Source organism: Pinus tabuliformis, chromosome X, assembly GCF_031772625.1.
Source record: "Pinus tabuliformis cultivar Carrire ecotype Pingquan chromosome X, CPIR1, whole genome shotgun sequence".
In the NCBI taxonomy this organism is placed as follows: domain Eukaryota; kingdom Viridiplantae; phylum Streptophyta; class Pinopsida; order Pinales; family Pinaceae; genus Pinus; species Pinus tabuliformis.
The window spans coordinates 1549391500-1549463588 of NC_142308.1; positions in this window are offsets into that span (position 1 = coordinate 1549391500).

The window sequence follows — 72089 nt, forward strand, 5'->3', positions numbered from 1 at the left end:
TATGAGGATACAAAGAGCAACACCTTCTTTACCCAATTGATAAATCTCAAACAAAAGGGTTCAATCGAAGAGCACATTGAGGACTTCCAAAAATAGAATACAAGGGTAAATGATATTCTAGATAAACATAGGATTGAAGGCTTCATAAGGACTTTAAATGATAACATGCAACATGTGGTTCACCTTTGGGAACCTGATTCATTGGAGAAGGTATGCAAGTTGGAAAGAAAAATTGAAAGAAAAATTATGGCAACAAGGAAGCCTACCATTCATAACTATAAAGATGGAACTGTTGTTTCTCGTAGCCTTTCACGAATTACAAGGTTGACACAAAAAAAATTGAAAGAAAAAAGTGAAAAAGGGCTTTGTTACAATTGTGATAGAAAATACACTAAAGGTCATAAGTGTGCTGAGAAGAAATCAATTTCCATAGATGGGGAAGAGGAGCAAGAAAATGAACAAGAAACATCAAAAGAAGAGGATATACACTAGGAACCAATCCCAGAGAAAGAAGAAACGAATCTGACCATATCTGGTAATGCATTGAGAGGAATTACCACTCATCAAACTCTGAAGATAGAAGGGCATATCAAGAAGAAAAAGGTAATATTTTTGATTGACTCGATTAGTACCCATAATTTTATTCACTGTAAAATAGCCAAGGAATTGAATTTCTTCCTATATCCAACACTAGAGTGTCATGTAATGGTTGCAAATGGAGGAAACATAAATTTCTCTGGAAAGTGCCATAATATCAAGCTATGCATGGGAGAATATGTCTTGAATAGTCCAATTCTTTCCATTCCAATGGGTGGTGCAGATGTTGTACTAGGACCCCAATGGCTACAATATTTGGGTACGATATCTTTAAATTTTCAAGAACTTTTCTTGAATTTTTTTTTGAAGGAAAGGAAGTTGAATTAATGGGTATCGCAAGGAAACCGAGAATTATAATTAGCTCTAACAGCATGAAAAAGCTTCTAAATAAAGAACAATGGGGCATAATTTCACAATTGTGTTCACTAGAGGTTCCCACATTGAAATCATCTATTTCTCCAAATTGCCAAAACGTTTTGGACAATCATTCCAAGGTATTTGAGACTCCCAAAGGCCTCCCACCTATTCGTGATCATGACCATGTTATTCATTTGATTCCAAGAAGTTTTCCCCCAAACATGAGGCCTTACAGATACCGATATGCCCAAAAGAGTGAAATTGAATGTATGGTTGCAGAAATTCTAGAGGTTGGTGTAATTTAACCTAGTCAAGGTTATTTATCTACTCCAATGGTATTGGTACACAAGAAGTATGGATCATGGCAAATGTCCATATTATAGGGAGCTAAATAAGCTTAATATTAAAGATAAATTTCCCATTCCTATCATTGATGAATTATTGGATGAATTACATCGAGAAATTTACTTTACCAAGTCAGATCTTCATTTAGGATATCATCAAATTAGAATGCAGACTGAAGGCATTCCAAAAACAACATTTAGAACTCATGAGGGTCATTATGAATTTTTGGTCATGTCTTTTGGCCTTACCAATGCACCTTCCACATTTGAAGGTTTGATGAATTCCACTTTGAAACCCTTCCTTAGAAAAATTGTGTTAGTATTTTTTTATGATATACTAATCTACAATAAGTCTTGGAAGGATCATGTTCAACATGTTGAAAAGGTGCTCAAACTATTGGAGGAGAAACAATTATATGCAAAAAGCTCCAAATGTTTCTTTGGAGTACAAGAGGTGGAATATTTGGGTACTAAGTTAGCTCATAGCTCTTTTTATCATCCTCAATCTGATGGAAAAAATAAGATAGTGAACAAGTGTGTGAAAGGATATCTTCATTGCTTTGTATCTGATAAACAGACACAATGGGTCAAGTGGTTGCCTCTTGATGGATGGTTTTATAGCACTTCCTTGCATACTATAGCAAAAAGTACCCCATTTATGGCACTTTATGGATATCATCCACTATCCATCACGTCATCCTTAAAAGAAAATTCTAAGGTTCAAGTAGTGGAAGACCACATGGAGAATCAACAAAAAGTTCTCAAACTCTTAAATGATAACCTCACTTTAGCGAAAAATAGAATGAAACAACAGGCATATGAACATCATAGCGAAACAAGTTTTGATGTAGGTGACTCAGTATTTCTATAACTACAACCATACAAAAAACTGTCACTCAAGAAAGCTAAGAAGGATAATAAATTATCACCAAAGTATTATGGTCCGTACAAGGTGTTACAAAATATTGGTACTATGGCATACAAATTGGAGCTTCCTGCATTTTCCCAAGTGCACCTAGTTTTCCATGTTTCATGCTTAAAGAAGGTTATAGGCGAGAAAGTCCTGGTTCAAACAACATTGACAGAACTTGGCGAGGAAGGAAAAATCATATTGGAATCAGAAGCAATCACAAAAACAATAAATCGACAAATATGAAATCGACCAATTTCAGATTATCTCATCAAGTGGAATAACTTACCCACTGAAGATTCCACATGGCAGGATGAGAATTTTATATGAAAGCATCGAGAATTACTCAATCATTGAGGAGAACACTTTTTGAAGGAAAGGGGCATGTTAGGTCTCTATACTACTAGTGTAACCCCTTATTACGGTCAGTGTAACCCCTTATTACTGTTAGTGAAACCCCATTATCATATTATTGTGCCCACATAGTCCCCATGTTCTTATTTTTATGCCCTATAGAAGCCCACTATTGTTATTGTTGTGCTCCTACAATATTATTGTTATGTAGGCTCTGATTGTATTGGGACCCCTTAGGCTCCTATATATAGAAAGGAGGTCTTGTCATTTGTATCATCCAAGAATTGTTCATTTATGTAATGTAAAGGAGGTTGCCCCCCTCGAAGAGGCTAATTTTTAAGTTGTTGATATATCTTTTCACTACTTTTGTGAACTGTTTTCATAACAACCTATGGTCTTAGGTGATGTTATTGATGGTTTAGAGTATAAGTATTTAACATGAGAAATGAAAATTATACAACATAGAATTCATCATTGTGGTGTAAAGGGTTTGTATAAGTGTCACATCATTTCACTATGTCTTTTGGATTCTCATTCTTCTTTACATGATGCTTGAAATGATTTTCTTAAGGTTGGGTAATATGCTCCCTATATTGTTTCCTTTGAGAGTTAAGGCTATCTTTATATTTTTTTTCTATGGTTGTTATTTTCAAGCCTTACACTCTTTTGCAACCATACGTTTAAAATTTTCTTCAAAACTAATAACATAATTATAACTCACTCTAATCAAAGATCTAAATTTTACATCTATGTCTGAAGGTGTCGATGTAAGACATTTAAATTATTTTAAAATGAGATAAAATTCAAAACCATTCATACTTATTTTTACAATACATGCTATAATTTCATATTATCATATTAATATAATATCTAACGTATAATTTCATATTATCATATCAATTTAATATCCAAGATCATATGTGTTGGACTTAATAGTCTCCAAAAATTACAGAGTTATCATTTAAGGGTATGAAAAAATTCCACTAAATGCGGTTTATCTCATACTCTCCACGAAAAAAGAAAAAAGAAAAAAGAAAGAAGAGCCATGCTTAGAGTGTTGCACAAAGTAAACGTTCGACCAAATTTGTTACAAAAGCAAAAATAGAAATATCATTTTATTTTTTTTAAATTATAAATATGGTCTATATCACATGTTCAAAACAATTTATTCTTACAATGTTATCCAAAGTAAATACTGAACTAAATTGTCTGACACAAAAAAAATATAAATATAGAATTTTATTTTTTTTAATTATCAACATAAAATAGTTATTTAACATATTTGAGCATTTTTCTAAAACTTTTGTGTCTATTTTTCCTTTAAATTAATTTGTATCTTCAAAATTGATTTAAATTTAACTAACATAATTTAAATAAAAAGTGTTCAAGCATGGTCCAACATCACATTGTGGGGAAGAATGTCTCAATATGAAAATCAATTATGGTCAACCACATTTGTTTAAGGGTTTATATTATTTATCATAAGGTTTATATACCTTGGGTTTACAATATTAATCCCTCAGGTTTATAATATTACTCCCTTGGGGTTAATATTATTCCCTTGTGTTTTTAATATTAATACCTTCGGTTTATCATATCAATCCTTTGGGTTTATTAATACAAGGATTTATTAATGTCATATTGTGACAACAATGGTAAACCATTTTCCAATGCCGCATTGTTGTGGGGGAAAGTATCCAACTCGGAATGACCCTAACCCACTCTAAGGGTGACAGTTCCTTAGCAACAACTGAAAGCAAAGCTATCTAAAGTTTCTTCTTTATGACATGCAAGAGATAAAAGGGATAGATCCACTTACCGATGTCTTGCGCAAATGGTCGATCCCATCTCCTTTGTTTGCCGCTTGCTCCCAGCTCCAAGTCTTTCTACGGGCCCAGCTACACGAGATCCTACAAATAAGACAAGAAAAGGAAACTACAAGAAGCATGCATGCATAAATGATTCAAGGATTAGCATAAATCAAAAACGCAAGTAAGACAATACATCATTGAAACACATGCGAATAGAAGAACCTCAAATGCTTTATTAATATATGGAAGTAAGGTTCAGGCGGTGATACAACCATGCGAGGTCCAATCCAGCATCACCTTCCCGACGAAGAGAAATCTCTTCTTCACCTCCCTCAAGCAATCACCCAATACTCTCAACTGCAAACCAACAGCGATTCTTTGCACTGAATTCCGCCCTCTTAGATCCCATGGGATGAGATCCTTATATAGAGTTTTGGAGTGAAGATAAGCCAGCTTGATGTGTGACTTGTTGTCCTCTTCAACTCCGGTTGTTCTTCAGTTCTTCACTTGGAGTTCCTGTCTTCCACTTGGAGTTTTAGAAGCTCTTAACTCATCATTAGGCGAATCTTATGATCAAGTGTCTTTTTGGAAGCTTCCTGGGCACTGGCACATTGAGAAAAAGATTCCTCCACATGTCCAAGTACGCCCAGCGCAGGTAGCCTTTGTTGCACTTGCGATGCAGCGCAGGTAGCCTTTGGAGCAGCTGCTTTGATCCAAAATTGACCTGTTTTTGAGTGTTTTTCAGTGGAGAACTGAACTGTAGTGCTGTGGTTTGCTGACCTTGTTCCTCTAAGGGTAAGAAAAACTTGTTTAGGGACTTTGGATCCCTTAGATTATTGACATTTCATGCTCTATGTTATAAGGCACAAAAATGTCTATAACAGTTGCCCCCTAAAGTATGAGGTCGTTTATCGGGTGAAATGCTTTATTAGGAGGATCCGAAGTTCATTCAATCGTCGGGAGGTGACCTGTAACAAAATACAATACAATACATTATCTTTTCATACTTTCTTTTCATGATCTAGCTGTGGTGGGCATTTCCCATGCTCAGCTTTGTAAATACATTTGCTGTACATAAACAGATGATCGCCTGATAATAGACAGATAATTCTCTGCTTTTAATTATCATCCTTTTAGTAGGATGATCATCTGCTGCACATGTCTATGTTTTTATCTCCTGAATATATATCGCAGCCCGGATGGATGAAACTAGATCCGGGGTCTTCAAACTTGTCCGATCTTCACATTAGTACAAGTCGATCCATGTGAGAATTTCTTGAAGTCGAACATGGAAAGACATCGCTTGATTACCAGTCAATAATGTAAACTGTTAACAAGCGCGAGAGGAATCACCGATAATGATGATGAACCTCAAGGTACTGCAGCACAATTCACGTGGTGTGAATATAGGATCTGACGTCGAACACCACGCAAAGTCTCCTGGTCGAAGGTCATTAATGTATACCTATCGCCGGGAGTGAGAAACTTGCCATTGAGGCATGCAAGCTTCAAAGTACTGAGGGGGTGTTCCTAGATCAACTTCTTGGATAATGAGCTGATGTCGACAAGAAGTGATCCGTCAAAGGAGGGCCTTAATGAATCCCACATCAGTGACACGGAACGGAGCTAGTGATGATTGGTGAAAACGATCTGTGAAATATGATTCAGGGTGGCGGTCATGGAAGGATGAAAGATGATGTACGGTAGTGGATGGGACTCGGTTGACACTTTCTGAATGACATCTCTTGAACATATAACGACACTGATGGATGGATCGGTAGCATTACCCCATGTATGGATGGTATGGCGAGACCATGGTGAAGGGACCGGTGAATGATAATAACCCAACCCGATATTTACGGAGGCAAAAGTGTCATGTTCAAGAGCGACTTGCTACCATTAAGCTTTGAGGTTCTTCCCAATTTTTCCCCAGTCATTTCTGACCAGTACCTCTTTATTTTTTGACAAGCTTGAGGAGGATAACATATGCTTGATCTATAACCTGCCCTTCAGGCAAGCCCATCGCTATGTTTTTAATGAGCCTAGCGATAGGGAAACTCGTTCTTGTCTAAAGACAAGTTTGTCGCTATCTAATATTTTTAACGAGTCCAGCGACAAAGACAACTCGGTCCTTTTCATTTTTAGAGAGTCTGAAAAGTGTACATAAAGTAGACTCCAGGGGTCCTTTTTCGTCATCTAATCCCTTAAGTCCGAAAAAGTATAAAACAATACAGAAGGGATGAATGTTCGATATATTTATCGAGCCGAACTAGACAAGCGCTCGATCTTTTTGTGCAATAATCCCTCAGGTCCAAAAAGATTAAAATCTAGAGGAGGGATAGCTCTTCTGGTCCTTTTAACGAGCTGGAAGGCCAAAACTCGGCAAAATTTTCATATTTTACGAGTCAGTGAAAAGAGCTTAAAGAAGACTCGTCTTCTGAGGAACGAGTGATAAACAGGGATAGCAGCAGATTCCAGGTACAGGTTGGAATTTTCCAATCACGGCAGTGTCACAAGGATGGCTAGGTGAAATCACTCTTCGCAGCTGTTCCTCAAAATAGGTAAACAATCAAGTGGATGTGAATGATCGGCCAAATGACAAGTGGAGGTGACGGTGCACAAACACAACCAAGGCTTTTATGGCTGATGAATTTACGGTCTCAAATGGTTATTTACCGGTTCATTTTTTCTGGATGAGCTTGAACTCCGGGGAAAGCTTGCTCACATGCTTATGTTTATTTTTTAACGAGCATGAATTTCCGCATTAAAACTGCTCGGTTCTTGCATTTATTTTTTAACGAGCATGAACTTTGCCAAAACTTCTCGTTTATTTTGCATGCCCCCAGCATCATAATAACGCATGTCAAAGGAGGGTGCCCCCCAAGCTTCATTGCATTCAACTTGGTGGTTGGAATGAAGGTTTACCTTTGAATTTTAAAAAGGGGATTTGTTTCATTTTTTATTGAGGTTGACATAGTAAAAGAACTATCCTGATGACTCCTTGTTTCATTTTTTAACGAGGTTGACACGAGATAAGAAACGTCCTCGGGGCCCACTGTATTTACAGTATTTCCATTAGGGCGACGATCCATGCTGACAAAATATTTAGGAATCTTCTGAATCCGTTGGATATAGAAGATTTCATATTGTAGGTTTCCACTGTGGCTACTTCCGTCAGATTACTCACCGGCGGTAGGGCAAAAGTACCCATTAAGGCAGGGTCTTTTAGGAGACCTACTCCGATATTTTGGAGTGATTGATTACTTTCATGGATCATTGTGCTGCTTCCCGTAACTTGAGAACTGTTGGGGAGAAATGTTTGTTGGTCGACGATTGTAACTTTTCCTTGAAAAGGAAATACAATCCTCCTGTAGTAGGTCGACACAACTGCAGCCATGGCATATATCCAAGGCATTCCCAGTAGGATGTTGTAATCAAGGCTCCCGTCGATTACTTCAACATCAACTTCTACTGTTTTGCCCCCTAGTTCAACTTGCAAGTTACTTAAAATCTCGTATGGAGTGTATGATCGTCCATCAAATGCTTTTAATGTCGTTGACGATTTCGACAAGGGTGGTGAGCCTAAATTTTTCCAGCAACTCATCAACATAAGACATGTAGATGCCCCCTCATCAATAATTGTTCGATGAACAATTTTGTTGAGGGCTTTCACTTTAATAAGGAAAGCTTGTTGAGCTGGTAACTGAGGGTCATATCCTTTATGATCAAAGGCCACAAGATTGGAATCCATTGGGCCTATCCCACCTATGGCTGATAATAAAGCTTGCTCTTGGGAGGTGCAATTTTGCGCTACCTCAAGTGTCGACATAGCGGACGACGATTGGGTCAGGTCCTCTATTATATTATAATTCTGTGCTACTTTTGCACGAGGATTAAATGTCGATTTGTGTACTACTCCCTTTGGCGAGTTTATTATTGGCTTAGGAACGATGGGTGGCACAACTTCGTTCAAAGTTGTTGTCGAACTACTAGGTTGTTTATCAGCCTTGTTATTCGACCGCTGTGAATTCCGGTAACCTTTATTCCTTGTCAAGGCATTATTCTGCTGCTTTGAGGTGGACAACATAAGCACTTGGGATCGGGAAGCATTTTGATTCGCAACCAGATTTTGTCTTGGATTAGGAAACAGATCAGTCAATACTGCCGGGGTTTTTGAACTCTTGAAGAGTTTCTTAACTTCAGGTATATGTGGACAATCTTTCGTCCAATGATCCTCATCGCATATATGACACCCTATCAGGGGTCTCCCTTTCCTTTTCTTTTTCTTCTTACCCCCTGGTTGCTTCAGTCGTTTTCCCTTGTCGGTCGACATGGCATTTACTTCTGAGGCAAGAAGTTCCTCATTTGCATTTTGACTAGAAATTTTGCGTTTGCCAGTCACGCCATTACTGGCGTGAGAGTTAGTATTCGATTCAGGAGGGGGAGGAATTGAAAATTCAGGTCTGGGGGCGTCAGGTATTTTATCGTAGAGCGTGCCAGACTGAGTATATACTAAGTCCAGATATTGAGCACGAGCAATGACCTGCTCCTCTGTTACGACTCCCCCCTTGGCCACATCTTCCGTTATAGCCGGAAGTAACGACTTTATAAACCATTCAGCTAATAGCTGATCGGGAACGTAAGTTTTCACCATCCTACGACAACGTCGCCACTCATGTATATGATCAGATATGTGAGTGGCCATTGTCTGTTTCAAGTTGGTAAGGAGTTCTGTTCCCGTTTCATACCTTATCGGTAATTGAAAATGGGTTAAGAAAGTCGTGGCTAAGGAGCTGAAATTGTCGAAAGAGGCTCTTGGCAATTCAATGTACCATTTAGCCGCTGGACCTGTCAATGTCCTCTGGAAGAGGCGAAGTCTTATCGAATCATCGTTTAGAGTGTTCGATGAACACCACAGATGAAAAGTCATGACGTGATTCGACGGGTCTTCACCTGGATTTCCATTGAATTTAGGAATGTCCGATGGAATTTTAGGCGGAATCGCTGGCCACCAAGGGGCATAAGCAATTGGATCATTCGTCAGCCGGTTTAGATCTGGAAATTCTAGAGTTGCTACAAAGGGCAACTGTTGGTTCAGGTTCGGCGAAGCATATCCAGGATAAGATGGTATCGCCTGAGCAATGGGTCTTTGCAGACCAACATAATGCTAAAAACTTTGACAAAGTTGATGGGCATAACCATTATAGCATGGTTGCCCATTACTCACAAAGACTTGTTGCTCAGGTCCTTGATATGATTGCTGGAATGGCGGTTGTTGAGATCGAACCAGCTCTTGTTGTTGGACCATTTGCTGTTGACCAATACTGGATGGTTGACCAAGATGAGGAGTCACAGTACTTGTTTGAGCCTGAGTCGCTCCAGATAAGGAGGCACCACCCTGAGATTGTGATTGAGCCGTTGAGACAAGAGGTTGTTGTATTACAACAGGTAGCACTTGTACTTGCGACGCATTCGCCATAGCAGGTGTGGTGGGAATATTCGACACAGGGTGTACTGGTTGCATTGAATATGCAACTCCTGATTGTTGAGGCAGCATTGGTACCCGACCGCTGGATGTAATTCCAGTTTGACCTGATCCTTGTTGTAAACTCTCATATGGTTGTTCTCTAGGAGGGAACAATGAAAGAGCATATTGCCCTCCACATGGTGGAAATCTAGTACTTAAAGGGTAAATTGGCCTTTGAAGACACATTGGATCAATTTGTTGAGTTTCAACATAAGAAGTACCAGATGATAATCCGGATGAAGAAATAGGAACTAACCATATTGTCGTCCCTGATTGGACTCCGGCTTGTTGTTGACAATTTGCCGGGACAGATGGTATACCAGCGAACATCGCTGGAGTAGCAGCAGGAGGTTCTGCTGCTGCTGTGTCAGACGACACAGTCCTAGATGTCGATGGTTGTTCAGACATATCTAGTCTATCCAAAAGATTTCTTAGCGATTCTACAAGAACTTACGATGCCAAAAGACTAACTTCGAAGATCAACGCAGGAATAGGGGTGATTATGTTCCGTTTAAGATGAATTTTATATGATGACGCTTTAGACACAACTTGCTTTTTCACTTTTTAAGAGTCGATAAAAAGCTAAAGATGACTCTAGTCTCCTTCGATGTATTAACGAGCCCGAAGTGACAAATGCTCGGATGGACTTTTTCAGTTATAGAGTTTGAAAAAGGCAAAAAGAAACTACTCTGGAGTTCTAGGCAAGGGTGTGCCAAACCTTTCGCGAAACCACAGAATACGTTTTACGGTACGAGTGGTCGATCTTCGTGAATGCTGTGTTCACTGCATCGCGATCAGTAGGGCGGCCGACACGGCTTCCTATGGATAAAGGTTTTATTCCTATAGGGGTCCCCCAATATACGCGACGGTACGCGGGGGCACAAGTCCGTATTAGTGCTATCGTCCCTCAGCAGGAATCACCCACCTTCGTAGAGATCGACAGTCACTATGTTTAACGACGCTGGTTCACGTCTCTACCTAGACCTCTATTGTGTTTCCTTATGTTTCAAAACGTTGTTAGATAAATTCAGTTCTTTTTAGGTTGACCTTGTTTAGCAGTTTGCCTTTATGGATCACCACGTGATGTATATAGAACTCCTAAATGCAGTCTAAGAATGATAAGCAAGCTTTTTTCAATTCTTTCAACTTATGAAAACCTTAACTACTGAAGGAAAAGAAAGACATCATCTTTTCAAACAGATCATGGAGCACACACTAATGCACTTTCCCTAAATCGACATGCAAACTGTCAAAATGCACATGCACAATGCAAGTATTTCTTTTCTTCTTTCTTAATGTTGTGTATGACAAAAAGAAAGTTGTTGTACGATTTCGAATTCAATTTCAAGCGAAAGCACACGAGTATTGTCCAACAATCAAAAGAACACCTTAAGATTTACTCGTTTTCTACACAAGAAATACTGAAATTCGAACCAGAAAATGAAAGCAAATGCTCAAGCAGCTATGAACAGCAATAAACTAGCTCTTAGGATCACAACGACACTTTCTCAAAGGTCTAGATCTAAGAGGTCACAGCAAGACTGGCTCACTTTCGCTACGAGAAACTGTGAATGAAAGCAAGAAATACAATAAGAACAATCACGGTTTCAACATACAACTGAGGCGGAATGAGGGCAAAGAAAAGTGGTCTCAGCTGGGTATACAGGTTGACAGCAGGCTGCAAAAACAATAGTGAAAACTGGGCAACAGACAGTGGGGAACCCCAGTTGCACAAGGCAAAACTGGATCAGCGCAGGTACTGCACTATCAAACAGGGATGCAGCGCAGGTAGCCCCTTCAGGACCTGCGTTGCAGTGCAGGTAGCCTTTGTTGCAGCTGCACTGAACGAGACAACTCTCGTCCTTCCCAGATTCCGGGTCACAGTTTGCTCAAAAATCAACGGTTTTTGGCCAAATCAGAGGCTATCAGTCAAGTATACTCTAGAGGATGATTAAGGAAGATGAACACTATCACAAAGAGCTAAAAAGAGTCCTTGTGGATCAGCTCTTCAAATCATAAACATGCCCAGCACTGGGCTAGAGTAGCTGCCCTCTACTTTGCATTCGAAGGACTCGCATGCAGTTCGATTCGGTACTCTTTTGTTTAAGAAATGAATAGCAAGAAACACAAGCTACCAACAAGACACGATCCCCAGCGGAGTCGCCAGTCTGTTGTGGGGGAAAGTATCCAACTCGGAATGACCCTAACCCACTCTAAGGGTGACAGTTCCTTAGCAACAGCTGAAAGCAAAGCTATCTAAAGTTTCTTCTTTATGACATGCAAGAGATAAAAGGGATAGATCCACTTACCGATGTCTTGCGCAAATGGTCGATCCCATCTCCTTTGTTTGCCGCTTGCTCCCAGCTCCAAGTCTTTCTACGGGCCCAGCTACACGAGATCCTGCAAATAAGACAAGAAAAGGAAACTACAAGAAGCATGCATGCATAAATGATTCAAGGATTAGCATAAATCAAAAACGCAAGTAAGACAATACATCATTGAAACACATGCGAATAGAAGAACCTCAAATGCTTTATTAATATATGGAAGTAAGGTTCAGGCGGTGATACAACCATGCGAGGTCCAATCCAGCATCACCTTCCCGACGGAGAGAAATCTCTTCTTCACCTCCCTCAAGCAATCACCCAATACTCTCAACTGCAAACCAACAACGATTCTTTGCACTGAATTCCGCCCTCTTAGATCCCATGGGATGAGATCCTTATATAGAGTTTTGGAGTGAAGATAAGCCAACTTGATGTGTGACTTGTTGTCCTCTTCAACTCCGGTTGTTCTTCAGTTCTTCACTTGGAGTTCCTGTCTTCCACTTGGAGTTTTAGAAGCTCTTAACTCATCATTAGGCGAATCTTATGATCAAGTGTCTTTTTGGAAGCTTCCTGGGCACTCGCACATTGAGAAAAAGATTCCTCCACATGTCCAAGTACGCCCAGCGCAGGTAGCCTTTGTTGCACTTGCGATGCAGTGCAGGTAGCCTTTGTTGCACTTGCGATGCAGCACAGGTAGCCTTTGGAGCAGCTGCTTTGATCCAAAATTGACCTGTTTTTGAGTGTTTTTCAGTGGAGAACTGAACTGTAGTGCTGTGGTTTGCTGACCTTGTTCCTCTAAGGGTAAGAACAACTTGTTTAGGGACTTTGGATCCCTTAGATTATTGACATTTCATGCTCTATGTTGTAAGGCACAAAAATGTCTATAACACGCATTGTGAGAAATATTCGCTCAATATGAAAATCAATCATGATCAACCATCGTCAATCATGGTCAACCAGGGTCTAACATCACATTGTGGAAAATATTGACTCAATATGAAAATCAACGATGGTTAATCGTGGTTAACCAAGTTTGGTTTAGAGTTTATAATATTTATCTTAGGGTTGATATAATTTGGGTTTGCAAATATTAGTCCCTTGGGTTTAATATTATTACCTTGGGTTTTTAGTATTAATCATTTGGATCTATTAGTGCCTTGGGTTTAGTATTCCTAGAGTGTAATATTATTGATAGTGTTCATAATATTATTCATAGGGTTTAATATAAACCCCTTGGGTTTATAATCCATTGGGTTTATAATATTAATAATCACTTACATTTATAATATTAATCTCATTGCTTTCTTAATTCCTTAGGTTTATAATATTAATAATCTCTTGGGTTTAATATTATTCCCTTGGATTTTTATTATTATTACCTTAGATTTATTAGTGCCTTGGTTTTAATATTCCTAGGGTATAAATTGTTGATAGGGTTTATAATATTATTCTTAGGGTTGAATATAAATCCCTTCGATCTATTGTCCATTGGGTTCATAATGTAAATTCATTGGGTTTTTTAATCCCTTGGGCTTATTAATCCTTTAGATTTATAACAATCCCAATATGGGTTTGTCACAAAGATTTTCTCAATATGGAAAGCAATCATGGTCAACTATAGTCAACCATGGTCAACCATGGTTAATTATGGTGTACCATGGTCTACACCATGCTGTGACAAAGATTGTCTTAATATGAATATCAACCATGGTCCATCGTTGTATTGTGAGAAAGATTTTGTCAATATGAAAATCAATAATTGTCAACCACTATCTTTCATGGTCAACCATGGTAAATCAGGGTTAGCCATGGTCATTCAACCCTGGACAATCATTGTCAACCATGGTTGAACATCGCATTGTGAGAAAATCATCTCAATATGAAAATCAATGATGGTCAACAATGTTTGTTTTAGGGTTTATAATAAACCGAATGGATTGATATTGTAAACCCAAGGGAATAATATTGAACCCCAAGAATATTTATGATTGGGTTTGTAATATTAATAATCTCTTAGGTTTTTAATGTTAATCCCACCGGTTTTTAATATTAATGTGTTAGATTTAATAATTTCTTAGGTTTGTAATATTAATAATCTCTTCAAATTTTAATATTAATTCCTTTGGTTTATTATTATTCCATTCGATTTTCAATACTTATTCCTTGGGTTTATTAATCCTTCAGTTTATTAATTCATTGGTTTATTGATCCTTTGGGTTTATAATATTAATCCAATTTGTTTCTTAATTCCTTGGGTTGCTAATATTAATAATCCATTGGGTTTATGATTCTTTTACTTTATATTTTTAGAGTTTTTGATTAAAATCTTAGATTTGATATAATCATATATTGATTCATTGGTTTATTGATCCTTTGGGTTTATAACATTAATCCGGTCGATTTATTCATTACTTGGGTTTATAATATTAATAATCCCTTAGGTTTATGATTACTTCATTTTATAATCTTAGAGTTTTTTATTAAAATCTTAGATGTGATATATTCTTATATTAATTTTTTGGCTTATTGACTCTTAGGGTTTATAACATTAATCCCATTGATTTCTTAATTCTTTTTGTTTATAATATTAATAATCTCTTGAGTTTATGATTCCTTCACTTTATAATCTTAGAATTTTTTTTAAAATCTTAAATTTGATATATTCATATATTAGTTTAACATATGAGATTTATAATAACATATATAACCTATATCAATGTTTATACTAATAAATATTATAAATTGTTTCTCCACAACATTCAACTATCTTAAATCTTCCTATTCCCTTTGACATCAGTGTCCTTTGACAAGGACCATCCTTTGCCCCAGCCACTCAATGAGTATCCGCTTCCACGTGCTTGTCCGTCCTTAGGATGCTGTTGAGGAGAATAAGGACAGGTCCAATTAAAGTATAAGAAAGAATAACTTTTTTCCCAAGTTTATAGGGTGCTTGGTCTAACAGCCATACGAATGGTACATAGAGCTATGGTTAAGGGAATTGAGACAGCTCATTCTCGCTGGCAATATATTGTACGTGGGTATAGATAAAGCTGTGAATGTGTCAAATTGATGAAAAATTATGATATGAACCTTCGTTGTAGCAATTACCTGGTCAATGCTCAAACAACTATTCACTTTATTTGGATCTCGCTTTAAAATACGCCTATTACTGATTGGTGACATAGGCAGTTAAAGCTGGCTTATACAATAATGATTTAAATTCTTATGTAGATGCGGGACAATCCCTTTGTCTTTCTCTATATGTGTGCAAGATTCGTAGTAAATCCTGGGATTTGCAATATATTTTTAAACTTTTGCTTTTGTTATAATTTGCATGTAACTTCGCACATGTGTTTATGCAAGGAAAAAATCAATTAGAGCAGGTCGTTAAAAAAAAAATAGGTCATGGTTAAAATTATATATATATATAAAAGTTATCTAAACCAACAACCAACCAAAAGCCTGAGTACTCTTTTCAATTACCTAGAGAACATACCTATCAATTCAGTGAAGTTCAAACAGACTGACCAACAGAAGAAATGCCAATTTCCATTCAGTAAAGTTCCAAAATATTCCAAAACGCTAATCAGTCGATAAAATGGACAAAATGTCAACTACAGATTTTCAAAATATTTCAAAAATCTACCACGGTCAAGTCAAACCTGCCTACATTAATCACAAAACCATATTTTCAAGTGATAACATCCTCACTGGCTCTGAATATGATGTTATACAATAAACCAGATTCAATTTAAATTACAATATAGCCTCTTTGCTTAGGGAGAGGGCAAAATAAAATAATAAAAAAATTATTGGACATGAAAATCATTGGATCTATTTGATAGGGTAAATTATCATATTTCATGAAACGAGGAGGTGAAACTTCAAATGAATTTCAATATGGATTAATACCACGGTCTAAATTAAATTACTAATACTCCCATGCCGGAGAGGGCATTTAGTAATGCAGCTAGCTGATAATTATGTGAATGAATATCCACATGAAAACAAGAGCCTTTTCGAGTACTAATTTTAAATAGTATGTATCTCTAAAAATAGATTGGGTCATTCATCATTGATTTTCTCTCTGTTTTATCTCTGTGATGTTAAGATTTGTTAACGCGAGAAGAATATGTATCACTATAAAACATCGTTCTTTTAATTGAATTCAATTTTACTGTGGATTTTAAAAGTATTTTTGCAATCTGATGAATGGGAGCAAAGTAAATTAACCTTAATTATATACACATGTAAGGGATAAAATTTTAATTAAATATATATGCTTGTTTTCTTGGATGCAAACAAACACTCTCTTATGATGCAAGTTTCATGCACGTAAATCGCATGAATATGGCGGTAAATTTGGTTTTTGTCCAATACGGAACTCGCAAATTTTGAGCGAGTAGTTTGACATCAGCATCTACGTAACTCTTATCTGGATTTCTTCATAGAAATTGGCGCTGAGGTTGATGTGCCACTTCGTACAATTAGACTTGGAAATTGTGAAACAGAATCTTGATGATCCACGGGATGGGCAATGGTCAATGCTGCAACAACAATTCACTTGATTCGGATCCCGCTTTCAAATTGGTCTGTTACTGGTTGGTGACATAGGTACTTTAAGCTTGCTCATACAATACTTATTTAAAAACTTAAATTAGAGGTTGCACAACCAACATATCCGTTGTAAACCAACATATGACATTTGCGTAAGTCTTTATGGATTTATTCACAGAAATAGGTGTTGAGTTTGATGGGCTACCCCTAAATTTACACTTGCAAAGTGTGGAATGAAACTTTAATGCTTAAGGGACGATAATTAATTAAATAAATAAGAAGACAAACGAGAAGACACCCTTTGTCTGAATTGTTTTTTTTACTTTTGCTTTTGATCCGTTCTCTCTAAAAGGTTCAGCTCCACGTAAATTTCATTTACATAGTTAAATGTCATAGATTTTTGTTCATGATTAGAGAATAATAAAATCCGAGAGCCTTCATCTTGTTTGGGACTAAACTATGTTCAATAATTCAACAATTCCTATTGTAAGTTGGAATAAAATTCTTGTTGGGTTAGAACCTTGATGAGCCACATTCAAAACGTTTTAGTTTGGTGTGTTTGGACAAATTTTATTAAGTCTCAGGCGTGGTCTATATTAGAATTCGGGTTATCAAATTTTATTTTCTATTAAATAAATGGTTGATATTTTATATGCTTTTAATATCAGTATTAAGGGATGAGATTTCGAAGATAAAGAATTAGTATCATTTAAATTAATAAAAAAATATTTGTTAGACTAAACAAAATAAACATACACAACACATACAAAAAACCACACAAAACCATAACACATAGATTTAACGTGGTTCACCCAACTAATATGGGCTATGTCGACCAGAACATCATCACCAATCTTATTATTCAAATGAGATTACAACAAATCTAATAATTCACACATACTCTCAGCTCTCCCTTATTTTCTCTACTTTCTCTACACACTCTTACAATCCTCTACGGGATTACATTTCTATATAGTTGGAGCATAAAAAGGAATCATAAATTCCCTCACAACAAATATAGGATGCATTAACTCCTCCTCAAAAACTACTTGAGGTAATATAGCAACTAATCCTATTGTTTTCACATGCATGAGATTTTTCCCAAATTTAATAAAACAGAAAATCTCAACAATCTCCACCTTGACAATAATTTATTATTTTTATCTTTTCTGCAAGCCAAGAGAAGCCAGACACCAACGCAGCTTCTCTAACAAAACTGGTTTCGTGAACATGTCTGCACAGTTTTCCTTCGTATGCACATTTTCAAGAGAAGCACCCCTTTCAGTGATAACATGTCTTACAAAATGGTACTTGATTGGTATATGCGTTGATTTACTATGATAGGCTGGATTCTTAGCCAAGTGAATTGCACTTTGACTATCACAAAATAACTTGATGTTGTCCTATAACCTCCCAATCTCACCAATCAAACCTTTCAACCAAACCGCTTCTTTACAAGCATGTGAAGTAGCTATGTATTCTGCTTAAGTAGTAGATAAAGCAACAATATTCTGTAGCTTTGACATCCAGCTAATAGCTCCACCTGCAAGAGTGAAGACATACCCTAAAGTTGACCTTCTCTTATCCAAATCACCTGCAAAATCAGAATCAACATATCCACAAACAAATTCGCTACTTTTATTATAAGTGATACAATAATCACTTGTGCCTTTCAAATACCAAAGCACCCATTTCACTGGTGACCATTGTTCTTTACCTGGATTTGCCATATACCTGCTGACAACCCCAACTGCATGTGAAATATCTGGTCGAGTACAAACCATCACATACATCAAACATCCTACTACATTGGCATACGGAATTCGAGACATATATTCCTTTTCTTCATCTATATTAGGACATAAACTGGAAGAGAGCTTAAAATGGGAAGCTAAAGGGACTGACACAGGCTTCACATTGTTCATACCAAACCTCAAGAGTATTTTCTCAATATACTTCTGTTGTGATAGCCACAACTTACCATTTCTCTTGTCTTTGAAAATCTCCATGCCCAAAATCTGTCTTGCTCCCCCAGATCTTTCATATCAAACATCCTTGCCATCTGAGCCTTTAACTTGTTGATATCCACTATGCTTTTGCTTGCTAAAAGCATATCGTCAACATATAACACTAAGATAATGAACATGCCATCATTTAATTGCTTAAAATAAACACAATGATCATATTCACTTCTTATATATTTTTGACTCAACATGAAAGAATCAAACTTCTTGTACCGTTGCCGAGGCGGCTGCTTCAGGCCATACAATGATTTCTTGAGCCTGCAGACAAATTTCTTATTTGAACAAACCCTTCTGGTTGTTCCATATAAATTTCCTCATCTAAGTCTCCATGTAAAAATGCAGTCTTAACATCTAGTTGCTGGAATTCTAAATCAAGCAAAGCGACTAATGCTAACACAATTCTAATTGAAACTATTTTAACAACTGGTGAAAAAATCTCATGACAGTCAATGCCTGCTTTCTGAGAAAAACCTTTTGCGACCAGTCTTGCTTTGTACCTGTCCTCAGTATCATTCATACCCTGTTTCAACTTGAAAACCCATTTACATCTCAGTGTCTTTCAAAAGTTCAACCAGATCCCATGTGTCATTCTTACCTAAGGCCATCATTTCGTCCTTCATGGCTGCTTTCCACTTGTCACTTTTCAAACCTTCTACAGCTTCCTGATAGCACAGAGGTTCATCATCATTAGCGGTAAATGCAACTGAAGTAACATAATCATCATACCTTTTAGGAGGGAATTTGATTCTTTTAGACCTCCTTAAGGATGTTTCTGGTGCTTCCACAATTGGCTGACTACCATCTGTAGGAACTTCTTCATGATCAGCATCTGAGACCTGTTCATGATCTACATCTGAACCCTATTCATGATCTGATTCTGAAACCTATTCATGACTAGTATCTGAACTATGGTCATCATGACTATCATTAGAAGTGCTTTCAAACTGAATGTGCTAAAAATCAGATACATCATCCTGTTTCATTCTATTATCTACATCTAACTGTACAAGAGAGGATTCATTAAAATTTACATCTTTGTTGATGACGATCTTGCGGGTAGTAAGATCCCACAATGTATATCCCTTTGTTCCATCACCATATCCAACAAAGATATACCTTTTTGACTTTGGATCTAATTTAGTTCGCTGATGTTTAGGCACTAGAGCATATGCATCACAACCAAACACTCTGAGTTTAGAATAATCACAAGGGTGACCTTTCCATACCTCTTGAGGAATCTTGCAACCTATCGCCATGGATGGTGATCGATTTATCACATAACAAGTTGTACCCACCACTTCTGTCCACAATTCCTTCTGCAAACTGGCGTTACTTAGCATACTCCTTTCTCTCTCTAAAAGAGTCCTATTCATGCATTCAGCTACTCCATTTTGCTGAGGAGTATAAATAGTGGTCTTATGTCTCTCGATCCCTGCATCCTTGCAATAGTTTTCAAACTCCTTGGAATTAATGTCACCACCATTGTCAATTCTTAAACATTTTATAGTTCTACCAGTGATGTTTTCTACCAATGCTCTAAACTGCTTGAAAATTGTAAAAACATTAGACTTCCTCTTCAACATGTAGACCCACACTTTCCTAGAAAAATCATCAATAAACGATACAAAATATGACGAGCCGCCATATGATGTTGTAGGGGCTAGACCCCAAACATCTGAATGGATATAATCAAGTATTCCTTTACTAGTATGTTTGCCTGTTTTAAACTTTTGCTTACTTTGTTTTCCAAACAGATAATGTTTACAGAAATATAACTTTCCAGACTTTAGATTAGGAAGTAACTTGTGATCAAACAAAATTTTTAACCCTCTTTCGCTCATATGGCCCAACCTTTGATGCCACAAGCAAATGGAATTACTGTCATGTTCAGACACTGTAGACACATGATATGACCCTGTTCTTTCTTCTAACTGAAATAGATTTCCTACCTTCTTAGCTTTCATTACTAGTAAAATACCTTTGTAAATTTTCATTACTCCACCTTGAATTATAGTTTTATATCCATTTGTGTCAATTGATCCTAGTGAAATTATATTTTTCCTTAAATATGATACATGTCTTACATCAGTTAACATTTTGGTTGTCCCATCAAACATTTGCAGCTTTATACTCCCTATTCCCACAATATTACATGTGACATCATTACCCATGTACACGATTCCATCATTAATTGATCTATACGTCTTAAACCATTCTCTATGAATACACATGTGGTTTGATGCACCAGAATCTAACAGCCAATGTTGATCATGATTTGACAAATTAACTGATAACACTTCATCACTCATACCTGAACCAGATGTCGAACCTGTATCTGTCGTGTTTGCTTCTTGCTTCGCTGTCGAAGAGTCTTCTTTGGATGCTTGTTGTCTCTTCCAACAGTCCTTCTTCAAATGTCCCAATTTGCCACAAAACCAACACTTTACCTTACTCTTCTTCCCTTTCGATTTTGATCGTGAGTCGTTGTGCTTACCAGAGCGTCCTTCTCTCGAATGGCCTCTAGCCATCATTGCTTCTGATGTAGAGGTGTCGGCATTTGACCTCTTCCTTGTCTCTTCGGACAACAAAGCTCCAACAATATCATCAAATTCAAGGGTTTCTGATATACTTAGACTGATAGAAGTAACAAAATGATCCCATGACTCGAGTAACGAGCACATTAAAGTTATAGCTTTATCTTTTGATTCAAATTTTACTTCTATACTTTCTAATTGCACTATGAGAGTATTAAAGACATTTAAATGATCAGTAATAGTTATACTTTCCTTCATACGCAGACTATACAATTGTCACTTCAGAAGAATTCTATTGGTCATGGATGTTGTCATGTACAGCTTCTCCAGCTTTGTCCACAAACTAGCAGCAGTTTTCTCTGACACGATGTTAAAAAAAACATCATCTACCAAACAAAGTCGAATATCGCTCAGAGCTCTTCCATCCAATTCATTCCATTCATCATCTGTCATGGGACAAGGCTGTTTGGATCTTCCCAACAGTGCCTTTGCCACACCTTGTTGCACAAGCAGATCGTGCATCTTCACTTTCCAGACCTCGAAGTTATTTTTTCCATTGAAATTCTCGATCTGAAAATGAGCACTTTGAGTTTTTGCCATGTTGAATCAAACAATCTCCAATTCCAAATAAAAAATGCCTCTATCGTACTGTGTAAATGCAATTTGAAAAGAAAAAACAAAAAATTGCAGGTTTACCAGAGGGAAAATCTGTTGGGCACTCTTTAACAGCGGAAAATTCACGCCTAAAACACACTCCACTGCCTAGTGCTCCTCTGACAACCGATCAACCACGCCAGAGCAAAATCCTTGTAAATGTCGCAAAATTGGCACGCTTAATCCCATCGATTCCGTGCCAATCGGAATATTGGAACTTTGGCGCGAGTACCAGACTCGGATCCACGCCAATTAGCGTGTGTGTTCTAAAATAAAACGTGCCAACCCATTTACTACCAGAATTGGCGCGACTGTCTCTACTAAAACCTCACCAATCACCGAAACTCCACCTTCAGCCAATCTGTCACACACACCAGCTCCACAACTAGAGAGTTGTAGGTTATTGGCCACCCGCGCTCCGCTTCGCCGCTCTGATACCACTTGTTAGACTAAACAAAGTGAAGCTAAAATAAATATAAACATACACAGCACATACAAAAAACCACACAAAACCATAACACAGAGATTTAACGTGGTTCACCCAACCAATCTGGGCTACGTTCACTAGAACAGAGGCATCGACAATCTTATTATTCAAAGGAGATTACAACAAATCTAATAGTTCACACCTACTCTCAGCTCTCCCCTATTTTCTCTACTTTCTCTACACACTCTTACAATCCTCTATAGGATTACATTTCTATATAGCTGCAGCATAAAAATGAATCATAAATTCCCTCACACAAATATAGGATTCATTAACTCCTCAAAAATTACTGGAGCTAATATAGCAACTAATCCTATCGTTGTCACATACATGAGATTTTTCCCAAATTTATTAAAACAGAAAATCTGAACAATATTGGGATTAAGTTGAGATTTATATCAACCACATTTATTAATGTGATTGTGATTGTGTTAGTAGATAAAATTGATGATAAGATAACTATTTTATATTATTCTTTAGTACTTTAATTTCAGAGATATTATAATTTTAGATCATATAAATATCTCATTTTCTAATATATAAATAAATGTACATTCTTGAAAAAATGATTAAAATATTTAAATTACGGAAATTACACAACTTGATCTTACCTATCATAACTCTATATAAATTTTGAATAAAATTTGAAAAAAAAAAAATATAACTCAAAAACCAAAACTCGAGGAGTTACATAACCAGAGTTAGAATACCAACATAATTTTTGCTAGAGATTCTGTAACACCCCTCCCTTGTGTGCTAAATTATTGTAAACCTAAGTTGAGATAAAGTTAGGAGTGATATCCTCCCTTGTGTGTTAAATAATTGTAAACCTAAGATGAGGAAAGCTAGGTGTGATGCCCTCCTTTATGGGATAAACTATTATAAACCTAAGCTAAGGAAAGCTAGGTTTGGTACCCTCCTTTGTGGGATAAACTTTTCTAAACCTAAGCTGAGGAAAGCTAGGTGATATGTAATATGAAAAGAATAAATTAATAAAATAAAGCTTATAAATGTGATTCTAGATAAGCTTGGATGGGTTGAAGATCCATCGGATGGATGGGAGATAAAGATCCATCCGACATAAAATATTTATGGGAGATAAAGGAAATCTTTTATGAGGAAAAACCTTGTGGGAGATAGAGATGAGATTTTCCAAAAAAGACCTAGGCAAATAGAAAATTCCATAAAAGCGGGACGCCACTAATGGTAAGTAAATCATGAAAGATGGTATTAAATACCTACTGCATTGATCAATTGAGGAGAGTTGATCCTTGGCAAGATCTTCGGCTTGGGGGGAATTAAAGGTGATCCACGGTTGGGTGGTGGTGCTCTTCCCTCCAAGTGATGTTTTAGTTGGGATCATGTGCATGGACAATTCTGTATGTTTTTTCTTTCCCATCTGTGTTATAAATTTATTTGTTTACAAATAGACTTACTAATGGTTTCCTTCATTTCGATCGAAGCTTATTTGCATGAAAAATAATGTATGCTTGTTCATGTCCTTTTTATGTTGACAAATGGATAGTTCATATGTGTATATGTGGGGTTCAGCTGGAAGAATAATAAGTTCCTTGAAGTAACCATGCATAAGTTTACTTATCTATGTTATGTTTTTAGAAGTGAGCGTACGTATGATCGAATCAAGGTATGACCTTGTGCGCAGTAAAGTTGCTGGTACTAATTAATTATGTGACCGTCTAATATTAAGGTGGATACGTCGAATCTAGACTTTATCATTGGTAGTTGGAATGAAGGACTTACACGTGACAGTTAGTTATTATTTAAGTTACTGCATTCTAAGAGATAAACGGGTATATGAATGGAATGATTGATATCCATTGTTGAATCGATGCATTTCGCCATAGGAATGGCTCAATGATAATTGTACAAGTATGTTAAATGATATCTTCATTACGTACTACTACAACTGGGAAATATATATGTGATTAAGCATACCCCTAGGTAATAATGCAATTAATCATGTAAAATAATGGTTCTAGTTATCTATGCCATGGATATCATTAGATTTCATCCATAGAAGCTAGCCTAGTTAGTCATGCAGGGAAGTCTGAGATTATGGGATGTGGCCATGATTGTTACAGTAGTGTCAAATTACTATTATTAATGATAGGTGGATTAATGAAGGAATTTCTATAGGTGCATAATATGGTTAGTTCGTTTTCATCTACTAAATCATGGTCACTAGATCCTGACAAATAAGCTTGACAAATACGATTTAAAATTCAATGCTAGAATCACCCTATAGTCAAAATGATAGTGACTAGGGAGTCGGTTATATAATTAAAAATGGGATAACCCTTGTGAGTATTGCATCTTAACTATGAAGTGGTGTTGTGCTCTACAACAACCCCCCATTTCATATCATTTTTATTCAAAAAACTATAATATGAAATGGGTCCCTTTTTATTTTAATTGGTATCGACTTTGTATTATTCAAAAAGGTCCGAAAACAAAATGAAAACATTATAAAACCTTTTTGAAAAACCAATTGTTTGGTCTTATAATATAAATGATTAATCTTTTATCATTGCGATAAAGCGATCGCAAGATCGCATATTGCAATAACAAAGGAGGCATAAATTAAAGACCCATTGGTTTGCTCCGACACGATAACGTGCAATAGGCTATCGGATATCGGCACTAATAAGTTCCCATAAAAAAAGTGCCTTTCACTCTGATGCGATGCGATCAAGTCCCTTTCGTTCCGATGCGATGCGATATCGCTATCGGTGATCGGGGATGTACCATGCATGCTTTTCAAAGTGTCCCAGTTAATACTCCCGATGCGATGTGATATCGCTATCGGCGATCGGGGATTCCAAAAGGAACCAATATAACGATTTAAGTTTTCCCTCGACGCCCGATTGCGATAAAGCCAAAAGTGAAAACTTCAAAAATTGTTAAAGCAGGGATATTATGATTAATTCGTATTAAAGGCCTTGTCTTTCAAACAGTGATTCACCTACGCTCAACCGCCAAAACATCCAAGGCACGCTTAAACAAATCATTCGGCTAATAAACGATATGATGGGCATTTAAAGGATTGGCAGGTTTTAACGGCCATTTAATGAAATAGTAAGCTTAAAAATCTTTTCATAGATTGTATCCGCAGCCACCTTAAGTTAATCCTTCATCGTGCATTGATCAATATATATCTCACTCGTATTTGATTTTCGCTACCAGTTCTATGTGTTACGCTTAGTTTCACTCCTGTGTAGAATTCTTCCGAAGTAATAGATTCAAGCAAAATGGGAAAGAAGTCTAAGAAAACTGCAATCGCTTCCGCTTCACCAGCCACAGGACAAGTCATCGCTGATCCAGGAACTAAAAGAAAGGATTGATATCTGATACTACATGTTGAGGACTCGGCAGGACTACTTGGCAAAGTACCTATAATTTGATTGAGGCCAAAGAACCAAAGGTGGCAGCAGTACAAGCCACATCAGATACCAATCGAAAATCTAATGGTACTTTAAAGGACTTGGTCGACTCTTTCCTTCATCGGATAGCGGCTCGGGAACAAATTCTCCCATATACGGATGTAGTAAGGTGGGCAATTGAGGAAATCCCAATCACAGACAAAACCTTCTACACCAGAGATGGGAGAATCTTCGGTTCATTTCAGGCTAATGATTTGAGGCAAATGTATTATTTTCCTGAGCCAGAGAAGAAGTACAACAAGGTATTCCTGGAGAAATTCTGAAGTGAGAACGAAACTGAATCCGAACCCATTCGGGATTGGAGGCAAAATCCAGAAAAACACAAGCATGAAACTTCCGGTAAGTACTCTGTTGATTCACTATGTTCTCCTTATTGTTATGCCGAGATAATGTTGTGTAGATTGTGGGGGTTGCACGATTCCTCTAATTTCACTATAGAAATGGTTCCCTTGATGGAAGCGGCGTGTAATAATGAAACAATGTATTGGGCAACTATACTATCAGATAAGCTAGCAACAGCAGTTCTCGATTTTAGAACTAAAACCCGCGACACCGAAAGGCTTATTCCCCCATTCTACTACATTGCTTATATACTAGATACCCTGTGTTTTAATTCTGAATTTCCCGTGCTCGGCTGGAGGTGGACTGCACAAGACCCCATGCCTATTCACATATACCATCAGAAATTGTGGAAAACTTCCTATAAGCACCATTTATACCAAGTCTGCAATGGCTTCATGTTACCCATTCATTACTCTATTATTGATAAACCTGCTCCCAAAATTTCCTACCAAGTAGGGATTGATTTAACATCAATAAGAAGATGGTTCGGAGAGGAAAAATTTACTTATATAAAAATTTTCGGCAGCCAAGCCGAACCTCATGTCATTCCTTTGTACATACCTGATAAACTGCTGGCAAGGGAGATAGCCTATCAGATTATTTCCGAAGGAGTTACACAAACTCTAAACAAAAATAAGAAGCAGGTCTGGCCCTCTTTTCCCTTGAGATGTGGTGTCTACACTTTGCATGATTTCAAACATGCAGAGAAAGAAGCTACAAAGATGAAGTCATTAACTCTAGAAACTCTCCCTAATAGGCGATTTGATCCCAACAAAGTCGCCTATAATGCACTTGAACAAGCCAAATTGACAAAGTTTGACCATAAAGAAGATAAGTTTGATGACCTATTCTCCTCAGCTGAATCAATGTATCAAGTTAGATCACTGGCCATAATGCAATACAAAGATGAAGGGTTAGTTGAATTCAACAGACTCAGAGAACAGAGGTTGCAAACTCTGCCTCTAGATCTGTTAGCAACAACCCCAGCAATAGAATCAAGTGAGTCTGAACAATGACATACTAAGGAACCTCCGGAGAAAGTGCAAGAGTTAACCCAGACTAAAGAGCAGGAACATAGCAGCATAGAGGTAAACGTAGATACTCAAATTGACCCGAAATTGATCCAGGAATGGCAGCAATTCTATTCAATTATCAGTAATCTTGAGTGCTCAAAGGACACCGAAACATCAAAAGCAGTAGACACACAGGAGACCACTTCAAAACAGGTTCCAAGTGGAACCAGCGGCCTACCCAGTTCAAAAGAAGTAGAGATAATCCCAAAATATCCCTCCAATCAAATTATTTTGCAAATAGAAGAAATTCCTCCCTTGGATGTCTTCTATAGCCCAAGACAGAAAGTTGTGGTAAAACGACAGAGGAAAAGGAGAAGGATTGATCAAGCTTCCCTATTCCCAGAACAAACGGTGACGGGCAATGTGGTTTGGAAGGAGGAATTTGACCCCTCTGACGACCTTACAAAACTATCACAATATGTTGGAGCCTATTCGGCAGCAACAATAAACAAGGCATCAGAGGTGAGTCTTGTATTAAAAACAAAAGACGAGGAGAACTTTTCATTACAAGCGCAACTATGAGAAGCACAGCAGAAGGCGGAGCAGGCAGAACAGCAATTGTTAACACAACGTCAAATAAATAATCAATTAACACAACAATTGCAGGAAGAGAAACAGAGGATTGATCACAGCACAGTCCAGAAGAAGAAAGAATTGTCTGAGGCATTGGCACAACTGAAGGCAGCAAATGAACAAATGCTGAAGTTAAAAGATGAGCAGATTGCTCAACTATCAGCCCAGCTTGAGAAGACAAAGAATCTTCCACAGATAGTCGAATTCAAATCAGAAGCATTACAGATAAATAAGGCATTAATAACACAGATCAAGCTTTTATGTCAACAAATCGCCCAGGCAGAACCATTATGCGATTTGATGACATCAATAAGTAAAAAATCAGAAAAAGCTAGAATAGATTTGGATCAAGACGATGAAACATTAACTGATTTTCTTGAGTGGCAAGATACCGATCAGGGACAGGCGACTAATTTACCAAAGATTTTAGAATCACATAAAGAAATATTATTTATAGAATGGCAGTCCCAGTTAATGAAAGCAGAAAGGGAAATTTCAAGATGCAAATCAACCACAAGTAATTTGGTTGAATTGGTTAATAATACTCTCTACTTGTCTAACATGATTTCCCAATGCACTCCAGGTAAATTGACAGTGGTGAAAACATTGGAGCAGTCATGTTATCCGGAATTAGCGAAAAATGGGAGATTAATCGCAGGAATTAACAGTTTAACATGGGATGCCTATTGGTTCTTCTTAGTCAAACCACACAGCCATAGAGCCGCCCTAAAATTCCTTACAGATGCAATCGGGTATATTATTCTCGATATTTAGGATGCCACCTATACCGCCAAACTCAACTCTTGACTCAACAGACCGCCCGAAGTGGAGCCAATGCTTGCGATATGTCAGCTCAGGTTTAAAGGCAAAGAGCCTACATGATGATTCATGCCGTCGACTACCAGATTGTTGTGAACGAGATATTCAAGATCAATTGATACCAATTAAGTAGGATTTCAGTTTCATAGATAGTTAGCTTAATTAAGTATTTATAGACCCTTTCATTGTATTTGGAAGGGGTCGTAAAGTTTTGTACTTGACTTAAAAGCCTGAAGTTGCACTACTGTACTTCAGGCATATTCTTTTATAAAACTGGACCAATTATTCTAATTTTGGCAAGGAAGCTTTTATGTGAATGTGCACAACTGTCTTTGTTTGAAATTATTTCTGAGTCGGAAGAAGAATCTCAAATAGCGATTGATATTGGGAGTGACTCGCAGCTCATATGGTGCTATTATCTATGTCTGAATTCATTCTTCTTATATGAATTGTCATTTGATCACCTTTGCTATTATCGGATATATGTATGCATTTTAACAACATTCTTTATTCCCTCCACTATTGGATGTTTATGGTATGCTTTTCTTTTGATCGTATATGTATCGATGATATAAATGATAAGTGTAGCAATATTGCGTTAATCACTTTGTTTAACTATTTAAGAAAAGTAATCATTGAATGAATAAATGTCCATATCTATTAGATGGAGTCATCTATATGCCTGTCAATAGACATAGATCATCAAGCACTACACTTCAAAGTACAATAGTTCCCGGGATTAGTAGTAGTTCTTTTATTTTGCTGATAGATTAATTTATTCACCTATCATTAGATTAGACAATCAATCATTCATCCATCCCTTTTATTACTGGGAAACTAGTCCCATTATCCCCAGTCAGAGCCACCATTCCAAACGGAAAATGAGCTGTATTAAGGTGCGGACCGGGTGGTTTTCCCCCAATGTTGATACAACGATTTTCGGGGCATCAACATTTTTGGCGCTAGAAGGAGGGCCATCAACTGTGAATGGAAAGCAAACCCAAATCTACAGACCATTCTAAGATTAATTCTCCCTCCACATCACGTCGTACTTCCCAATTGCATGCTGCTTCTCTAGTATCCAAACAAGAACAAGAGGAATCAACTACCACTGCTCAAACCCATCATACTCCAGAACAACTAAGTCTTAAATCCCCTGAAGTCCAGTCTCTTATCCATAAACTTCAGAGCTTCTCGATTTCACCACAGAAATCTGAAGTATCTCAAAGCAGTGCGACTTCGCAGTTCAATTTACCTCACCCTCATACTAGACTTCAGAGTGGAAAGTTCGGTATTGAACCTACTGAGTTCCCTTTACCCAAAAGGAAAAAGGTGAAGAAAAACACTGAAGGATCTAACAGTGAAGAACTTTCATCCACATCCTCCATCTCACCTTCCCTAGTGCGAAGTCAATCACCCACTCCCTCATCACACATTGTTGTTCATCTGGGATTAGCAACTTCAACATCCCAAACTGCGCAATCCTTAATATCAACTCCTTCCCAGACTTCTGGAAGTTCAACAATAATATCATCCACTACTGTGGTTACAATGGCAGATCCATGGACCAGGCCTGGTGCAGTCAATATGCCTGCTCCATTGCATGCATTACCTGATGCACCTGAAAAATGGCTACCGAAGTTTAATCCAGATCATGGAACACAAGCTGAGGAACATATTAATAACTTCATGTTGGCAGTTAATTTGAAGGGAGTAACGAAGAAAGATGTTGTCGTTAGGCTTTTCCCTTATACCTTGCCAGGATCAGCAGGATCTTGGTATTTTTCTTTACCTTATGGTTCCATTACCAGTTGGATGACTTGCCAAGAACAGTTTCTTACTAAGTATGGTGCTGATAGACCTTTGGCTACACTAATAAATGATATCTCCAATCTTAGGATAGAGAATAGGGAACCAATTAAAGAATTTAATGCGCGATTCAATAAACTATTGAATAAAATCCAAACGGCCTCCAAACCAAGTGAGAAAATCCAAAGCAGGTGGTATATAACTGCCCTACCTGCCAATATAGCTATTTTTGTAGATAGGGCTGGGAAACCAACTTTATCTGAAAACATGAAAGAAGCACTTGTTGTGGAGAAATGTATTAATGCTCTAGAGAAGAAAGATGCCCTTGAAGATAGAAAAACCAAAAAAGTTTCTTTTAAGGATGATTCAAAGAAGAAAACCCCTAAAGATCCATATGACATGGAGGGTATACAAAAGGTGCTCAAAACTATGTCAAATGAAATGGTTAAAATCAAAAAACAGGTAGCTGAAACCTCAACCAAAAGACCTTTTAGGAATTACAAGAAAACTGAATAAAAACCACCAAATGTTATATCTAATGCAGATTCTGATCTTGAAGAAGGAGAAGAAGAAACATCTTCACCAATTAATGAAGAAGAGGAAGTTGTTGAATGTCATGGAATGTGGGATTTTATATTACCTAACTCCGATACAAAAAATGAAGAAGAAGAGTTTCCTGTCACTACTAAGAGTAAAGGTACCTCCGAACCTGTTCAGACAACTTCGAAGAAAAGAATTGCAGGTGCTACTACAACAAAGGAAAAGGTTCCCCCGAAGAAGCCACCTGTAATGGTTCCACAAAACCAACCTTCAACCTCAACAATCCCATCAACGTCTAAGACATTGGTAGTGTCTGATTCAATGGATTACAATATTGTTGATGACATGAAAAGGACTAAGGTAAACATTACCATGTTTGGACTTAGTAAATTGAAACATCAGCAAAAATTGCTTCTCAAAGAATTAAATGTTGTTCCTACTTCACCCCTTCCCAGTGCTAAAGCTGCAAATGATACAGGTCAACCACCTTCTGGTATGGTTGAAGCTACTAATGCAGTTCTGATAGGAGATAGATCAAATTATCATACTCCACCTTTCCTTCTAACCTATGAGATCTACAATAGAAACCTGCACAACTATTTGATTGACTCAGGAGCATCCTCTAACATAATGCCAGCTCCAGTTTGTTCCAAACTGAACATTGAACCCCAAAAGTCCGCTATTCATATTGTGCAGTTGGATAGGACTAAAGTACAGGTTTTGGGAGAAATCAACTCATAAGTATCAGGTTATCTGTTGATCCTAGGGTAGTACAAAGAATTGATATCTTGATCGTCGATATACCTGAATTTTATGGTTTGATCTTGAGTAGGGATTGGCCTGAAAAACTACATGGGTATATCTCTACCGATTGGTCCCATATGTGGCTTCCCTATAAGGGTAAGCCAAATCAAATAAAAATCGATCAGGAAAAACACATGACCCATACAGTTACGGAATTTGAACAAGAAAACCAACCAATAGCATTTAATAACAACATTTTGGGGAATTATTCATCAGAGTCATTCTTTGGCAACTTCGCTGCCCAACCATCTCCTTTCTCAGTAAACCATTCTACATCTCAGATTGAAAATTATTCACAAACAGATAGGTCAAGATGTTTTAATGATACTGAGGAAACTGTAAATAAAATTGTTAATACTTCTTTATTTTGGTCATTATATTTCGATGGGTTCAAGTCTAGTGAGGGCTCAGGAGCAGGATGTATTTTGATAAGCCCGCAGGGAGAAAAAACAATGTTGTCTTGTAGGTTAGAGTTTGAATGCACGAATAATACAGCAGAGTACGAAGCCTTAGTCGAAGGACTATATAAAGCTATTGGCCTTAAGGTCCAATATTTGAAAGTGTTTGGAGATTCTGAAATTATTATTAAACAAGTAAGGAATACAATTCATTGTCTTTCCAGCCATCTCAAACATTATCAGTCGCTGGTCCAGGAACTCACCTCCCACTTTTTGGCATTCAATATTTCTTCCATTCCCAGGTCTCAAAATTCGGCAGCCGACCTGCTAGCCAATGTTGCTTCCAAGCTCCTACCTTCCGAAGACTATAGCCCAGATAGATTTTCAGTAGAATTACTTTTTAGGCCATCAATTCCTGACAATGTCACTAATTGGAGAGTATTCAACCACGATGAAGACATTTTACAGTTTTTAACTTCCGAAAAGTCCTATGATGATCAAATCATTGAGGAAAATGAGCATGAAATTCAAATGAGAGGTAAACACGAGGAAAATTCAATCCCAAAGCCTGTGGTAAAGCTTGAGGATCTTTATGATATTAAAGATAGGTTTAAGCCTGTGACCAACACAAAGCTCCAAAGTTCTACCTTAAGGTTTGAATTGATAAACCTTGGCAATGAGCAAACTCCTCAAAACAATAATTTAGGATTAGGACTTTCCGTGGAAGAGAAGGAAGCATTCATTAGACTGTTACGGAAAAATAAACATGTTTTTGCCTGGAAATATGATGATTTAAAGACATATGATACATCCATCATCCAGCATACCATCCCAATGCTTCCCGATCAGAAACCAATTCAGCAGAAGTTGAGAAAAATACATCCGAACTTAGAGACTCAAATAAAACCTGAACTTAATAAACTCTTGAAAGCAAAGATTATTTTTCCCGTTCGGCACTCAAACTGGGTCTCCAATATGGTGCCACTCGGAAAGAAAAATGGCGACATCAGGATTTGTATAGATTTCAGAAATTTGAACAAGGCGAGCCTAAAAGATAATTTCCCATTACCTACTATGGATCATATACTCCAATCAGTGGCAGGCTCTGAGTTAATGTTCTTTCTCGACGGTTTTCAGGATATAACCATGTTTTGGTCCATCCTAATGACCAACTCAAAACCACATTCAGAACAAAATGGGGAACATATGCATATCAGAAAATGCCTTTTGGACTTATTAATGCAGGAGCCACGTTCCAAAGAGTGATGGATATAGCTTTTAAAGGGTTGATTAACAAAACAGTAGTCGTCTACTTAGACGATATTACTGTATTTTCTAAAGAGAAATCCAGTCATTTGCATGATTTAAATCAAATCTTTCAATGCTGCAAAAGGTATGGTATTTCACTTAACCCTAAAAAATCCTTCTTCGATCTTGACCAAGGAAAACTCTTAGGCTTTGTTGTTTCTAAAGATGGCATTTATATTGATCCTGACAGGATCAAAGAAATCTCTGAAATCCCTTTCCCTCATAATAAAAAATCCATGCAGTCATTTTTAGGCCAAATCAATTTTGTCAAAAGATTTGTTCCAGACTTTTCTCAAATCATTTTGCCACTTCAAACTATGATTAAGAAAAATTTAGTCTTTAAGTGGGGATTAGCATAAAAGGAAGCGTTTCATTTAATCAAAAAATCAATAATTAATGCCCCTGCCTTAAATACCCGTAATTTTTCTAATCATTTCACATTGTATACTATCGCATCCAATTTGTCTTATGCAGCAGTACTCACACAGATTAACTATCACAATTCGGAAGCACCCATTTCAGTCTATAGTTCAAATCTTGAGGGTGTTGAATTGAATTACTCTGAAGTAGAAAAACAAGCCTTTGTTGTATATAAAGCTGTCAAACATTACATACCCTTCCTTTTAAAAGCCCATACAAAAGTTATAGTTGCTTTCCCTGCAGTAAAGCAACTATTAATCCAAAGAGAACTAGGTGAAAAAAGAGCAAACTAGGTTACAACACTTCAAGAATATGATTTAGAAATTAAACCAGCAAAGATTGTTAGAGGCCAAGGTTTTTTGCAGGTTATTGGCAGGAGCATCCAACATTCCAGAATCAGGTGATACAGATCAAACCGAAGAAATCAACCAGATAAGTATTACTGATTCTGAATCACAATATGGTTACTTAATCTTTTATTTGAAAAATGGATATGCACCTCCTAAACTGTCTTACAAAAACAAAAGGGCCATTAGATTAAAAGCAAAAAATTTCACAATTATTGATGATGTGCTTTTTATGCAAAATTATGATTCAATCTTATTAAGATGCCTAGAAAAACCTGAAGCACAAAAGGTTTTGCAGGAATTACATGATGGACCAGCAGGAGGACATTTTGGAGCTGATACAAGAGCCCACAAAATCATTCATGCTGGATATTACTGGCCCACTCTGTTTAGAGATGCTCATGAATATGTCAGGAAATGCCGAAATTGTCAAACTTCTAGTGGAAGACAAAGAAAACCAGCTTTCCCTTTGCAACCAGTCAACATTGAACAACCATTTGAGCAATGGGGATTGGATATCATTGGAGAAATTACTCCACATTCTTCCAAACATCATAAGTATATCGTTACCACTACTGATTATTTTACTAAGTGGGTTGAAGCAATCCCTTTAAAGACAACAAATTCATAGGCAATTATTGAATTCATAGATCAATTCATCATTACCAGGTTTGGTGTCCCAAATGCTCTTCTTTTTGATAATGCATCTTACTTCTCAGGAAATGCTATGTTTGATTTCGCTATTAAAAGAGGATTTAAATTAAAATATTCTACTAATTACTATCCCCAGGGTAATGGTTTAGTGGAGTCTACAAATAAAAATCTGATTAAAATTATTAAGCGAACTATCGAACAGAATCATAAAAAATGGCACAAATCCTTAATATTCGCACTATGGGCTGATAGGATAACGCAGAAGGCTTCCATAGGTTCTTCTCTGTTTAACATTGTGTATGGAAAAGAAGCAGTGCTACCAAAAAATCTTGTCCTTCCTTCTCTAGCCCTAGTTCATTTTATTGAGGAAAGCCCTTCTTCTTCTATTCAACTTAGACATGACCAAATTTTAAAATTAGAAGAGGAAAGAGAAAAAGCCAAGGTTATTCATGCAAAACATCAGCAAATCATCAAGTCATCCTTTGATTCATTATCATCCGGTTCAAAACAATTTCAAGTTGGTGATTTAGTTCTGAAATGGGACAAAGCCCATGAGGACAAGGGAAAAACACAGCAAGTTCCAGAAGATGTGGCTTGGGCCATTTCAGATCTGTGAGAAGATAGGCCATTCGACCTTTATATTACAAGATTTATCAGGTTTGAGAGATTCTCTCCCTGTTAATGGCCTTATCTTAAAGAAACTCTTCAATTGAGAAGGTAACCCCTTCTCCTTTTTTTAGAATTTTATAGTTTTTAGGATCATTAGAAAATAAAGTTGTAAAGTATCTTCCATTGACCTTTGCTGTGCTTGAAAGTTGCTCAAAACAAGTAGGGTTGATATTTACTTTCAAAATAATAGAAGTCTTAAACAAAAGGGATAATTTCTAGGAAACTAGGTGTAATTTCATTCTGAAACCACACTGTAATTTTTGTGAACGCTTCTCAAAGTTTAGAAATATTGTAAATCATTTTATGTTTTCAAATTGGTCACAAAAAGGTTATCAATATCAAAATAGGAACTAATCCAACTTCAGCATCTTTAACTCTTTCCTTGTCATCCATTTACTCTTAAGGAGAAAATTGTCCATCCCACTCACCAAATCTTATGATTACCCAGAGTGTAATTCTAAAATATTTGATATAAAAGATAAGAGGTCTTATTACAAGCCTGCTTACCATGATCATAGGGAAATAGTTTAACCGACACTACCAATATTGCATACAAAAACAGGGTAATGGCTTAGAATTATAAGACAAGGGGTCTCATCACGAGCCAGCTTGTTCGGTTAAATTACTACCAGTGAATGGCATTGTCACTCAGCTGGTCACCAAACCAGGACAATGGCTTTTTATCTTACAAAATAACAGAAAAGTAGAAAAGAAACGCAAAATATGAAAAGCATGTTTTGAATTCATTCTGTTAATCATACTCTGAAATGAATGGGACAATGGACAATAGCTTGGTTAAAAGGTATCCCTGTCGAAACTATGAACGTTTGCTGGCAGCAGAGGCTCTACCTATGACAAAGGAGTCAATTCTAAAAGCTGATTTGGAAAGGTTTTCTGTTTTATCATTATCAACCAATAGAGGCCAATTTAAAACTTAGAATGTATCTAATTTTAAACAAGAGAGGAAATTAGCAAGAATAGTTTCATTTTACTTGAAATGCATATATACCTAGTTATATTAGAATTTTTCCCTTTGATTAGAACTCTATTTTGAAAAAGTTTAAGTATTTCCATACTTTTCATAGATAACTGTTTCTTCTAGCGAATCGCCAATTGTTGTGCTTTACAACAACCCCCCATTTCATATCATTTTTATTCACAAAACTATAATATGAAATGGGTCCCTTTTTATTTTAATTGGTATCGAATTTGTATGATTCAAAAAGGTCTCAAAACAAAATGAAAATATTATAAAACCTTTTTGACAAACCAGTTATTTGGTCTTATAATATAAATGATTAATCTTTTATCATTTCGATAAAGCGATCACAAGATCACATATCGCAATAACAAAGGAGGCATAACTTAAAGACCCATTGGTTTGCTCCGACGCGATAACATGCAATAGGCTATCAGATATTGGCAATAATAAGTTCCCATAACAAAAGTTCCTTTCACTCCGATGCGATGAAATCAAGTCCGTTTCGTTCCCATGCCATGCGATATCGCTATCGGCGATCGGGGATGTGGCATGCATACTTTTCAAAGTGTCCCAGTTAATACTCCCGATGCGATGCGATATCGTTATCGATGATCGAGGATTCCAAAAGGAACCAATATAAGGATTTAATTTTCCCCCCGGCGCCCGATTGCGATAAAGCCAAAAGCGCAAACTTCAAAAATTGTTAAAGCGGGGATATTACGATTAATTCATATTAAAGGCCTTATCTTTCAAATAGTGATTCACCTACGCTCAATCGCCAAAACATCCAAGGCACGCTTAAACAAATCATTCAGCCGATAAATGATATGATGGGCATTTAAAGGATTGGCAGGTTTTAACGGCCATTTAATGAAATAGTAAGCTTAAAAATCTTTTCATAGATTGTATCCGCGGCCACCTTAAGTTAATCATTCATCGTGCATTAATCAATATATATCTCGCTCATATTTGATTTTCACTACCAGTTCTCTGTGTTACGCTTATTTTCACTCCTGTGCAGAATTCTTCCGAAGTAATAGATTCAAGCAGAATGGGGAAGAAGTCTAAGAAAACTGTAATTGCTTCCGCTTCACCAGCCACAGGACAAGTTTTCGCTGATCCAGGAACTAAGAAGAAAGGATTGATATCTGATGCTACATGTTCAGGACTCGGCAGGACTACTTGGCAAAGTACCTATAATTTGATTGAGGCCGAAGAACCAAAGGTGACAGCAGCACAAGCCACAGCAGATACCAATCGAAAATCTGATGGTACTTTAAAGGACTTGGCCGACTCTTTCCTTCATTAGATAGCGGCTCGGGAACAAATTCTCCCATATACGGATGTAGTAAGCTGGGCAATTGCGGAAATACCAATCACAGACAAAACCTTTTGCAGCAAAGATGGGAGAATCTTCGGTTCATTTTAGGCTAATGATTTGAGGCAAATGTATCATTTGCCCGAGCCAGAGAAGAAGTACAACAAGGCATTCCTGGAGAAATTCCGAAGTGAGAACGAAAATGAATCCAAACCCATTTGGGATTGGAGGAAAAATCCAGCAAAACACAAGCATGAAACTTCCGGTAGGTACTTTGTTGATTCACTATGTTCTCCTTATTGTTATGCTGGGATAATTATGTGAAGATTGTGGGGGTTGCACGATTCCTATAATTTCACTATAGATATGGTTCCCTTGATGGAAGCGGTGTGTAATAGTGAAATAATGGATTGGGTAACTATACTATCAGATAAGCTAGCAACAACAGTTCTCGATTTTAGAAATAAAAACCGCGTCACCGAAAGGCTTATTCCCCCATTCTACTACAGTGCTTATATACTAGATACCCTGTGTTTTAATTCTGAATTTCCCATGCTCGGCTGGAGGTGGACTACACAAGACCCCATGCCTATTCACATATACCATCAGAAATTGTGGAAAACTTCCTATAAGCACCATTTATACCAAGTCTGCAATGGCTTCATGTTACCCATTCATTACTCTATTTTTGATAAACCTGCTCCCAAAATTTCTTACCAAGCAGGGATTGATTTAACATCAATAGGAAGATGGTTCGGAGAGGAAAAATTTACTTATATAAGAATTTTCGGTAGCCAAGCCAAACCTCATGTCCTTCCTTTGTACATACCTAATAAACTGCTGGCAAGGGAGATAGCCTATCAGATTATTTCCGAAGGAGTTACACAAACTCTAAAAAAAAATAAGAAGCAGGTCTGGCCCTCTTTTCCCTTGAGATGTGGTGTCTACACTTTTCATGATTTCAAACATGCAGAGAAAGAAGCTACAAAGATGAAGTCATTAACTCTAGCAACTCTCCCTAATAGGCGATTTGATCCCAACAAAGTCGCCTATAATGCACTTGAACAGGCCAAATTGACGAAGTTTGACCATAAAGAAGATAAGTTTGATGACCTGTTCTCCTCAACTGAATCAATGTATCAAGTTAGATCGCTGGCCATAATGGAATACAAAGATGAAGGGTTAGTTGAATTCAACAGACTCAGAGAACAGAGGTTGCAAACTCTGCCTCTAGATCTGTTAGCAACAACCCCAGCAACAAAATCAAGCGAGTCTGAACAGCGACATACTAAGGAACCTCCAGAGAAAGTGCAAGAGGAAACCCAGACTAAAGAGCAGGAACAGAGCAGCATAGAGGTAAATGTAGATACTCAAATTGACCCGAAATTGCTCCAGGAATGGCAGCAATTCGATTCAATTATCAGTAATCTTGAGTGCTCAAAGGACACCGAAACATCAAAAGCAGCAGATACACAGGAGACCACTTCAAAATAGGTTCCAAGTTGAACCAGAGGCCTACCCAGTTCGAAAGAAGTAGAGATAATCCCAAAAGATCCCTCTTATCAAATTATTTTGCAAATAGAAGAAATTCCTCCCTTGGATGTCTTCTATAGCCCAAGACACAAAGGTGTGGTAAAACGACAGAGGAAAATGAGAAGGATTGATCAACCTTCCCTATTGCCAGAACAAACGGTGATGGGCAATATGGTTTGGAAGGAGGAATTTGACCCCTCTGACGACCTTACAGAACTATCACAATATGCTGGAGCCTATTCGGCAGCAACAATAGACAAGGCATCAGAGGTGAGTCTTTTATTAAAAACAAAAGACCAGGAGATCTTTTCATTACAAGCTATCAGAAGCACAGCAGAAGGAGGAGTAGGCAGAATGGCAATTGTTAACACAACAGCAAATAAATAATCAATTAACTCAACAATTACAGGAAGAGAAACAGAGGATTGATCATAGCGCAGTCCAGAAGCAAAAAGAGTTGTCTAAGGCATTGGCACAACTGAAGGCAGCAAATGAACAAATGCCGAAGTTAAAAGATGAGCAGATTGCTCAACTATCAGCCCAGCTTGAGAAGACAAAGAATCTTCCACAGATAGCCGAATTCAAATCAGAAGCATTACAGATAAATAAGGCATTAATAACACAGACCAAGCTTTTATGTCAACAAATCGCCGAGGCAGAACCATTATGCGATTTGACGACATCAATAAGTAAAAAATCAGAAAAAGCTAGAACAGATTTGGATCAAGCCGATGAAACATTATCTAATTTTCTTGAGTGGCAAGATACCAATCAGGGATAGGCGGCTAATTTACCAAATATTTTAGAATCACATAAGGAAATATTATTTATAGAATGGCAGTCCCAGTTAATGAAAGCAGAAAGGGCAATTTCAAGATGCAAATCAACCACAAGTAATTTGGTTGAATTGGTTAATAATACTCTCTACTTATCTAACATGATTTCCTAATGCACTCCAGGTAAATTGACAGTGGCGAAAACATTGGAGCAGTCATGTTATCCGGAATTAGAGAAAAATGGGAGATTAATCGCAGGAATTAACAGTTTAACATGTGATGCCTATTGGTTCTTCTTATTCAAACCACACAGCCATAGAGCCGCCCTAAAATTCCTTACAGATGCAATCGGGTATATTATTCCCGATATTCAGGATGCCACCTATACCGCCCAACTCAACTCTCGACTCAACAGACCGCCCAAAGTGGAGCCGATGCTTGCGATATGTCAGCTCAGGTTTAAAGGCAAAGAGCCTACATGATGATTCATGCCGCCGACTGCCAGATTGTTGTGAACGAGATATTCAAGATCAATTGATACCAATTAAGTAGGATTTCAGTTTCATAGATAGTTAGCTTAATTAACTATTTACAGACCCTTTCATTGTATTTGGAAGGGGTCGTAAAGTTTTGTACTTGACTTAAAAGCCTGAAGTTTCACTACTGTACTTCAGGCATATTCTTTTATAAAACTGAACCAATTATTCTAATTTTGGCAAGGAAGCTTTTATGTGAATGTGCACTACTCTCTTTGTTTGAAAGTATTTCTGAGTCGGAAGAAGAATCTCAAATAGCGATTGATATTGGGAGTGACTCGCAGCTCATATGGTACTATTATCTATGTCTGAATTCATTCTTTTTATATGAATTGTCATTTGATTGCCTTTGCTATTATTGGATATATGTATGCATTTTAACAGCATTCCTTATTCCCTCCACTACTGGATGTTTATGGTATGCTTTTCTTTTGATCATATATGTATCGATGATATAAATGATAAGTGTAGCAATATTGCGCTAATCACTTTGTTTAACTATTTAAGCAAAGTAATCCTTGAATGAATAAATGTCCATGTCTATTAGATGGAGTCATCTATATGCCTGTCAATATACATAGATCATCAAGCACTACACTTCAAAGTACAATATTTCCCACGATTAGTAGTAGTTCTTTTATTTCGCTGATAGATTAAGTTATTTGCCTATCATTAGATTAGACAATCAATCATTCATCCATCCCTTTTATTACTGGGAAACTGGTCCCATTATCCCCAGTCGGAGCCACCATTCCAAACGGAAAAGGAGCTGTATTAAGGTCCGGACCGGGTGGCTATCCCCCAATGTTGATACAAGGATTTTCGGGGCATCAACAAGTGGCAGAATGTTTTTATAAATAGGGAGCCTAGGAGCTATATTTCCAAGGTAGGCTAAGGAGTTCTATTACAAATGGTATTAGAGCTAAAGTTCAAACATTGAAGCCTATGGAGAATCCACCTCCATAGCATTTTCATCGATGGGTTTTTAATTATAAAATACGTTAATGCAATACTAAATTTAGTGGAAGAAAGCAACACAATTTAATGAAGATAGGGTGATATGGAGTCAAAAACACTGTCCAAAAATTCTATATTCCATAAACACTTTGCGTATTGATATGATATATATGTAGTGGCATGCTCAACACCTTTATTTTTTCCTCTTACAGTCACGCCAGATTCAATATCTAGAGATGGAAGTGTTGACCTTATGTGTAGAGGATGGTATCGCAGGAAACCTAACTATATGGAGCAGGCAATGGTTTTAGCATCGTTGTTGTTTGTTACAGAATAAATTCCATGTAATGTTCAAGAAACGCAAGGTTTTTGGATTGGTCTTCGACATTATGTCAATCTCTACGAACATGTCCAACTCTTGATGCATGCATTTAGTAGAAGAATTGTCCAGGACCACAGGAGTTATATTTTGATTAGTGACAGACCTACGCACCATTTATGAGTTGTTTGTGAGGATATCCTCTCCTCTCCCTTAGATGGAAATGGTTTGAAATGATCACCCAAATCTAGATTGTCAAATGAGGTTTGGAAACTTTGGTCTACAATTATATTACATAAATGGAAATTTCAAATTTCACACAACCACCAATATGTTGTGCGCAGACCGGAATGACCATCTCTGGTATAACCATTAAAGCAGTCGGTGCCTAAATTAACATATTATTGCTTCAACTAAAGAAGGGAAGAGGTCCTCTCGTGCCACTAAGTGACTAGGAGTAATAGAATTTCACAAATACGCTAACTGTGCTTGTAAGGTTAATGAAAGCTTTAAAATCATCGAAGCGGTAGTACGAGTACAAGCCAATAAATGCATTATCTACGAACATATTGGAAAAAGTGGTTAGCGAGCAAATTAAACATAAATCGTAGATGTTGGAAATAAGAGTCTCAAACGATTGTTTAACCACAAATGACGTAAAAGCCATACCAAAGTAGACGTTGTTGTTTTTTTGAGTTTTTGAGAAAAAAGGAAGCAGCAAGGCATTCTGAAAAATTGGTAATGTTGTTTCCTGTTTTCTTTTTTCTTTACCGAAGGAGTGAAGGAACAAAAATAAAAATAAAGTATGGATAAAATAATTCAGGGCATTATTATCATGTGTGGGAGAGAATATCATGGAACAAATCGATAAGGATATTTGCCAATGGGTATAGTCTGCGGACAACCACATAAAATCCCAGTTGTTGTTGTTTTGTTTTTAATGCTACCTTTTTGAGTGCTTGTCATAATGTGGAAATATGAAAGACAATGCTACGATTTTAGGAAAGATAGAAAAATTGTAGTTGTTGTTTCCATTTTTTATTGAAAGTATCTATCTGTAGGGTTGAAGGTGATAGGTTGAGAGGATGATAATCCTCATCACTATCATTCGTAATACGTTGTCCATACAACGTTATTTTATCCCAATGGAAAAGAAAGGATAATGCTTATCCTCTCATTCAACCAAATGTTTTACACTCCTATATGTTGAAGTTGTGCATAAATCAGCCAGCTCGATCTTTGGATGAGCAATCCCTTTGTCCAGTTGAGTGTCGAATCTGAGTGCTACAGGAGTAATATTAGTAGGAGTTAAGAGGGTATAGATAGGAGGTTTCTTCTCCTCCACTGTGAGCATGAAAGGAAACAAAAATTTAAGGCAATATCAAAACGTAGTGCCTGGCACGATCAACCCTACGAAGTTGTAATTACAAGGTGTTATCACTTGTAGTGGGCCTTCAAATCAACGCATCTTGGATATCTGTCATCAAAAATGTCCAGTGTGCAATAAAAATTTTGGACTAAATGATATTCACTGGAATCTTGCTTCAGAAAGCGAGTCCTTTGATGTCAGTTTATTCATGTCTCTGATATAATTTGACCTTAATCAAGAAAAAAAGTTATTCAAATAGTTTGTTCGTACACTCTCCTTTATAGTTATAACTTCAGTTAAAATATGAGAGGTTGTGTTTGTGTTTTTCTCGCCATGAGTATAACTGGTTGAATTGAATAAGATAACTATACATGGCTAAATTTACTTTATCATTACTCCTTTTTTATGTTGAAAGCATTCGGTTCAGTTGCATGGAGGATGGTTGTTTCACTGTTTATGAAATTCTAACCATTTCTGGAAGTCGTTTGACACATGCAACAGAGAAGACGCACCATTGAATTCCCTTCATAACTCTACGCTCTCTATTTCCATGTGTACAGATATGTTTTCCGACCCTAGTATAGGTTCTGGTGGTAGAAAGAATGTATGACTAATTTATATTAATGTAAGTAGCTATTTGAATTGTAATTACCATAGCAGGTCGAGGTAAGCTCGCGGGCTTCTTGGGGAAGCGCCTCCATGCAAGCCTTTGAAACAATGAATGGTGCTAGGTGTCATTGTCACTGAGAAATACACTTTGCTCTCAAAACAACATGATAATAAAAAAATATTATTAAAATTATCGAACGTGGTCATTAAAATGGCCGTCCTAAAAGTTACAATGTACAAAGAAATGGTGAATTAATATTTTACCTGTTGGTGTTTTCATCCTGACGGTCTTTATTGACAACGGATATGAAATAAATACATGTGAATGTTAAATGGTATTAATGGAACCAGTGTAAAACACTATGATGTTTAAAGAATATGAAAATGTACATGCAAATATTTTAAGACTTTGTTGCATGAAGAAGAACAAAAAAATGATTGAATAGTAGCATTGAAAGTTAGTATTCCTATTTTTATAATGTTTTATCCATCATGCAGTGATGGGCCACATATCCAGCTCCTGAGATTGAACCATCAATATTTCTATTCGCCACCCTCACATGCATCAGTGGTTTGAAATTAATGTGTGTTGGTGAAGTGGTGATTCGTTTCCTTTCTGAGATTTATTAAACCTAAGTGAAAATATATATGTATATGTTTATCTAAAGTATGGTTTGGAAGTCTATTCTCACTTGCTCCATTCTTAGTCTATTGTTATTAAAATTTGCATGAACATTTATATTGTTAACCACATAAAGTCAAAATCTCTTGGCGATCGAATAAGTTTTTGTGTGTTGCCAGGAAAGTCTTTCTGGCATGTCCACTCCAAGATTGGCGTGGCATGAAATAATATACTGCTTTGTGCAAAAATATTAAATGGAGACACATTTGTGGAGTTACAAATTGAATTAGGCTAAAAAAATGAAAATCTATAAATATAAGCAAAGTAGAGCTAATCAAGTTTTGAATAACTAACTTGCAAGAGGGGGAGAGCAAATCCTTGAAAATCCATGTTGGAATGAAAGGTAAAATTTTAAATAATGATGGATAACATGGTCATTACAATAAAAGGAATAATTGTTGAGTTATGTAATGGTAAAGATTCCCATGAATAATGTTAAAGATTATAAAGAGCATGTGTGATTATGAAATGGCATAATTATTTTTCAATGTAATTCACCTATATACAATGAATTTTGGAGTGTAATTTGTCTAAAAAAATGATTAAGGGGAATCTATTTTAACATGTTATTACATACCATGATCTATGCATTAGATATGCATACTGGTATTCTTCTGTACCACAAATAAACCAGGGTAATTAATAAGAAGAAAGTCTTAATGCTTTTGATTGATGGATGAGAAATCATGTTAAGATTATAAGTATCTTTTTAAAGAGTATGAAACATTGCAACTTAAGAGAATACCTTAATGTATATATCTGATATAAATAATGTTATGGGGGAATATCTAACTAATATGAACCCCTCCAATTTGGAAAAGAAATTGAAACATGACGAACATAGTTCTTATAAGAAGTAAAAAGAATAAATTAAGTTTTGAATAGTGATGGTATGCATATTTAAGAAAAATAAATTATGTTTAAAATTTAATTGGTGAATAAAATAAAAATGGTACAATTGCGGTGTAGATGCATGGCTAAATAAATCACCTAATACTTGAAAGGAGGATTGTATAATAGAGAAATTCCAGAAATGTATTATTATTGTTGTGTAATGATACATATACCAATGTATTGTCATGAATTGTTTTGTATGTGTTACCATAATCTGGCTGAGTGGTCATTCAATTACACATGTTTTGAAGAGTATCATGCTTAATATTCATGCATAGTAATGAGTCATATACATCTTCCATGTAAGCACTTCCTAATGAATTCTAGTATTGATTCTCGATTCGTTAGTCAAACTTATGGTCTCTTACATGTTGAAAGAAAGTAAAAGTCATTGCTCAACAATCATAAAGATGTTGGTTACCCCAATGCCTATTAATGGGGAGTATGTTTTGTAGAAGGAAAGAGCAAGATTGACCTAATGACTATATTGGTAAAGTAGTGTGGAGTTGTTGTTGTGTTGTGATAGAATATATGTTTTGTTGCTTAGATGTTGGACATAGTTGTGTTGAGCAAGGATTGATGGTTTGTGACTTGTAGAAATCAATTTTATGCTACTAAGAAATGCTTACAAATATGTATAGCATGTAGAAATGTGGTTTTTTTTCCTCCATGCAGGGGATTTGAGTTGCTTGAACTATATTGAAGTTATATTTTGTTAGCATACATGCATGGGCTATTATGTGCCAACAATAAAAAGACAAGTCTTCATGAATAACTTATGACTATCTTTAAAAGCCAAGCTAGAGAAGGAAACTAAAGGTTATTAGTCTTACTGTCATAAATAAATCCTTTAACTAAGCTATTATAGCATGCAATGTGCCTTAGTGAGCAAATGCCATAAAAGTAATGTTACGTTTTTTTTAAGATTGATAACAAGTAATGTATATGGACGGAAGATATCATTAATTAAGTAGCACACCTACATATCTTTCCTTCATGAATACAAGAATCACAATTCTCATAAATCTAGACTATGATTATGGATAGAAATTAAACTATGGTCATCATGCTATCAAAAAAATTATAAATGGTATAATTGCTATGAAACTATTATACCAAGGTAAAGGATGGTGAGAACATGTTATAGTACAAGACTATATAACCTGTACAAATTGTCGTTCAAATTAATCCTTTGATTAAGGCATCTACATGCAATGTGATTTGTTCTTCAGTTGGAAGAAAGTATGGTTAAGGGGAAAGTTAACTTAAACAGATTTACAGGACTTATGCATCTTTCGATGGATATGCATAATAGAACTTGTACGTATCCTTGAGTGCAAACCATAGTAATTGATGAAGTTTCCCAAATGGTATTAACCACTGAGTCAATTAAATGGTACCTAACAATCTATTTAAATATATTGATATCATAATTTGTACCAAACAATTTTGAGAGGTTCTCTTATTGAATTGCATTGATAATGTGTCTGGACAACATAAGAAATCTTGCATAATTCAAACAGGAATTCATAAAATAGATAACTCATCTTTTTGTTAAGGGTGATTTAATGTTAAAGAGGAGCTAACATGTAAGTACCCTCAGATCATAAATAGTCAATCTCAGCCTGAAAAAGGGGTAAACATATATTGATATGTTGTCAATTCATTTAATTTAGCGAGTTCGAAAAGACAAGTACTCGAGAATCCTTTCATATTTTTAAAGTCTAAAAAGAGATGAATGGGGACTCCAACTAGAGGGACGATTGGTATAAAAGGATAGTGACTGGTTTCGGTAATGATGGAAGTACTCAAAACATGTAAAGGTAAAGAGGCTAGCTAATAAGACCATTCATCACAGATGTTGCCTTTTCATGTTTTAAGAATTGAGAAAAGGATGAAAAGGTGACCCTAGTCACTTTCATTGGTTTATCGAGATTGAAAATAAAAGTACTCGATGATATTTTCAAGATTAGTGTTGATAATTCCCTTAAAAAAATTCTCTCAAAGATAAAAAGAATGATTCTACTTTAAAATCCTTGTAATAAAAAATTAAATATACACTAAACCCTAAAAAATCAATTAATCTACACATAAATATTATAAATGATATTTATCTTTTACCATTAAAAAAAATTTGCCTTCATTAATTTGACAAACTAGTACTCAATGATCATTAAGTTATATTAATTGGACATACCAATAATAAAAATAAGATTTACTATGTTTCACTGTGATAAGGTTGAATGAATAGTACTTTAAAAATTGCATTAATGTAGAAAAAATCGAATTTCACGAACAAATTGCTTGATAGGGGATATATGTCTTAAATAAATTATAATGGATTTTGCTAATGCAATAGATCTATTGATTTCCTTATTTGAATTATAAGTGTTAACTAGTTTAAAAATCTCCTTCTAACTTAATAGATTAAGAATCTCTATCGAAGGCCATCACTCTCTTTAGACCATGTACTCCTTTCATCCTATCGATTACATTACATAAGAATAATGTAATCTTCTACGAAATAAAAAGAATATCAAATAATAGAATATCTCACAAGGAAATGGATAGGTGCAGTATGCGACAATTGTAGCAAAAAGTGCAATCTATTATTGACTTAGGACATTGGATCACAATATCCAATCTCACCTGGTGGATAAACTTTCGGGATATCTAACATTACGGAGATGAGAAACAAAGTTCATAGAAGCTTCTGTAATTAATTATCCAAATATTTAAGAAAGCAATAGCCACCTTTATTTTAAACCATGTTCCCCAAATTCGAATGTTCCTCAAAGTCCTATTGTACAATGTTTAAAAAGTAACCAGATCATTTACTCATAACAACTACCTCAATTTTACCGCATACATGTAGCAAGAAAATCTACGAAATGATTAGAGGCCTACCTTGAGACATAATTAGGACCTGTTTCAATTACTGGCTATTTACTTTCATGTGGTAAAAAGTTATCAGTTTTCTTTTCAAAAGAACAATGTATTTTGGTTATTTACTTTGTAATCACATGGCAGGTTTTAGAAATTGCATCTCGATTTTGACTAATACCGAAGGATATTAAAGGAAAACAAATAGAGGCAGACCATCAAAACAGGAAATGGAATAATGACATACTATTGGATTATTTTTTATTTTTGAAAATTGAGCAAACCCATTTCCCAAAGAAATTCTCTTATTTAATAAGAGATCAATGAAACCATTAAGTTCCCTAAAAGTATGATAAATTTTGGCTTTCAAATTCTTCTCGCAAAACTCAAATTTCAAACTACCAATCCTCAAGATGTGAGCAATGAAACTGGTATAACATTACCCTAAGGCTTAGAAGAATCCTTAAAACATTATCATAAAATATTTCTATATTGTGTTTAAAAGTTGTCGTTACATCTTACAAATAATGGTTTCTAAATTAAAGTCCCAGTTGTTCAAGTTTACTATTTAGAATCTCTAATGAGCCTCCTTAGCCTACTGTGGAAATATAGCTCCTAGGCTAATTTTTTTCGCTATTTCATAGTTAAGATGCAATACTCATAAGGGTTATCCCATTTCTAATTATATATATGACTCCCTAGTCATTATCATTTTGACTACAGGGTGATTCTGGTATGGACTCTTAAATCTTTTTTGTCAAGCTTATGTGTGAGGATCTAATGACCATGATTTAGTAGATGAAAACAAACTAACCATATTATGCACCTATAAAAATTCCTTGATTAATCCACCTATCATTAATGGTAGTAATTGGACTCTACTGTAACAATCATGGCCACACCTCATAATTTCCAATTTCCTTACATAACTAACTAGGCTAGCTTCTAAGGGTGACATCTGATGACATGCATGGCATAGATAACTGGAACCATTATTTTACATTATTAATTGCATTATTACCTAGGGCTCTTCTTAACCACGTATATATTGCTCAGTTGTAGTAGTACAGATAAGGAAGATCTCATTTAACATACATGTACAATTATCATTGAACCATTCCTATGGAAAAATGCATCAATTCCATAGTGGATATCAATCATCACATGCATATACCAATTTATCTCATAGAATTCACTAACTTCAATAATCTCTAATTGTGACGTGTAAGTCCATTACAACTACCAATGATAAAGTCTAGATTCGATGTATCCACCTTAATATCAGATGGTCACATAATTAATTACTACCATCACCTTTACTATGCACAAGGTCATATCCTGGACCAATCGTAAGTATGCTAAATTCTAAAAACGTAACATAGATAAGTAAACTTATGCATGGTTACTTCAAGTAACTTATTAGTTATTCTAGCTAAACCCCACATATACACATATGAACTATCCATTTATCAACATAAAAAGGACATGAATAATCATACATTATTTTTCATGCAAATAAACCGATTGAAATGAAGGAAACCGTCATTAAATCGTTTTGTAAACAACTAAATTTGTAGCACATATGGGAAAGAACCAACATACAAAACTATGCACACACATGATCCCATCTAAAACATCACTTGGAGGGAGGAGCACCACCACCCAACAGTGAATCACCTTTGATTCCCCGCGAGCCGAAAATCTTGGCAAGGATCAACTGTCCTAAGTTGATCAAAGCACTAGGTATTTAATACCCTCTTTCATGATTTAGTTGCCATTAGCAGCAACCCGCTTTTATGGATTTTTCCATTTGCCTAGGTCATTTTAGGAAAATATCATCTTTATCTCGCATGAGGCTTTTCCTCACAAAAGCTTTCATTTATCTCCTGTAAAGCTCTTATGTTCAATGGATCTTTATCTTCCATCCATCCGATGGATCATCAATCCATCCAAGCTTATCTAGAATCACATCTAGAAGCTTTATCATGAAATATTCATTTCTATCCCATTCCTTGTGGGATTTGGCAAGAATCTCGTCTCTCTTGGTGCTCCACCATCCAAGTGATTTATTTTATTAATTTATTTAATAACACATTTTCTTTGCATATTACATATCACCTAGCTTTCCTCAGCTTAGGCATAGAATAGGTTATTCCAAAATGGAGGGTATCACACCTAGCTTTCCGCGGCTTAGGTTTACAATCATTTAACACACAAGGGAGGATATCACACCTAGCCTTAACTCAGCTTAGGTTTACAATAATTTAGCACACAAGGGAGGGGTGTTACATACTCCCCCCCTTAAACTTTACACTATCCCTGGTGTATCACTGCATTAAGGGATGAGATTTCGAAGATAAAGAATTAGTATCATTTTAATATCAGCGTTAAGGGATGAGATTTCGAAGATAAAGAATTAATATCATTTAAATTAATAAAAAAAATATTGGGATTAAGTTGATATTTATGTCAACCACATTTATTAATGTGGTTGTGATTGTGTTAGTAAATAAAATTGATGATAAGATAACTATTTTATATTATTCTTTGGTACTTTAATTTTAGAGATATTATAATTTTATATCATATAAATCTCTCATTTTTTAATATATTAATAAATGTACATTCTTGAAAAAACTCTTAAAATATTTAAATTATGGAAATTACACAACTTAAAGTTACCTATCATAACTCTATATAAATTTTGAATAAAATTTGAAAAAAAAATTATAACTCTAAAACCAAAACTCGAGGAATTACATAACCAGAGTTAGAATACCGACATAATTTTTGCTAGAGATTCTGTAACACCCCTCCCTTCTGTGCTAAATTATTGTAAACCTAGGTTGACTTAAAGTTAGGTGTGATATCCTCCCTTGTGTGTTAAATAATTGTAAACCTAATATGGGGAAAGCTAGGTGTGATGCCCTCCTTTGTGGGATAAACTATTCTAAACCTAAACTAAGGAAAGCTAGGTGTGGTACCCTCCTTTGTGGAATAAACTATTCTAAACCTAAGATGAGGAAAGCTAGGTGATATGTAATATGAAAAGAAAATGTGTTCTTAAATAAATTAATAAAATAAATCTTATAGAGGTGATTCTAGATAAGCTTGGATGGGTTGAAGATCCATCGGATGGATGGGAGATAAAAATCCACCTGACATAAAAATATTTGTGGGAGATAAAGGCAAAATTTTATGAGGAAAAACCTCGTGGGAGATAAAGATGAGACTTTTTGAAAAATACCTAGGAAAATTGAAAATTCCATAAAAGTGGGACGCTACTAATGGTAAGTAAATCATGAAAGATGGTATTAAATACCCAGTGCATTGATCAATTGAGGACAGTTGATCCTTGGCAAGATCTTCGACTCGGGGGAATCAGAGGTGATCCATGGTTGGGTGGTGCTACTCCTCCCTCAAAGTGATCTTTTAGATGGGATCATGTGCATGGACAGTTCTGTATGTTTGTTCTTTCCCATCTGTGTTATAAATTTAGTTGTTTACAAATAGACTTACTGATGGTTTCCTTCATTTCGATCGAAGCTTATTTGCATGAAAAATAATATATGATTCTTCAAGTCCTTTTGATGTTGATAAATGGATAGTTCATATGTGTATATGTGGGGTTCAACTAGAAGAACTAATAAGTTCCTTGAAGTAACCATGCATGAGTTTACTTATCTATGTTATGTTTTTAGAAGTTTGCGTACTTATGATCCATTCAAGGTATTACCTTGTGCGTAGTAAAGTTGCTGGTACTAATTAATTATGTGATCATCTGATATTAAGGTGGATACATCGAATCTAGAATTTATCATTGGTAGTTGGAATGAAGCACTTACACGTGACAATTAGATATTATTTAAGTTACTGCATTCTAAGAGATAAACTATTATATGAATGGAATGATTGATATCCATTGTGGAATCAATGCATTTCGCCATAGGAATAGCTCGATGATAATAGTACTAGTATGTTAAATGATATCCTCATTATGTACTACTACAGCTGGGAAATATATATGTGATTAAGCATACCCCTAGGTAATAATGCAATTAATCATGTAAAATAATGGTTCTAGATATCTATGTCATGGATATCATCAGATTCCATCCATAGAAGCTAGCCTAGTTAGTTATGCAGGGAAGTATGAGATTATGTGGTGTGGCCATGATTGTTATAGTAGTGTCCAATTAATATCATTAATGATAGGTGGATTAATCAAGGAATTTTTATAGGTGCATAATATGGTTAGTTTGTTTTCATCTACTAAATCATGGTCATTAGGTCCTGACACATAAGATTGACAAATAGGATTTAAAAGACAATGCCAAAATGACCCTGTAGTCAAAATGATAACGACTAGGGAGTCAGTTATATAATTAAAAATGGGATAACTGTTGCCAGTATTGCATCTTAACTATGAAGTGGCGAAATGCTTTTATAGATAGGGATCCTAGGAGCTATATTTCTAGGATAAGCTAAGGAGGTTTGATACAAATGGTATCAGAGCTAAAGTTCAAACCATAAAGCCTATGGAGAATCCCCATCCATAGCATTTTCGTCAATTGGTTTCAGTTATAAGATCCCAAACTTCGAATACGTTAATGCAATATTAAATTTAGTGGAAGCAAGCAACAAAATTTAATGAAGATAGGGTGATATGGAGTCAAAAACACTGTCCAAAATTTCGATATTCCATAAACAATTTGCATATTGATAATGGTATATATGTAGTGGCATGCTCAATACCTTTCTTTTTTCCTCTCACAGTCACGCCAAATTCAATCTCTAGAGACAGAAGTGCTGACCTTATATGTAGAGGATGGTATCCTAGGAAACCTAACTATATGGAGTAGGCAATAGTTTCAGCACCGTTGCTGTTTGTTACAGAATAAATTCCACGTAATGTTCAAGAAACTCGAGATTGTTGGATTGGTCGTCGACAGTATGTCGATCTCTACAAACATGTCTAGCTCTTGCTGCATGTATTCAGTACAAGAATTCTCCAGGACCACTGGAGTTATATTCTGATTAGTGAGCGACCTACGTACCATTTATGAGTTGTTCATCCCTCACGCAGGGAGTATAATACTAAATATCCACTCCTCTCCCTTAGATGGAAATGGTTTGAAATGATCACCCAAATCCAGATTGTCAAATGAGGTTTGGAAACTTTGGTCTACAATTATATTACATAAATGAAATTTTTCAATTTCACGAAGCTACCAATATGTTGTGCGCAGACTGGAATGACCATCTATGGTATAAGAATTAAAGCAGTCAGCGCCTAAATTAACATATTATTGCTTCAGCTGAAGAAGGGAAGAAGTCCTCTAGTGCCACTAAGTGACTAGGTGTAAGAGAAGTTCACAAATACGCTAACTATGCTTGTAAGATTAATGAAAGCTTTAAAAGCATTCAAGAGGTAGTACGAGTACAAGCCGATAAATGCATTATCTACGAACATGTTGGCAAAAGAGGTCAGCGAGGAAATTAAATGAAAATCGTAGAGGATCGAAATAAGAATCTAAAACCATTGTTTAACCACAAATGGCATATAAGCCATACCAAAGTAGAGGCTTTTGTTTTTCTGAGTTTTTGAGAAAATAGGAAGCAGCAAGGCATTCTAAAATATTGGTAATGTTGTTTCTTGTTTTCTTGTTTCTTTACCGAAGGCGTGAAGGAACAAAAATAAAAAGAAAGTATGGATAAAATCATTCGGGGCATTATTATCATGTGTGGGAGAGAATATCATGGAACGAATCAATAAGGATGTATGCCAATAGGTATAGTCTGTGGACAACCATATAAAATCCTAGTTGTTGTCGTTTTGTTTTCAATGCTACCTTTTTGGGTCTTTGTCAAAATTTGGAAATATGAAAGCCAACGATACGATTTTAGGAAAGACAAAAAAATTGTAGCTGTTGTTTCCTTTGCTGATTGAAAGTATCTATCTGTAGGGTTGAAGGCAATAGGTTGAGAGGATGATAATCCTCATCGCTATCATTTGTAATAGGTTGCCCATACAACGTTATCTTATCCCGACGGAAAAGAAAGGATAATGCTTATCCTCTCATTCAACCAAATGTTTTATACTCCTATATGTTGAAGTTGTGCATAAATCAGCCAACTCGATCTTTGGATGAGCAATCCTTTTGTCCAGTTGAGTGTCAAATCTGAGTGCTGCAAGAGTAGTATTTATAGGAGTTAAGACGGTATAAGCAGGAGGTTCCTTCTCCTCCATTGTGAGTGTATATCAAAACGCAGTGCCTATCACGATCGGCCCAACGAAGTTGTAATTATGAGGTGTTATCACTTGTACTGGGCCTTGAAATCAACGCATCTTGGATATCCGTCACCACAAAAGTCCAGCGTGCGTTATAGATTTTGGACTAAATGATATTCACTGGAATCTTGTTTCAGAAAGTGAGTCCTTTGATGTCAGTTTACTCGTGTCCCTTATATAATTTGACCTTAATCGAAAAAAAAAATTATTTAGATAGTTGGTTCATACACTCTCCTTTATAGTTATAACTTCAATTAAATATGAGAGGTTGTATTTGTGTTTTTATCGCCATGATTATAACTAGTTGAATTGCATAAGATAAGTATACATGGGTAAATTTACTGTATGATTACTCATTTTTTATGTTGAAAGCATTCGTTTAGTTGCATGGAGGATGGTTGTTTCACTGTTTCTAAAATTCTAACCATTTCTCTTTCCACAAGAAGTCATTTGATGCATGCAACAGAGAAGATGCACCACTAGTTTCCATTCATAACTCTGCGCTCTTGATTTTCATGTGTATAGTTATGTTTTCTGACCTTATTATAGGTTTTATATGATATAAATAAGGTTGTGGGGGGAATATCTAACCAATATGAACCGCTCCAATTTGGAAAAGAAATTGAAACATGATGAACATACTTCTTATAAGAAGTAAAAAGAACAAATTAAGTTTTGAATAGTGATGGTATGCATATTTAAGAAAAATAAATTAAGTTTTAAGTTTCAATTGGAGAATAAAAGAAAAATGGTACAATTGTGGTGTAGATGCATGGCTAAATAAAATCACCTAATACTTCAAAGGAGGATTGTATAATAGAGAAAGTCCAGAATTGTATTATTATTGTTGTGTAATGATACATATACCCATGTATTGTCAAGAATTGTTTTGTATGTGTTACATAATCTGGGTGAGTGGTCATTCAATTACACATGTTTTGAAGAGTATCATGATTAATATTCATGCATAGTAATGAGTCATATACATCTTCCATGTAAGCACTTCCTTTTGAATTCTGGTATTGATTCTAGATTCATTAGTCAACCTTATGGTCTCTTATATGTTGAAAGAAAGTAAAAGTCATTGCTCAACAATCATAAAGATGTTGGTTACCCCAATGCCTATTAATGGGGAGTATGTCCTGTAGAAGGAAAGAGCAAGATTGACCTAATGACTATATTAGTAAAGTAGTGTGGAGTTGTTGTTGTTTTGTGATAGAGTATATGTTTTCTTGCTTAAATGTTGGACATAGTTGTGTTGAACAAGGACTGATGGTAGAGGAGCACTCCTTGTGAACAATGTAGTTATGCGAGAGGAGCACTCCTTGGGACCTATGTACATTGAAAAAATGCATGAGATGGCATAGCCATGAAAGATGTGGATTCAAAAACCACCTACCTATGAACAAGGACATGATGCAATGATATGCCAAGGACGGTGTAATGTTTAAGGGGGAGAGCATGTAACACCCCTCCCTTGTGTGCTAAATTATTGTAAACATAAGTTGAGTTAAAGCTAGGTGTGATCCTCCCTTGTGTGTTAAATGATTGTAAACCTAAGCTGAGGAAAGCTAGGTGATATGTAATATGCAAAGAAAATGGGTTATTAAATAGATTAATAAAATATATCACTTGGATGGTGGAGCACCAAGAGAGATGAGATTCTTGGCAAATCCCACGAGGAATGGGATAGAAATTAATCTTTCACGATAAAGCTTCTAGATGTGATTCTAGATAAGCTTGGATGGATTGATGATCCATCAGATGGATGGAAGATAAAGATCCATCAGAAATAAGAGCTTTACGAGAGATAAAGGCAAGCTTTTGTGAGGAAAAGCCTCATGGGAGATAAAGATGATATTTTCCAAAAATGATCTAGGCAAATGGAAAAATCCGTAAAAGCGGGATGCTGCTAATGGCAACTAAATAATGAAGAAGGGTATTAAATACCAGGTGCTTTGATCAATTGAGGGCAGTTGATCATTGGCAAGATTTTCATCTCGGGAGGAATCAGAGGTGATTCACAGTTGGGTGGTGGTGCTCATCCCTCCAAGTGATGTTTTAGTTGGGATCATGTGTGTGCATAGTTTTGTATGTTGGCTCTTTCCCATATGTGCTACAAATTTAGTTGCTTACAAATAGATTTACTGATAGTTTCCTTCATTTTGATTAGTTTATTTGCATGAAAAATAATGTATGATTATTCATGTCCTTTTGATGTTGATAAATGGATAGTTCATATGTGTATATGTGGGGTTCAACTGGAAGAACTAATAAGTTACTTGAAGTAACCATGCATAAGTTTACTTATCTATGTTATGTTTTCAGAATTTAGCGTACTTACTGTTAACACCCAGGTTTTTCCCTATGACCCCCAAGGGAATACGGCCGGGGTAACCACTAACCAAGCTTTGGATCACAGGTTTCTAGCCAACCTGTAATCAGAGAGGGCTCTCTCTTTGACTGTTTAACTTTGTTCTTAAGAATCTTAGGCTAGATATGAGGTGAGGGTTTGTTTTAAGAGTTTGGTTGAATGATGTCTTTCAGTACCTAAGGTGATATGTTCAGGCAGTTTTAGACCATTGGGCAATGGAGTCTGCAGTTGCAGGTTGTTTGAATTTGTTGAGTGTGATTATTGAAACAACAGGGCCATTTAAATATTTCATGAGACAAACTTGAAACTATAATGATGAAGTGTGTGTAACCAGTGGAAGGCAATTAAGAAATTTCCACTAAGTTGATGGTGTGAGAGAGAGATATATTGACCAGGAGCAGGTTTGAATTCCTGAACAATAATCACTGTGAAAGGTATAGTTTGGAAGTGCAGCAATTAAGAATTACACTCTTATAACTATAACTGAGGAAAACATACATAATAGCTTAGATTGAGTTCAGGGTATTCTATGAATAAATCCTGATACTATTCTTTTTCTTTGCCATTAAACTTGTGAAACACAGAGACATGAATGGAGTAAGAAGAGAATAACAAATATAATGAGCAGGTTAAAGAAAAAAATTATTGTTTCATGAGAATACGCAGGAATCCTGTAGCATTCAGCAAGCACCCAAAACGCATTAGACAACACAAAAATTTGGAAATTCCATCAGCTTTGTATATTAAAACTCTGAACATTTACAACATAATATCCCCTGATAGAGAAAATCAACAACCCCTACAAGCTTATGCGAGGGGGAATATATACAATCGGTTATACAAAAATATCTGAACCGCTGAGTCACTTGATAATTAAATACGCTTACAGAGTAGCAGATAAAGAAGTTATTACTGCTCTAAATACAAAATGAATGCTCTTTAATTCTGTCAGAAGTGTTTTTGACCTTTGGAGGCCACTGAGTCGGTTGAGCGTTCTGCATGAATGCTGAATGATGTGTCTTTATGGCTTTGTCATGCTGTAGCTTTCTCGGCCCTCTCATTTGCAGCTGTCAATATTGCTTTAGTGGACGAATCTTTCTGCTGAGTTGGCTCAGTCCACTCTTCTCCATACATACTGCATGCATCAAATTTTCCTGTACATGATAACTTACGTTTTTTGATGAAAAAACTTGATGAGAGGCTCTTGTTCACAGTATCAACTGTATCATTTTGGTCCACAATTCATGTGTGGGCAATTGATGTCTCAAAATTGCATCTAAGGTCTCATCTGCCTCTGTATATTTGTAGAAGTTTGGAGGCACTTTAAACAAATGTTTGATCTCATTCATAATGAAAAATAAGTTCTCTACTCTGTTATAAAGACTTTGCCCAGATGCTGGCCCTGTTTCTTCTGAGGTACTTGGTCTTATAGTGATCTGATTGGTAGCAAATGTATTGACCCTTTTAGCATAGTTCTCATGTGAAAGTAGTCTCCCTGCGCTGTTCAGTAAGCCAGGAAGACCTCTTCTTTGTAATGCTGCAAACTTGTCCATAAATTTGTTTACTTCTGTCTGCATGTCCTGGCTTCTTCTTTCCAGTGTTTGTACCAAGCTTCTCAATGTAAGGACCCTCTTTATCAGCAGGATAGTTTCAGTTCTGTTGGGGATTCCTATTGCTGCCAGCTGAGGACCTGTATAATTATTGAGCACGTTAATCATTCTATTGGCTATCTCAGGCATATTGCCTAGAGATGCCCTTGCTCTCTGGACTTCCCTGTATGCTTTGCCTATGCGCTCCATTTGTTCATGAATGGTCTCTATATACTGCCACTGATCTGTGATTGATTGGCCAATGTTGACCCATAAAACTGTCTTGAGCTCAGCCACCACTTTGTCAAGGGTGAGCTCTTTCTCCAGCTCCTTTATCTTCTCTTTGAGAGCCTTCACTTCTCTTCCCTTTTCAGCTATGCTTTGCTTTGACTTGTCATATGTTTCATTCAGCTTAGCTAAATTCTCCCTTGCTTCATTTAACTCTGCCATTTGGGCTTCTAAGGCCCGAATTTCATTCTTCAGCTTCTGCATATCAAGGCTTGGAGCCTGCTCTGTTGTTGGTGATGGTGCTGATGTAGATGGCGCTGTTTGAGCTGTCTGCTCTGTAGGAGGAGCAGTGGTTTGAGGAGATTCCTCAAGGTTGATTATTTGTGGAGGGGGTTGTGATGTTTGGCCTCCTTCCTTCTGTTGTAGGGCTGCCTGCAGCGCAGCCTCTGACTCTCCCAATTTCTCCTCTGTCTGGATCAGCTGTTTGTATAGTGATACCAGCATAGCTACTACATCTTGGTCATGCCTTAGCTGGGCAACCTCTTCTGTCTGAGGATGAAGAGTTGATGGGATCTTGATCATTTTTCTTAATGCTACCATGTCTGCATCTCTTAATTTCAACAGCGCTTGTATAGCCTTGGTGTCCTTGGGATCATGCCCAAGCTCTATGATGATATCCTCCAACGCTTTGATTCGGTTGTCTTTTGTCTGGGAGGATGCTTTCTCCAACTCAAGTTGGGCAGCTGTGTAGTTTAGGCTATTTTCCAGCCTATAATTTACCAATGTTTTGTCTGCAAGGGTGGCATATACCATCTCACCCATTTGCTTGTGCAATTCAATCTAATCCATAGGGTGGATGTCTTTTGCAAGGAGCTCAAGGTTTTTCCTTATGTAGTCTGCAGCTGACTGTGGCTGCAACATGGTTGGCATGATATGACTCATTATCATTTTGCCCTCATGAACATCATATGCAGACATCAACCTCTGTTGGATTGTAGGAGCCATTTTCAACAAGTGATTGTAGAGCTGTATCTTGAGTGGCTCATTCCTCTTTTTGATATCAATAAATTGTTGTTTGATGCCTGTTTCAACTCCCCTTTGGTGGCTTGAGGAGCTGACTTCTCCTCCAACTGTCCTTTCCTGTTCCTGCTGAAAGGAACTTGCAGATGCTTCCATGCTTGGTGGGCCCATGCCCAAAGATTGCCCCATAGGCATTTCTTCTTCTGAAAGGGGATTTAGCCTCTGTATTTTCTCCCCTTGAGTTGTGGATGTGGTGAGGGGAGTCTCCTGCTCTCTATCCCTCTTCTGATTTCTGTCTTCATTTTGTGGGGTTTGGAGGACCGAGGCCTCCACTGTCGTTTCCTGCCTAGGAGGCACAGTTTCTTGTGCCTGCTGCCCAATGGATATTGGGGCTTCAGTTGGTTGTTCTTGTTGCACTGGCTACTCCTGTTTTTGTTGTTCTTCTTGTTGCTGTACTTCTTCATGAGGTGGCTGTTCTGGCTCCATCTGTTTCTCTTTGCCTTTGCTGGAAGCCTGATAAGTAGCTTTGGTTGCTTGCTAATGTGTTGTAGAAGATGAGGCAACTGCTCCAAGTTGCTTTTGATATGAAGAGGAAACCTGTCCACAAGTTTCCAAGTCAGCCTCTTTTTCAATATTCTTTGCCTCTCTTTGAATCATTTTCTCTCTAGTAATTGCCTCTTCTAGGGTGCCCTCTTTCCAACTTAGTAGATTGGCATATTTCTCAATATCAGGCAATCTAATGTGAGCATAGCCACCCAATTTATGTTTTACCCTCCTAAGAGAAATGAAATGATTGGGGTCATAAGGTACCCAGCGAAAACTGGTTTCCAATCGGAGGGCCTCTAGCATGCCATCTGCTTCCTTCCATCCCTCCTCCCTTATGTTGGAAAGAAAAGGGCCTAGCTGGTTCCTGACTTTTAGTTGCACTTTCTTGTTTTTACTATGGAAATGGAATTGGTCTGCATTTCCAAACTGCCTGAAATACTCCAAGGCAAATAGTCTCATAGGGACATATCTTGGCAGCCTATAAGGGTCCAACTCACAGCCATATATTCTGATTACTGTATGGTGTTGGTAAAAGTATCAATCGCCAATGTTGTAGATATTAGAGAGATCGAGAATTCTTTGCATTTCATCGGTCAATCTCGGAGGAGGAACACCAAATAACAAAGTCATAGAGCAAATGCCAGGACTAGTAAACTCTCTCCACGGTGAATTAGTGGAGCTCGGGTCTTTAAGTTCACGACTGCGCGAACTAACTGTGAATTTAGGTAAATTTGGCTAAATGCAGGTTTTGTAGAGGATTTTCGACCCAACAGTTGAAAATAGACGCTGGTACCGGGGACTGTCTAGTAAATACAGTGTTTTCTCACTCTTTTAAGCTAGCTTTGGATAATTATGGACAAAACCAGGCACGGAGGGAACGATTTGGATAAATACCTTGTGAATTGCTAGCAATGGTTACAAATGAAGGTGGATTTGGATGCGCCCACGGTCTTTGTAGTGATTTCGGCAGGTTGGCGACGGATTGGTCGTAATTCGCATGCAGGGGGAGCAATAGTTGTTTTTGCAAAAAGTGAGAAAAAACACAATTTTCGGCGAAAATATGGACTTTTGGGTCATTGGCGCCTTTTTTGGATGACGTCAGCATGACGTCATCAGGTGGGGTCAGGGTCGGGTGACGTCAGCATGACGTCATCGAGTGACGTGGCGGCCTGTGAGTGGTCCACGGGGATTGCATAGGTGGCGGACATGTCGGAGCGCTGGCGGGCGGGGGTGCTGACAGGGCGCCGAGTTGAACTGACGTGGGCATGACGTGGGCATGGCGGTAAAGCACAAGCGGTAAGTGGTTTTTCTCGGACCGCTCTGGATGCGGTCATGGTATTGTCAGAGGGCGGCCCGAGAAAATATGGGGGTGACGCGTGGCAGAGGCCTGACGTCACCCTCTGACAGTTTCTCGGGCGGTAAAGTGTGGTCATCGGGGCCGACCCGATATGGATATGGGCCGTCGGATGGGAAAGCCCAGATCCGACGGTCGACGGGCCAATAAGATGTCAGGGAGATACAGAAGTGGGCGGGCATATAAAATAATATTATTCGGTAAAATACGCGCCCGACGAAACATTAGAAAAGTGGGTTTTCAACTGTATTACGGGTAAAATGGATTATGCACAGGTTTGGTTACGAAACTGAGTTTAGGCGGTTAATCCAAACAGATATTAGATTAATTCCATGATTAATTTATCGCCACTCTTTGGGTCGCGCTCTAATGTTTAGCGCTCAAACCATTTTAAAGCCAAACTTAAAGCTATAATGCTCGGGGAAAGGGATACTTAGATATTTTGGGTTTTTTTGCATAATTTACATAGTAATAGGGGAATAGGGGGTATAGGGAGTTACATAGTAAGAAGTTACGGGTTAATATGAGTGGAAGAGGCGGATGAGGAGTGGAAACACTAAGTTTTATATGGAATCAAATTATTTTTGGAAGTAGATCAAAATGAAAAGAATTTACACAAGAAATGTGGCTTTTAAAAAAACAAGAACCACCATAAGACCTTGACTTTCTTTCATGAACATAACTGGTAATGGGATGTTAACAATGAATGTGAGGGGGGGAAACAGGAAGTTAGACATGCTCCTTTGTATTGTTGCAAGATGATGGAGAAGAGGAACTTCTCTATCCACTGATGTTTCCTTTATGTTAGACCAACAAAATTCAATGGAAAGGAATGACAATTCTTCAACCCCCTCTACCTACCCATTAACTTGCCTAGCATTTTTTGTTTCTTCATGGAGGGTGCACTTAGACTTGCAGACCCTCATGTGCCTTTTCTTTTCTTTTGGCTTTTTCTTTTGATTTTCTATCTAGAACTACCCTTATTGCTTCCAAGGTCCCAGATTAAACAGTTGGGAACCTTAATTCTATACCTAACTACTGGTCTGCCAAGATTAAACAGTTTGGACAGGCTTCTTTCTCTATTCTACAACAAGAAATTGAAACATGGCATGATCCAGATTTGGCTGTTGGATCACCCATCCAAATTCAGTTGACATGAAGCTATGTACACATATTGCATTATCTTGGAAATATGGGATCTTTGCATCACCAAAGCAGAGCATATTTGGAACTTTGTTTGCCAATCATGAAATATGAAACTTATTGGTATAGGTATCTAACAGTGGCTCCACATGGGGATGGTTTTTCCATTTGAAAGACCAAGAACAACAGTTCAAAATGCCTTGACTATGTGACCTTTCTTCAAAACTTGAAAAGTTTCTCTTTGAACTTCAAAATTGGAATCTGTCATACTTGTGGAACTTGCTGAACTAAAAGCCTTTTCCTGGTTCTGCAGGACCTTTCAAACTGAGCTATTCATATGCTGAAAGAAAACATTATATACAACAGATTATGTACAGGGGAACAGCCATGCTATATACATGGAAAGTAGTCAAAATAGTGCTTCAACATCCTGCCATTCACAGGACCTTCATCCAAGTCAGTTTCATCCAGATTTTTTAGGAAGTAAGTGTTGTTTCCTTGCACTGCTTGGATGACAAATGGTCCTCTCCAAAGGGAATCAAATTTTCCATGTTTTCCTTTATCTTCCCTTCTTGAATCCCACTTGAGGACTTTGTCACCCATGTTGAAATCTTCAGCCTTAACCCTTCTATCAAAAGATTTCTTTAACTTTCCTTGTAAAACTTATACTATGTTATAAACTTGGTCTCTAGTTTGCTGCAAACATATTATTTGATTGATCTTTCTTTGCATGTCATTGGGCTCAGCTTGACTTTCTTGAAGTAGTTTCATAACAGGAACCCCTAGTGATGAAGGAAATCTGGCTTCTAATTCATAGACTATCTCATATGGGCTGACCCCAATTGATCTCTTGGTTGTTAGTCTATCTGCCCATAAGGCATTCACAAGCTTCTTATGTCAATTTTTCTTATTGTCTTCCAACACCTTCTTTATGATGTTTACAGGTCTTTTATTTGATGATTCAGCTAGGCCATTCCCTTGAGGGTAGTATGCAGTAGAATGGCCCAAGGTAATATGAAATTTATGGCAGAAGTTCACCATCTTCTTGGATCTAAAAGCAGCAGCATTGTCTGTTATGATCTTATCAGGACAGCCAAATCTAGAAAGGATATTGGTCTCAAGGAACTGAATGATAGTGGAATCATTTGCTTGTCTACATGGAACAACTTCAATCCATTTAGTAAAGTAGTCTGTAGCTGTTAGAATCCATCTATGTTGGCCTGAAGATGAGGGATGAATTTCCCCAATGAAATCTAAGCCCCATTGTTGAAAAGGTCTCTCTGTTGCAATAGGACTCAAAGGAAGTGGCAGTAACTTTATCTTTCCCTCAAACACTTGGCATTTATGACATGAGGTGGTAAATTTTTTGACATCAGAGAAAACAGTGGGCCAATAGTAACCAGCCCTCAATATCTTATCCACGGTGGACTTCCAATACAAGTGTCCGCCACAATCACCTGCATGAAATTCTTTCATGACATTGTTAGTCTCAATCTCAATTAAGCAGTTTAACAATATACCCTCATGGTTTTCCCAAAGCAAATTGCCCTCCATGACACAAAATCTTGAAGCTTTCATTTTTAGGAACCTACATTTAGTTCTGGACAATCCTGGGGGAGCACACAGGTTTTGTAATACGTAACAGATATCAGAGTACCAAGAGGATTGTTCAAAGGCTACATTGATCTTTGGAGTCGCCAGCTCTGGTTCATTGTCCAGCTGGTTTATGTCTAAGGCTTGGAAGTTTGTTTCAGACATTAATTTGGCCAAACCTTGCCCTTTTATCAGTTTTGTAGGTTTTATGTCAATGTCAAATTCTAAAATGTTGGCAATCCATTTTCCTCTTCTGCCCTCTAAGTTCTCTTTAGTAAGCATGTCTTTCACAATGGGACTTGGTACATAAGCTATAACATGGGAGTATAGGATATAGATCCTAAAGTCTTTGATGGCTTTGACCAAAGCATATGCTTGCTTTTCCATGATCTGATATTTCAGGGGTGCATCTCTGAGAGCTCTACTAAAGAAAGCAATAGGTCTCTCATTTCCTTGATCATCTTTCTGTAATAAGACAGCAACAATAGTATGCTGGGAGGCAAAAGAGAAAATGATAAACTCTTTGTCGAATTGTGGATTTGTTAGGACTGGAGTTTGGGTAAGGGCCAATTTTATTCCTTCAAAAGCTTGATTTTCTTCTACTGTTTATTTTACTTTTGAATCCTTTTTAAGCATGTTATTGAGTAATCTGCTCAATTCTGCCAAATTTGGGATAAACCTCCTTAAGAAGTTAATCTTTCCCAAGAAGGCTTGTAATTCTTTGATGTTTCTAGGGTGGGGCATTTGTAAGATAGCCTGTATCATGTCTGGGTCAATTCTAATGCCATCCTTTGAAATGATACGCCCTAACAGCTTACCTTCTTCCAAACCAAATAGAGACTTCTTGGGATTCAAGGAAATGCCATATTTCCTACATGTCAAGAATATCTGTCTTAAGTGCTTTAAGTGTTCTTGGTCAGATTTTGAGAAAGGTGTGAGGTCATCTAAATAAATAACAAGGAAGTCATGAATTTCTTTGGAAAACGCAATATCCATTGCTCTTTGAAAGGTAGCTCTTGCATTTTTCAACCCAAAAGGCATTTTGACATATTTGAAGGTTCCCCATGGGGTTGTGAATGTTGTTTTGTCCTGATCATCATGGTGAACTAGGATCTGGTTGAAACCTGAGAATCCATCAAGTAAAGAAATTCTTGAGGCCCCCACTACTCTTTGCAAGATGTGATCCATCTTGGGTAAGGGGTAATTATCTTTTAGGGACACTTGATTTAAGTTCCTTAGATCAACACAAAGCCTTATTTCACCAGTTTTCTTTCTTGTAGGGACCAAATTTGAAATCCAATAAGAAAATCGGATTGGTGCTATGATGCCAGCTTTAAACATTTTTTGTACCTCTTTTTCAATTGAAGGGAGAAGCATAGGATTGATTCTCCTCAATTTCTGTTTAAAGGGTTTTTGATTGGGCTTGAGAGGGATAGTGTGTTGAATGACAGAGGTGTCATAGGACTTTAAATCCTCATAACTCCATGCAAAGACATCTTGAAATTCTTTGAAGAGGTCAATGTATTTAGGCTTCTGATTAGGTGGTAAATATGGAGACAATTTAATTATCTTTGGCTTCTCAATAGTTCCAATGTTGCACTCTTCAATGGAAGCATTAAGAGGCTGCAATTTTGGTTTTCTAGGGACATCATTTGAGTCAAAAATGTCCTCTAATGGAGCTAGGCCTGTTGGAAGAAAATTGTCTTTTAATTGTATAACTTCAGCTTCAGCATCAACTATTTCCTCAGAATGTAATTGTTCAAGTTCTTGTATTTTCTCCTGGTCAAAGTTTGTTGGACAAAGCATTTGATTTGCTGTTTCGAGTGAGATATTTGTTTGTTGTTGTTCACCTAGTATTTGTGAATCACTTGCAGCCTCAGTATCAATGTTTAGTCCTGAGAATTCTTGCTGCAAAGTCAAGAAATTGTTTATTTGTGTGTCATCCTCAAACACTTGCCAGTCTTTAACATTGTTTGGGACAGAAGGTCTGTGTTTTATCTCGGCTGTAAAACTATGGTTAGGTTCAAAAGGCAATTTGCATGTACTAGCAAATGTAGCCAAACTATGAGCATGAAGATTATGGGTTCTAGGAATTTTGGTAATTTGAAATTCAGTGAAAGTTTTAAGCATTTCAGTGGCAGCAGACCTATAAGATCTCAGTCTTTTGTCATTAGTGACAAAATTTCCCTTTACGTGTTGGGTAATTAGGTCTGAGTCTCCTAGGATTGAAACTTTTATGGCTTGTAAAGATTTTACTAGCTTGAGGCCTAGTAAGAGAGCTTCATATTCTGCCATATTGTTGGTGCACCTGAAGTTTAACCTATAGGCTCAGCCCTCTGCATGAATGTTTTGTTTGTTATGTATCCAAACCCCCGCTCCTGCCCCTAATTTGTTGACTGATCCATCAAACTCAAGGAACCATAAGATCTCCTGTTTTAAGGGATTTTCAACATTCTTTCTATAATTTGGGATTATAAGTTGGAGTTCTTGTTTTTCATCTGGTTTGTCTTTTAGGAGTGACTCATCAATTGGTTTCTCAATTTGGATCTCTTGGAGACTCGGTTGCTTACTCTCATGCATATTTTGTTCAAGTGTGACCGATTTATTATCACTCTCAGGGCTTGTATCATCATTGAACATAATAAAGGAATCCATATCTGAATGGACTGCATAAATGGGGAAATTATGAGGCTTTTCTTCATTGCTCACCATGTATTTCATAAGTGACTCTCTATATAGCCTCTTGGGTTGACCAAAGACTGAGATGGTGGCATATGACATGTCTAATTGCAGGGAACCTTGGAGTTTAGCCCCCCATGATCTTGATAACAACATTCCATATTTGGGTGGGATATCAGCAACTACAACATCCATTAAGATGGTTTTGTTTGGATACTGGACCAGGGATACACATAGATCTTTTATCAATCCTAAACACTTCACTTGGCTGTAGTCAAATGAAAATAGGTCCTTATAGGGTCTTGTAATGTCTAAGTTGAGCCTCTCCATCACTGATTTAGGCATAAGGTTATGAGAGGCACTTGAGTCAAACATTGCATTGTGTAATATTTTATCATGAACATGCAAGCTGACATAGAAAGGTAAGATCCCTTTAACTGCTATCTTTCCATCAACCTCTGGACCGAAAAGTAGTTTTGGGGTATCATCCAACACATTAACATCATCTTTATTATGGGTCAGTTGAAGGGATTTTTTGATTTGTTGTTTGTAAATGTCATGCTTGGCTAGCTCTGAAAGAGGAATGGCTATCTTCAGTTTTCCAATTTCAGCTTCTAAGTCAAAGGGTTTTTCAGATTGGACCTTGGTATTGTGGTTGACAAACCTTTCTTTGTTGTTGAAATTTTCTTCTTGGTTTTCACTCTGATCTTGAGGCTTGTCCTTTTTACTCATCTTCTGCGAAGTAATGCTTGAATTAGGCTGCAAGGGTGATGTAGCCATTGCTTGTTGATTTGGGGAAGATGTTTCAGTTATTTCTTCAACTGTTACTTCCTTTGTAATTGAATCAGTTTTGTCAATTGGCTCTGTGACAATGGTTTTCTTAGGCAGTAGAGTGCCCTTTGTTTTCTCAGGCTGTGTCACATTTATAGTTCTGCTCCTTAGCTTGTATTGTTTATGAACTTCATAAACAGTTGTGTCATAGCCTTGTTTAAAGTCAAATGACTCACCTGACTTGGTTTGAAACTATTTAATATCATCATCCTTATGATCTTCTTGACTTAGGAAAACTTGTTGATCATCATTCAGGCCCATTAGGTTAATGTGGGTGTCATCTATTTGTTCATTAGAAGTGGATGCTTCTGTATAGTTTTCTTGGAACGGAGGTCTGATCTCTGGTTCAGAATTAGCTTTACCAACATTAGGATTTAGGTTTCTTCCAAAATTAGGATTCCTAATAGGATTATTCTGTGATGCTTCCCATGATGACTTCCTCTCAACTGATTCTACTCTGTCACCTAATCTCTGCATACCAGTGATTATTTCATCCCGTTTTTGATCCCAGCCTGAAGGCTCTTCTTTGAAGGTGGTCTTTCTCTCAGTTCTTGTCCTATTTCTCTTGGCTATCAGATTGGCTTCCACACTTACTGCTATATCTTGCATTTCAGCTAAAGTTCTGGGAGCCATTTCCCTTAATTGATATGCCATATCTGAATCAAACCCATCAGGGAAGGTATATAAAGCTAGATCGGGTGGGGGTCTAAGATTTTGGGGAATAGCATTGTAGACATTGTTAAACCCGGCACAGTAGTCCAGGACAGTTTCTTGGGGACCTCTTTTGATAGTATTGTATTCAGATAATATATGGAGTGGGCCCTTCTTCTTCTCCCATCTGTTGATAAATGTTTGATAGAGGGATTCAGGGTCAGCTATGGAATTTGGTGCAAGTGACCTAAACCCTGTTCTTACATCCCCCGTTAAGCTTTGCACAAAAATTTTCATCCTAACCCCATCATCATCTATTTCGTAGTTTTCAAAGTAGTCATGCATTTTCTTAGTATGTTGAAGGGCTGGATAGGAGCCAGAACCATCAGAGTATGAGATCTTGCTTTGGTACTCTTGAGGCAAAGGAGCTGGATTAGCTGGTAACTGCAGTGGGGCATATCTATTAGCAATGTTTGGTGGGACAACAGGGATAACCGGGATGAATGGGACAAGTGGAGGAAATGGGATGAAAGGGGTGTGTGTATTTGATGGAGTGGTTGAAAGGATACCTTGTGAACTGGATGAGGAACTAGGAGATTGTGGGCCAGTTGTATGAGGATGTAGAGAAGCCTTAGCAGGGGTTGGAATGTCAGTTTGGAGACCTGCTTCCGAACTTGAATCTGATAAAGTGCCTTCTGATTTGTGTCTCTTGAGGATTCTTGCAATCAAGTTTGGATTTTGAAACTCAGGTGCTGGATCAGGATCTGGATTTGATCTTGTGTAACGAGTTTTCTTCTTAGGAGCCAGCTTCTATAACTTTCTTTCTGAGAATTTCTAAGGAGGTAGTGATCTTTTGACAAGGACTGGTCAGTTATGGCACAACTATATGAAAATTAATACTGAATAAAGATTGACTGAGGCATCTTTTACATACTCCTGCAAACGCAAAGCGGAGGCAGTTTCTAAGGCTATCTGGTTGTCACTCAGGCTTTATCTACAGCATCAAGAATCAGATAGGAGGTTTGCAAAGTTCATCAAGGTCCCCAGTGGAGTCACCATTTATGTTAACACCCAGGTTGTTCCCTATGACTCCCAAGGGAATACGGCCGGGGTAACCACTAACCAAGCTTTGGATCACAGGTTTCTAGCCAACCTGTAATCAGAGAGGGCTCTCTCTTTGACTGTTTAACTTTGTTCTTAAGAATCTTAGGCTAGATATGAGGCGAGGGTTTGTTTTAAGAGTTTGGTTGAATGATGTCTTTCAATACCTAAGGTGATATGTTCAGGCAGTTTTAGACCATTGGGCAATGGAGTCTGCAGTTGCAGGTTGTTTGAATTTGTTGAGTGTGATTATTGAAACAACAGGGCCGTTTAAATATTTCATGAGACAAACTTGAAACTATAATGATGAAGTGTGTGTAACCAGTGGAAAGAAATTAAGAAATTTCCACTAAGTTGATGGTGTGAGAGAGAGATATATTGACCAGGAGCATGTTCGAATTCCTGAACAATAATCACTGTGAAAGGTATAGTTTGGAAGTGCAACAATTAAGAATTACACTCTTATAACTATAACTGAGGAAAACATACATAATAGCTTAGATTGAGTTCAGGGTATTCTATGAATAAATCCTGATACTATTCTTTTTCTTTGCCATTAAACTTGTGAAACACAGAGACATGAATGGAGTAAGAAGAGAATAACAAATATAACGAGAAGGTTAAAGAAAAAACTTATTGTTTCATGAGAATACGCAGGAATCCTGTAGCATTCAGCAATCACCCAAAACACATCAGACAACACAGAAATTTGGAAATTCCATCAGCTTTGTATATTAAAACTCTGAACATTTACAGCATAGTATCCCCTGATAGAGAAAATCAACAACCCCTGCAAGCTTATGCGAGGGGGAATATATACAATCGGTTATACAAAAATATCTGAACCGCTGAGTCACTTGATAATTAAATACGCTCACCAACTTTACAGAATAGCAGATAAAGAAGTTATTACTGCTCTAAATACAAAATGAATGCTCTTTAATTCTGTCAGAAGTCTTTTTGACCTTTGGAGGCCACTGAGTCGGTTGAGCGTTCTGCATAAATGCTGAATGATGTGTCTTTATGGCTTTGTCATGCTGTAGCTTTCTCGGCCCTGTCATTTGCAGCTGTCAGTATTGCTTTAGTGGCCGAATCTTTCTGCTGAGTTGGCTCAGTCCACTCTTCTCCATACATACTGCATGCATCAAATTTTCCTGTACATGATAACTTATGTTTTTTGATGAAAAAACTTGATGAGAGGCTCTTGTTCACAGTATCAACTGTATCATTTTGGTCCACGATTCTTGTGTGGGCAATTGATGTCTCAAAATTGCATCTAAGGTCTCATCTGCCTCTATATATTTGTAGAAGTTTGGAGGCACCTCAAACAAATGTTTGATCTCATCCATAATGAAAAATAAGTTCTCTACTCTGTTATAAAGACTTTGCCCAGATGTTGGCCCTGCTTCTTCTAAGGTACTTGGTCTTAGAGTGATCTGATTCGTAGAAAATGTATTGACCCTTTTAGCATAGTTCTCATGTGAAAGTAGTCTCCCTGCGCTGTTAATTAAGCCAGGAAGACCTTTGCTTTGTAATGCTGCAAACTTGTCCATAAATTTGTTTACTTCTGTCTGCATGTCCTGGCTTCTTCTTTCCAGTGTTTGTTCCAGGCTTCTCAATGTAAGGACCCTCTTTATCAGCAGGATAGCTTCAGTTCTGTTGGGGATTCCTATTGCTGCCAGCTGAGGACCTGTACGGTTATTGAGCACGTTAATCATTCTATTGGCTATCTCAGGCATATTGCCTAGAGATGCCCTTGCTCTCTGGACTTTGGTCATGACGAGCTCCATTTGTTCATGAATGGTCTCTATATACTGCCACTGATCTGCGATTGATTGGCCAACGTTGGCCCATAAAAATGTCTTGAGCTTAGCCACCACTTTGTCAAGGGTGAGCTCTTTCTCCAGCTCCTTTATCTTCTCTTTGAGAGCCTTCACTTCTCTTCCCTTTTCAGCTATGCTTTGCTTTGACTTGTCATATTTTTCATTCAGCTTAGCTAAATTCTCCCTGGCCTCATTTAACTCTGCCATTTGGGCTTCTAAGGCCCGAATTTCATTCTTCAGCTTCTGCATATCAAGGCTTGGAGCCTGCTCTGTTGTTGGTGCTGGTGCTGATGTAGATGGCGCTGTT